The sequence below is a fragment of the Haliotis rubra genome, unplaced genomic scaffold, assembly GCF_003918875.1.
Source record: "Haliotis rubra isolate DU_JTF1 unplaced genomic scaffold, ASM391887v1 Scf427, whole genome shotgun sequence".
Taxonomy (NCBI): Eukaryota; Metazoa; Mollusca; class Gastropoda; order Lepetellida; family Haliotidae; genus Haliotis; species Haliotis rubra.
This window is the reverse complement of record NW_025767110.1, coordinates 172,286-244,374: the sequence shown is the minus strand read 5'-3', so window position 1 is coordinate 244,374 and position 72,089 is coordinate 172,286. Positions and strand designations below refer to the sequence as shown.

Here is a 72,089-nt window from a genome sequence, read left to right as displayed (position 1 = left end):
TCCACTGCCCCGCAAAGCAAAGAAGATATTGAAAACCAAAATAGAAAAGCTATATTTTACAAATGCATATTTTGTTTGATCTTTTGGTGCACAGTACCGCGCTTAAGCAATAAGCACATTAAGTTTGAAAATCGAGAATGTATATTTCTAGACTCATGGCCATTGTTTTTAAGCCCGAATGCATTGCCTATAGTTACTCCAATATGAGGAAATCCTGTTGTTATGCTTACATGATAAACGAGTTATCAAAATATTTACAAATAAGTATTACGAAAGAAAATCACTTTTGATCTTTTGTCGCGCTTGTGACAAACACAGGACTTCGCTCCCAGTGTTTAATAATATATCCCTCACTGAATACGTGTAAAACTGTTGATGGTGGTCCTTTCTCTCTGTCGTCACGTATGCAGATCATAAGCCTTCCTGGTTAAATGCATGGGCCCCATCATCAGATTAGCCGTCTAAGCTCCTTCCGAGTTTAGACATCACATGGTTACCTAGAAATAGATCATCCGTGACGGGAATATTTGTCGTTATGCTATTCTACATTATTATAGATCGAAACAACGATTCGATTGGGATCTTAAAGGATCCTGAACAGGCAAGGACAGTTATTGCTCTTCTACTGATACGAATTGATCACAAAGATGGTAATGATATGGTCTCTTCTGTTGTTTCCCTCAGATGTCAGGTGAACAATGAAATACATGTACAACAGTGATGTACGAATTCTCCCTTCACTGTAATCGAAGTTATTATTTGATTACCTATCTATCATCAAAATGCCAATTTGTAACTGTACAGACATTGATAGAAACTGGAGCAACGGTTACCATGTATTGTCGTGTAAAGTTCTGTAACCGGGGGGCTATCCATGATAAACAACTTATTACAAAAGACTATCCTTATGTATTCGCGCTATCCTGGCATCAGTGTACATATATTCACGTACACGATCCTGGCATCAGTGTACATATATTCACGTACACGATCCTGGCGTCAGTGTACATATATTCACGTACACGATCCTGGCATCAGTGTACATATATTCACGTACACGATCCTGGCATCAGTGTACATATATTCACGTACACGATCCTGGCATCAGTGTACATATATTCACGTACACGATCCTGGCATCAGTGTACATATATTCACGTACACGATCCTGGCATCAGTGTACATATATTCACGTACACGATCCTGGCATCAGTGTACATATATTCACGTACACGATCCTGGCATCAGTGTACATATATTCTGAACACGATCCTGGCATCAGTGTACCTATATTACGTTCACATATATTACACGATCCTGGCATCAGTGTACATATATTCACGTACACGATCCTGGCATCAGTGTACATATATTCACGTACACGATCCTGGCATCAGTGTACATATATTCACGTACACGATCCTGGCATCAGTGTATTCACGAACACGATCCTGGCCTATATTCACGTACACGATCCTGGCATCAGTGTCATATATTCACGTACACGATCCTGGCATCAGTGTACATATATTCACGTACACGATCCTGGCATCAGTGTACATATATTCACGTAACACGATCCTGGCATCAGTGTACCTATATTCACGTATACGATCCTGGCATCAGTGTACATATATTCACGTACACGATCCTGGCATCAGTGTACATATATTCACGTACACGATCCTGGCATCAGTGTACATATATTCACGTACACGATCCTGGTATCAGTGTACATATATTCACGTACACGATCCTGGCATCAGTGTACATATATTCACGTACACGATCCTGGCATCAGTGTACCTATATTCACGTATACGATCCTGGCAGCAGTGTACATATATTCACGTACACGATCCTGGCATCAGTGTACATATATTCACGTACACGATCCTTGTAGTCTACTCCATAGCATTTTACAGTCGAATATGCGTAACATGAGAGATACACAGTCATTTAAACTAATTACTGGAGTGAACACTTTTCACACCTCGCATTTTCAAAATTTTCTTTGAATAAAGGTAAGTGGCATCTTCATGTTGGGGAACTCAATCCTATACAGTTTGCGTGTGATCTTAGCAACTTATTTATTTCGATTTCAAGGTTATTGATTAGGCCTAGGCAAAACGATACCATGGTAAATACAGCATGGTATGTCGTGGCAGACACACAATCCCAGACCCGGAAGGCCGTCACACAGGACTCATAGCATCCAGGGCTAGACTCCGATCATCAAGCCATGTTTGATCTCATTCCCATGTTTGATGCTCGGTCAAAAGACAAGAGATTTAAGGTCTTCAGCGAGTGACTAACATCATGATAACCGCTGATCACAAACTTTCCACGACGGCACGGCAAAGCTGTGGGTCCGAGTGGGTTTCAGTCGGCTTCGGGCCTAAGGTCCAACGTTAATTTCGAACGCTTGTCATTGGCGTCCCAATTAACATATATATACGTGACATATCGAGGATACTACGTAACCACTGGTCCTTGTTTGGGGACGTGTTCATGAATATTAACAGGAGCAGCAGTATGCCGTATCATAGCGCAACATATGTGGATGTTAACCACTATTGGCTGGCATCGCCTGGAGCTGATTATAGGACAGCCTGTATCCGTCTTGGTATTCGATTTATAAGTTTCGGTGACTTGGTCGATTGCTTTTGATGAAACACCGAAGGCATGGGACACGTTGTTCATAACATCAACCACAGGTTTGTTTGTCAGGACTTCCATAGTTAAAGGCCTTTTATAGCTTGAATAGCGCTTACTGAGATCATTCAAACTACAACCGGTACATATATAGCGTTACATCCAAATGCCTCAGTTGTGAGGCAGTCAGGCTGAATGTTGCCTCAACCGATGTAGGTACGTCCAGGCTTACATGCCGAGGTAGTGATCACGGAGTTCCAGTCAGACCACACTCGTCGATTGTCCCAGTAGGAGGGTGTCCGCGCTCCCCACATAACAGATTGTTTTCTCTCTTCTGATAAACAACAACGCCGAGTTAATTGTCAGATCACGCGCTAGTGTGAGGTGCCCTTGTGACTACGGGTTAAGTACTCTCTGATTGATGTTGCGTCGTGGCCGGACTGGTCAATACGGATCACCTGTACATGATAAGAAATCGTTCACATTCAGAACATACATCGGCAGAGTTAGAGAAGGGTATAAGATATTAGGGATTAGGTGTTAGGTATTGCACTTTATTTGTCACCGAACCTCAGATTTCCTACAGCAGAGGTGCACGTATTGTTTAGAGTCATATCAGATTACTGGTGAACCAACCCACAGAGACAATAGAATGTTGGCCTGTTTGTGTTGAAAATAAAATGACACCCTCTTACCAACTAGGATCCACTTTGACACGCTCTCTAGGCTCTGGGAAACAACACGGGATCACACACACTACAGTTGATTGTGGCTGTACATTCACAATGCATCAGGAGTGGGAATCAGTATACACTCACCCGGGGGCGGTTAACCCGATTAGTGAACACTATACCCACTTACCCACATCGGTTCTGTGGAGGGAACGAGTCGGAGGCCCAGACATCCACGGACAGATTATCCTAATCTGACGAGAGTGGCTGGTAATCCGGAGTCAGGATTATAGCACAGGTCGGTATTGACTGCCGAGGCATATATCACACTGACTGACTGGTGTCTTGGTGGAGGCCTTTCAGAGTGTTCGTATGTCAGTACATTTAGTGTGCTAACCGGGCTATATAAACAAACAACCCACATTTCATGTACTAATTGTGCGATAAACCCAAACTAAAGGACTCTGTCATCCAGCTGCCCAATAGAACACCCATCTTGGTGGTCGATAGTCAGGTGAGTACAGAGCTTTTTTCAGAATGCTGTTAGTTTAAACATGGCCTATACTAGGATGTGTTTACTGCGAATACATATATATACCTTACTGATATATACGTTGTAATACGTTGATCAATTGTAAGATGAGGCTGTAACGGTTAGAGGTACACCAAAGGCTGTATATGTAGTACATACAGTTCTGCTGTTTAATAGATCAAGATCCCGCTAATTCGTCACACACCCAAATTTACGAGACGACTAATTGTCTTTGTTAGCTGCACCTATCTCAGTAGCAGAGCTTCTTTATAAGGCAGGTGTGAACATCGGACTAGTTACTGGAATCTCTGTGTATGAGAGTTCAGCTTCAACATAATAAAGAACCAAAGAATCAGTGTAGTGTATTATTGCAATACGCCGCACTTAAATTGCCAGTCACCCATCAAACAAACAAACAACTCCCCCCTGAACACACAAACACGTATGTAACTAAACCCGCGTGATAAAAAAAATCTCTACACTTGGATGTGTCCTGGTGGTGTTGAGTTTCATTCAAAGATTTTAAATATCTAAACCCTTTTCAGCCAACACGCTTTTCACGGAGGTACTTTATCAATGGTAGGCTGCTTTGTGAAGCCCTTTCATGGCTGGCCAGACGTACTATATTATGTCAAACACTGGGCAGAATGGCTGTAGGCAAGGGGTGAAATCTCAATATCGGATTAGGGTTAATTCCTTTGCCGTTTGTCAAGAGGTTTTTGTGCGAGTGCCATGTAAGAAACTACATTTGAAAGTAGATGGATTAACCCATGTTCCGCTAACCTCGGCGATAACATCTCACTAATTACAATATTGCTATGTATAATTGTTGCCAGGCACGCGAATGTTTCAATCAGATAAAAGATGTCTGAAATGAATGCGAGCTCGCCCAGTCCCCGTTTGTAGAATTGGCATGTTACCAACACAAAACCTATCAATATGAAGGGTTAAACGGCAGCGATGATCGAGAGTTATATTTCTACTTCACATTCCATATATACACCACGTATGTTGTATATAAAAAGTGGTATACATGTATAAAATTATCTACTACATAACGGTTCAGGGTAAGTATATTCTTTGTATGAAACGTTCGTGTGCCCTTATATGTATTGATAATTTGTATGGAATATTCTAAATCGTCCCTAGTGAGTGGTACTGCTGGTGAAGGAATCCACGATGCTGGTATTATTTGCTGGTAACATTGTTAATTTTCTTCATTGCAGGTAGCCCTATATTGCGATCCTCTCCCTTCAGGCATACGACAACATGTACCTGATAAGGGGTTGACGAGACGTGGTTCTGGCTCAACATATCGCCTTCGTGACTCATCGCCTACCAACAATGCCGGTGGCCGTGGAGAAGAAGGTGATGTTCTCACCCGAGTGTCTGGAGAAGTCACCAGACATCAACGCCAATTCTGTCATCTTCCAGACACTGGTGCCTCGACGCCGGAGAGACCGCTTCGGCCGTGACACAACAAGCCAGTCTGATTATCTGCTGTCTGCTACCCTATTTCCCACCGGGGTCAGGGCGCCTGCTCTGGAGGAGCTACAACAGAAGTGTGGACCCATCAGTCGACTTGATAACCCCAGAGAAACCTCCAGGAGGGTAATAGCGCCGGAATCTTGGCCTGGGTCAGGGCCGAAGGTGCTCGCCCTGCGGAAAGGGAAGGAAAGCCCGCCTGACAGCCACCGGTCATCGCAGAACAGATCTGAAGCTTTGTCATGCAACTTCCGGTCATACCATTGGTCACAGATGCTGAAGAAGAAAGACGTCCGAGATCCTATGTATATCAATACATACTGTCCAGATGAAAGACCGCTTCGGTTCAAGGAAACGTCATTCCCGCGGATATCCAAGGGCAGACCATGGTCGGTCGGGGAATCTAATCCTTCGAAACGATTTGTGAGGGTGAGCAATGAAAGGAAGAGTGCTGGCCAGCTGACGAGTAAAACCAGGGTTCAAGGTACGCCATTGCACCGGTCCAAGGAGGCGTTCCACACGGCCAGTAACAAGGAGGACAGTGAACAGTATTTTGAAGTGAAGCATGTGTCAGCTCAGAAAAGTCGATCCCGGGGACAGGAGGCGTGCATGTACTCGCAGGTTCGTCAGTGTATAAGACTGGCGAGAAATCATGATCTAACACACAGGAAAAGGACTGAGCGTCCGATGAAATCTGAGATTGGCAAATACAGACCGTTCTCCACAACCCGGATCCGCACCCCATGTGTCTCCCCACAGCCACACTACACGTACAAGGAGCAAGATTCAGCGGACACGTATAGAAATTACGTCATAACGAAAGCACTTCAAACCAGGATGAGCGGGTCAAGGTCAGCGGGCACTATCGCCAGTGGGGTCGTGGCCCGTAACAACACCGCCGCATCTACGTATTTTGATGTCGAGTCACAAGTGGTTCAATCAGTGGCCGATAGCAACATGCCAGACAGTGACTCTAAAACAACAAGTGGAATGTCTCATGACTCAGAGTTGGGACCAACGTCCAGACACTCACATGACCCCTTGACTATAGGGCTGGACGTTCGGGGGTCCACCATCGTCCCACCTAAGTCCAGCAAATCAAAAGCATCAGACTCAGATTATTCAGAAAGACCAGTGGTGACATTCAGCCCCAAGAAAGAAGTGATTACAAACAAACGCCGCGAAAGATCCAAGACGTCCACCAAGTCGGGAATAAGTGGTCACAGTGACGTGAGCATCCCGGCAGAGGAGCTGACCAACCCTCGCGAGGAGGAGGAGGACATCCTCCCCGAACCCGTCACCATCCAGCTGGACGAGAGTGGAAACCCCACCATCTGGCAACATGACCCCACCCCACGGGACAGTCCGGACTCCGGAGTCATCAAAATCCCTGCTGCAATGTCCATGTTAAGTATAGAGGACACGGAGGACACAGACACCCATGATGAAGGCTGCTTGTGAGTCGATGTCCTCTGTGAGACCCTGGCACTCACTGATTAACACGACCTTAAGGCTGGATTAGCCATGTGGACAATGACAATCATCTTCAGAAGATGGTGTATTTGTTATATTATCTTCACAGTTTATTTATAGTTTGTTTAAAGAACAAATAAACTTTTGTTTTTTGTACTCTTTTAACCATTATATATGAAAGACGTGTGGTTAGTCATAAGCGGGACACCACATTCGTTCTTAAAAAACTTGTTAACTAATACCGAGCGATTAAAAGTTGCCAAAAAGTCGCCTGCTTTTCTCTCGTCCGCCAACGAAACCACAGAGAGGTTACCTAACTCTGTCGCCGGAGCACTGCAGCGAACCGGAGGTGACTACATGTGAGGAAGGATGTTCAGTTAGTTGTATATATAGTGTGTAAAAAGCTTTAATGACGGAGTTTTATTTATAACGATGCCAATTAGTGATTTATGTATTTGTACCCCCTTAAGAGTATATGTGATCTTTAAAAGCATCGAAATATATGACGTCCATATTTTACTTGATTCTGAATTCTGATAACGTATATGGGAAGGAAATCGTAGATTAATAGTTGAGGTTTTTAACGACCTCTCCCAGTTGAGAACTATGTCAGATGTCCGGGATGGTCCTCCCGCTGACCAGTTGACGTGTACAGTTACACGTGCACATACACCTCCGTGTTTCAGATGTGTAGTGTTGTGGTACATCAACGAACTTCCATATACCTGTATTTTAATAATTGATGGTAATGTAAAGCAATAAACTGTGCATACGAGTTCAAGCTTATATTGATGATTTCAGAAACATGTCACTATTCATAAATAAGATCAGTAAAATGTGTAGTTCGTGGTCGACCCCAGCTGTCTCCATCCTCGAGTCTAATTTATGTACACCTATACGTGTTTATACGCAAGTGTCGTGGAGCTGGTATAGAAATTACAGGACAAAACAAATGTTTCCATTGTCAGGGCCCTGAGAACTGTAACATATCAGTATTTGGATACCGAAGCATGTATATTTGATTCCATTTAACATGAACGCCGCTTTGACTAGTATCTTACGGCCTGTCAGCTGGATGCGGAAGGCAAGTTACTGTAACAGTTTAATAACCACTGACACTCATCTTCAACACTTGAACTGAAGCAGAAACAGTCTTTGATCCACGGACCAGTCGCAAACACCGCCATACGCTGGGTAGAGTTGTTCCCTTTTAACCTGCAAGACTCGGTATTCATTGGTTTGATTCCCAGAGACCCGTGAAGGTCCGGGTTAGAATATTGGTTTTCAGTAACCTATGCTTGTCGTAAGGGGCGACTAACGTGATCGGGTGGTCAGACTCGCTGGCTTGGTTGACACATGTCATCGGTTTCCAGTTGCGCAGATCGATGCTCATGCTGTTGATCACTGGATTGTCTGGTTCAGACTCGATGCTGAGTGCGGCGTAAACCTAAACACACTCACTCGATTCCCAGACTGGCCCTAATTATGATTCCTGGTTCGTCAGCACCATACCCGTGGTCTTGGGTTTAACAACTTCTGCATGATACTCAAGTCACTCACTTTATATCGCCGTGTTTCATTTGTACTCAGCAAAATCCCACAACATGATGGCGATCTAGAAAATAACAGAGTATGAGTACTTCAACGGCTGACGTCATGAGCATCGAGCTAACGACAAGCATGTGTTTCTTAAGATCAAATTTTACCCGAATCTGGACCAGTACATCAGACCACGCAATCATGACTGGCTCTTGCTTTTACAAAAAATAACAATGAATTGGAGCTTGCTATTTGAGTACACACTTAATGTAACACAAGACGCACTTAGACTAAGGCTTAGTCTCTGAATGTATATAATTTTGATAGAAACAAGCAATTCCTTTTAAAGGTTTTAAGGGCTTTAGCATTGCAGAAAGGGGGAATAACGGTGTTCGGGGACTCTGTGACAAACGAAGGACGCGCTGAGCATTATGATTTGCCTCCCAATGATTCGTGCACAAAGAATTATTCATGTAATAGGACAGGTGTGAGTCAATGTGTGCCTGTCCTGACCGGGAATCAAAGTATACATGTTATATAGGAAGAAGTGTTAGCAAAATATGCCAATCTAAAAACATTATTCGGTCGTCTGCAGTCATTAATACATTTTGATAAAATATTCGTATTGCAAAATGCTATTGTGTCATGAATCTCGTGAAATAATTCGTATTTTATGCCCGCAAAGTATTGGTACACGAGTAAGTTGACTTTGCCATCGGGCCAGAACCAACGATCAGAAAAAAAGACCAAACGAAAATGTAACCAAACAAGCTCCTCCACCTGGAAAATACGATATCAAACATCAGTGGGACTTTATGTTAGTCCGGACTAATGTCGGCACACAGAAGCTGCCGCCGCAGTTAAACATGGATACCCCTCTCCGAGAGCCGAACAGTCCTTGTTTGGTTCACCCTCACGATGCCGGGCCACAGGCAAAGTAACAAATTGTACAAAATTCATGGGGGAAAGAGGGGGAGTGCTGCAAATGTCGGGGGACAGCAATTTAGTACATAATGTCACGAAAATATGCTTACAAATTATGAGGGGTCCCTTACTATTTGTATTAGGGGTAGGATATGAAACCATCGATCTCCAGGCAGACACACTCGTAACAAACGGACGGCCGTTCATTCAGAAACCAACTGTACATGGACTGGCTGTAAGAATTCAACTGGTAAACTTTGTCCTAATTTATCACGCTCTTGTCAAGAGAAGCCTTCAATATTCTAAGTGGTAGTTTCCCTTCCAATGCATATTCATTTTATACTAGCATTGACGCGTAGAACGCGCGTTGAAAACATGAAGCGCCCATAAAATATAGATAATGTTACAACTGATCCAACAAATGCGTGTGGTTGAAGGGATTTATAGTTTTACATAACCGAGGTAGCATTTCTTGAATATTGGGTCCTGTGTCCCCACCCAAACAGTTGTGGCATTGCAGGAATATAGGGCCCTGTGTTTACACCCAAACTGTTGTGGCAGTGCAGGAATATAGGGTCCTGTGTCCCCACCCAAACAGTTGTGGCAGTGCTGGAATATAGGGCCCTGTGTCCCCACCCAAACTGTTGTGGCAGTGCAGGAATATAGGGTCCTGTGTCCCCACCCAAACAGTTGTGGCAGTGCAGGAATATAGGGTCCTGTGTCCCCACCCAAACAGTTGTGTCAGTGCTGGAATATAGGGTCCTGTGTTTACACCCAAACAGTTGTGTCAGTGCTTGAATATTGGGCCCTGTGTTGACACCCAAACAGTTGTGGCAGTGCTGGAATATTGGGTCCTGTGTTGACACCCAAACAGTTGTGGCAGTGCTGGAATATTGGGCCCTGTGTTTACACCCAAACAGTTGTGGCAGTGCAGGAATATAGGGTCCTGTGTCCCCACCCAAACAGTTGTGGCAGTGCTGGAATATAGGGCCCTGTGTCCCCACCCAAACAGTTGTGGCAGTGCAGGAATATAGGGTCCTGTGTTTACACCCAAACAGTTGTGGCAGTGCAGGAATATAGGGTCCTGTGTCCCCACCCAAACAGTTGTGGCAGTGCTGGAATATTGGGTCCTGTGTTGACACCCAAACAGTTGTGGCAGTGCTGGAATATTGGGTCCTGTGTTGACACCCAAACAGTTGTGGCAGTGCTGGAATATTGGGCCCTGTGTTTACACCCAAACTGTTGTGGCAGTGCTGGAATATAGGGCCCTGTGTCCCCACCCAAACAGTTGTGGCAGTGCTGGAATATAGGGCCCTGTGTCCCAACCCAAACAGTTGTGGCAGTGCTGAAATATAGGGCCCTGTGTCCCCACCCAAACAGTTGTGGCAGTGCAGGAATATAGGGTCCTGTGTCCCCACCCAAACAGTTGTGGCAGTGCAGGAATATAGGGTCCTGTGTCCCCACCCAAACAGTTGTGGCAGTGCTTGAATATTGGGTCCTGTGTTGACACCCAAACAGTTGTGGCAGTGCTGGAATATTGGGCCCTGTGTTGACACCCAAACAGTTGTGGCAGTGCTGGAATATTGGGTCCTGTGTTTACACCCAAACAGTTGTGGCAGTGCTGGAATATTGGGTTCTGTGTTGACACCCAAACAGTTGTGGCAGTGCTGGAATATTGGGCCCTGTGTTTACACCCAAACAGTTGTGGCAGTGCTGAAATATTGGGTCCTGTGTCCCCACCCAAACAGTTGTGGCAGTGCTGGAATATTGGGTCCTGTGTTGACACCCAAACTGTTGTGGCAGTGCTGGAATATAGGATCCTGTGTCCCCACCCAAACAGTTGTGGCAGTGCTGGAATATTGGGTCCTGTGTCCCCACCCAAACTGTTATGGCAGTGCTGGAATATAGGATCCTGTGTCCCCACCCAAACAGTTGTGGCAGTGCTGGAATAAAGGGTCCTGTGTTGACACCCAAAGAGTTGTGGCAGTGCTGGAATATTGGGTCCTGTGTCCCAACCCAAACAGTTGTGGCAGTGCAGGAATATAGGATCCTGTGTCCCCACCCAAACAGTTGTGGCAGTGCTGGAATAAAGGGTCCTGTGTTGACACCCAAACAGTTGTGGCAGTGCTGGAATATAGGGCCCTGTGTCCCAACCCAAACAGTTGTGGCAGTGCTGAAATATAGGGCCCTGTGTCCCCACCCAAACAGTTGTGGCAGTGCAGGAATATAGGGTCCTGTGTCCCCACCCAAACAGTTGTGGCAGTGCAGGAATATAGGGTCCTGTGTCCCCACCCAAACAGTTGTGGCAGTGCTTGAATATTGGGTCCTGTGTTGACACCCAAACAGTTGTGGCAGTGCTGGAATATTGGGCCCTGTGTTGACACCCAAACAGTTGTGGCAGTGCTGGAATATTGGGTCCTGTGTTTACACCCAAACAGTTGTGGCAGTGCTGGAATATTGGGTTCTGTGTTGACACCCAAACAGTTGTGGCAGTGCTGGAATATTGGGCCCTGTGTTTACACCCAAACAGTTGTGGCAGTGCTGAAATATTGGGTCCTGTGTCCCCACCCAAACAGTTGTGGCAGTGCTGGAATATTGGGTCCTGTGTTGACACCCAAACTGTTGTGGCAGTGCTGGAATATAGGATCCTGTGTCCCCACCCAAACAGTTGTGGCAGTGCTGGAATATTGGGTCCTGTGTCCCCACCCAAACTGTTATGGCAGTGCTGGAATATAGGATCCTGTGTCCCCACCCAAACAGTTGTGGCAGTGCTGGAATAAAGGGTCCTGTGTTGACACCCAAAGAGTTGTGGCAGTGCTGGAATATTGGGTCCTGTGTCCCAACCCAAACAGTTGTGGCAGTGCAGGAATATAGGATCCTGTGTCCCCACCCAAACAGTTGTGGCAGTGCTGGAATAAAGGGTCCTGTGTTGACACCCAAACAGTTGTGGCAGTGCTGGAATATTGGGTCCTGTGTCCCAACCCAAACAGTTGCGGCAGTGCTGGAATATTGGGTCCTGTGTCCCCACCCAAACAGTTGTGGCAGTGCTGGAATATTGGGTTCTGTGTTGACACCCAAACAGTTGTGGTAGTGCAGGAATATTGGGCCCTGTGTCTACACCCAAACAGTTGTGGCAGTGCTGGAATATTGGGCCCTGTGTCCCCACCTAAACAGTTGTGGCAGTGCAGGAATATAGGCTATTCTGTTCACTCTAAAACAGTCATGGCAATACAATGTTAAGCAGTAATGCCACTCATAGTTAATATATTTAGCATGTAAACCAGAATCCCAGAATCCCTGTTGTAATGACAACAGATTAGAAAGCAGTTCAATCTCTTGGTTGATGGCATATCTTGTAGACACCTGTTTGTAATATTCCAAACTTCATGTTACATGGCCCTATCATGTCACTTTACACGTCTCCACACTAATACCTGTGTGGGTCTCATTGATGAGTCCTCGACAGCTACCATTTCCTCAACACCAACAATAAGATTTAGTGTTCCAAACTGGGAAATCCAGCATGCAGCAAAGAGTCCTCAGAATGCTTAATTCAAACTAGTGTCAGTTTCATGAGGTGTGGGCAGCAGTGGTTAATGTAAGTACCACACAGATGTTACATTGAGTTCAGCATGTTTATTGATGTAATATTGATGTTACAGAGACTCATTACAAACCCTTCCTCCACGCACCACCATTCATCTTTATATACAATAAGAATAGACTCACAGATGACTTACACCCCAACTGGGTAGATCAATGCTCACTATGCTGATCTCTGGATTGTCTGGTCCAGACTTGATTATTTACAGACAGCCGCCATATAGCTGGAATATTGCTGAGTGCGGCGTTAAACAACAAACCAAACCAACCAACCACAGATGACTTACGTAGTTAATAACTTCACCTGACACAAAATCATATTTGTCTGGCTTCTGTAAAACAAATCTTTGTATTTCACAATTTTCTCATGAACATTCGGTTTCTAATGAACATTCTGTTTCTAATGAACGTTGTAAAATAGTTCGTTTATACAAAGTACTCTCACAGTTCTTGCCGAGATATGACTAAATACAATACATATCCAGGACACTTACATGAAGGGTAAATGTAGCATCAACAAGATGTTCTGAAGTTCACAAACAAATGCATTCTCAGCTGTTCTGCCTTTCAGATGTCACAAACCATTTCAGTCAATCTTCAGGTCCTCCAAGAGAGCTCAACGCTAAGGGTTAGCAAAAACTGCTAATCCACAGTGATCTCCCTTGTACATCAGACTCAGCATCACATTCCTTGAGTAATTGTCATTAAGTCAAAGATACAACTGTGATTTATACATCACAAAAACCTGCACATCATCAATCAATTCATCTCTGAACAAATCAGTTTCAATACTCACTTAAGCTAGTACAGAAAGTCTTCCCAGTCAGAGCCACTTTCACACAACACTGAATTGTTGTAAGAACCCACAGATGAAGCACCCTATAAAATCAGCCTTGCCTCCACCAGCTACTGTCTCACCCATGCGTGGTGTTATGACCCACAGGGCACTGCAGTCTGGTTGACAAGGGTATGGAAGTAAGTGTCCCGTTTCTCCTGCACCGTATGAAGGAATGTTTCTATTCTCGCCTGTCTCTCGGCTGTGTACTGGTGGACAAGACCCTGGGACATGATGCCGCTGGCATTACCCAGCGAAGACAGCTGCTGCATCGTGGACTGGTAGTCAGACTCCCGTAGGATCCGCTCTTGTTCTATGGCGCTGTTCAGCTTTGCATTCTGGTAAAAATAACATAAATCCTGTTACATATAGCATGCTTAAGTTTTATACATTATGTAAGAACTATTTCCTGACCTTTTACTATGTTGCTTTAAACAGCCGTTGTTCTCTACAGAACTGATTTCTGCTGAATAACTCAACCTCCAAGTTTTTATAAATCATCTGGTGTTAAGCTGACATATGCCTGATTTGCTTTGTTCAAAACACTAACCCAGCACAGTGCATTTCACCTGAATACCAGTCACTACAATCACCATTTGTTTAAAGATAGATCACTGAAACCCTCTTCACCAGTCAGTAAGACATTATGTAACCGTATTCCGTTATCACAATGATGCACTATTTTCATTAACAGTACAGTACATAGTAGCACTATAGATCATTCTTTGGGAATGTTTTTGTTTATTGTTATGTTAATCTCACAGAAACAGGAATTACAACGCAATGGCTTGTGCTCTGATTCAACTACTCTGGAGTCAATTATCTGCCTCTTTCATACCTTATGACAACCTGTAACAAAGTAGTTCCTCCCTATGCCCTATTGTTTATACAGTTTGACCCCAACATATGAAGGTTCGCATACCCTAAGAATTGACTTTCTTTGTGGGAGTTCTAATGACTATGATGACAAATATGGAGCCAATGTTGGGGTAGACACAAGACTGCCCATGCCATGGTCGAGTTGAGATACGACTTGAAAGAAGAACATGATGGGCTGGTACTTCTCATTCAGTGCTGCATCCAATCAAACCACAATGCCAAGGAAGGGCGATGAGTGGTGAATTTAGTTATACGCCGCACTCAGCAATATTCCAGCTATATGGTGGCGGTCTGTAAATAATTGAGTTGGGACCAGACAATCCAGTGATCAACAGCATGAGCATCCATCTACGCAATTGGGATATGATATGGGTCAACAAAGTCAGCGAGCCTGACCACCCGATCCTGATAGTCGCCTCTTAAGGGAATGGAAATGAATGTGACTGATCTATATGTTATTTGTTACTATTTGTTATATGTTGAATGTCACTATTTGTTACTCAGATCACCCACAGGTAAGTTTTGTAACTTGATGATTTGTTCACTTTGCTATATTTCTATGATGTCTGTGTGAAGTTGTGAATGAATACATCCCCATTACAATATGAACCAGGGTTCTTCACAATCATGAATCCCCCAAACATAAGCACCATTACTACACAGAGGAGTGTCAGTACTTTATTGGGACATAGGCATACTGATGTTAGAACAATCTTAACACATCAGCAAATAGGCCAGTTCCACCAACTATACATTGTGCTGTAACTACTGTCAAAGTGTCTCTCTCAGTCCACATGCATAGTGTTTGCATTGACTACATCACTACATTGTAACTCGTTGGTTATGGAACTTAGCACCCACCTGGATTGCTTGGTAACTTCTCTGGTAGTGGAGGACGGCACCATACAGGTGCCAGATGCTGAACTCTGGCCACAATACCTTCACAAAGGCCAGGCAGCTATAGCAACTCTGTAACAGAGGAATGGTGGGGAGTGAAAGGATGGTTAACATAACCATTATCTAATGAATTTCGAGGTGACTGTAAATATCTGTGACTTGGACAATCTTCATTGCTTTTGATTTGGTCTATAAACTGATCACAATGGGTTCTCAGGCATGAAGTCCAAATAATATACAAAGTAGATACAGTCATGGTATCACCTTGCATTGTGCCAATCTAAGTAATATATTAACGGATAGATAGATAGATGTCTAATGGATACAGTCTCATGATGTTCAAACAAACTTGGAGGTTTTCAACTGACCTCCCACAGCAGAAAGTCACTGAGTCGGACCTCTCCTGAAGTACGGATAAGCAGATCTAGGTGGCGAGACTGGGATGTGTACAGGCACTTCCCCAACAGATCTTCAGATATGTCACTGAAACATGTCATGTCATGCAGAACACATTCATACAACCTTCACAGGTCTAGCATTTTATACAGTATTAAGTAGAGGAAAGTGAGTCTGATAACCGACACAAAACAAAGACATATTTACTAAACTTCATTAAAATAAGATGGATGCTGGGTAATTTTAAGAGTATTTCAATTTTTCCTATGATAAATATTCCAACAATCAAAATTATTAAAAAGTAGGTGGTCACTGAGCAATTCTTGCAAGTCCAGCAGGACATATTTGGTGTCATCCCGCAGATGACATCCATGCCACGTCAGCTTGCTGACGGGGATAACCTCTTTGAGCATGTGGACTATGCTTTAACTGACTTCGGATCAGAAAGTCTGTGGTTCAAACCCCAGCATGGGATGAGGAAGTTTATGGCTGCATCACAAGGGAAGCAAGGGAATGTTACTGGCCTCATCAACTGACCTGTGTTTGAGCAGCCCTTTACTGACACCCTCAACCATCTCCCTCATTGCTGTACACATGTCATCACGGGCAGTGTACGCAAAACAGACATTCAGGATGGCTCTGAAACAAAGAAGAAGACTGTCAGCACACAATGTATCAATGTCTGCATCAACAATCTCCAGCACCGTCACAACACTCACACAATGTACAACAGTCTGTTTTACCCTGTACCCTAGACCGCCCTGATAACAAGTCTTGCTAGATTACCTTTTTGCCTAGGACAAAAGGGACTGTACAGTACAACCAGAAATTATTGAGAATTTAAAGATCGTAATTTTTTATTTTTTTTCACTCATTACTCACGTATTAAATGTGAATATTAGCAGAACATAACTTCAGATTCAAAGACAGGTGAACAGTTAGTATTTTGTCAAGTCACCATGGGCAGCAATGCAGGCTTCAATGCAGGCAGGGCATACTACTGATCAAAGAAGTTAGAAAGTCGTGGTCCATGCTGTCCCAATATCGGACTACCTCTTCTTTCATTTCAGCAATATTTGTCAGATTTTTCTTATTGACACTTTCCTTCATAAGTCCCCAAACATTTTCTATTGGATTTAGGTCAGGGCTATAGCTTGGCCAATCTAATAATGTCATATTTTGGGTCCGAAACCAGGCCTGTGAATGCTTTGAGCGATGTTTTGGGTCGTTGTCCTGCTGGAAAATCCAAAAATTTCCATAGAACACGTGAGCAGATGGAAGTAAATGTCCCTCGAGAATATCTGTGTACCGCTCACTGTTCATATTCCCTTCAAATACAAAGAGGGGCATTGCCCCTAACACAGATATGTCACCCCACACGTTAAATTTCGGACTATACTTTGGGTGCTGATACAAAGGTTTTTCAGTTTGATTGGTTTATTAGGAAACAGCCACACAGAACTTTTATCTGAGAAAATCACATTGTCCCAGTTAAAATTTCTGTGCTGTAAGCACTGTTCAACCTTCGCCTCCTTTGTTCAGGTTTCATGATCGGTGATGGAATTCCTCGACTTTTCTGCCAACCCATTGCATGCAGCTCAGTTCTAATTGTCTCCTTACAGACAGCCACAGTTCCTCTATCAATCATATCCAGCCTTAAGTTTTCTAAACTCCTTCGTTTGTTTTTAGAAACAAGAATACCAAGTCAGCCTCCTGTCACCAACAGTCAATTTTCTGGGCCTCCCTGGTGCTCAATGCCATATCCATTTGCAATATTTTTCAAAACACGATAAACAGTGAACAAAGGGATGCCTGTTTTACTTTCACTTTAGCTGATCTGATGTCCTTGTTATTATACTCTAAAATCAACTTCCTCTTCTCTAAATCATCCATACCGAGGATCACTGAAAATGTCGTCTGCTTGCAAGTAAACAAAGGGGGATAACTCTTCACAAACTAATGAAAAAGGATTAACGGATTTGTTTCTCTTGAATGAAGCCAAGCACTTGATAGCTAGTCAAGGTTGTTTATACTAGAAATCCAATTAAACACATTCCTAAAATTCTCAATAATTTCTGGTCATACTAAATAAGGGACGTACCCAGTATTAGAATACCTGCACATTTAGTGGTTGTCCTACATGCACAGGTTACTGAGTATAGGGGACATACCCAGTATCAGAATACCTGTACCAATAGTGGTTGTCCTACATGCACAGGTTACTGACTGTATAGGGGACATACCCAGTAATGGAAGACCTGTACCAGTAGTAGGCCTGCATGCACAGGTTACTGACTGTATAGGGGACATACCCAGAGACAGAATACCTGTACCTTTAGTGGTTGTCCTGCATGCACAGGTTACTGCCTGTATGGGGGACATACCCAGAGACAGAATACCTGTACCTTTAGTGGTTGTCCTACATGCACAGGTTACTGACTGTATAGGGGACATACCCAGAGACAGAATACCTGTACCTTTAGTGGTTGTCCTACATGCACAGGTTACTGACTGTATACTGACTGTTACTGACTGTATAGGACATAAATCTAGAGACAGAATACATAGGGGACATACCCAGAGACAGAATACCTGTACCTTTAGTGGTTGTCCTACATGCACAGGTTACTGACTGTATAGGGGACATACCCAGAGACAGAATACCTGTACCTTTAGTGGTTGTCCTACATGCACAGGTTACTGACTGTATAGGGGACATACCCAGAGACAGAATACCTGTACCTATAGTGGTTGTCCTACATGCACAGGTTACTGACTGTATGGGGGACATACCCAGAGACAGAATACCTGTACCTTTAGTGGTTGTCCTACATGCACAGGTTACTGACTGTATAGGGGACATACCCAGTAATGGAAGACCTGTACCAGATAGACAATTTAGGTGTGCCTTTGTGATACTAGGTGTGTCCATACCCATCAATGTCCCCCACCACACGGTTCCTGTATTTACCTTCACCACAACAATTATGTCCTGAAAACACATACCAAATATGGTTTCCCTATATATAACGGTTTCTGAAAAAATCTGTCCCCATCATCTCGGACGGATGTCAGTAAACAGTAAACATCATGTAATCCCGTAAACTTGAGACCTGGATTTCCTGAACACTATCATGACTGTAAGAATAGCTCTGCTTCATTTGTCCTGGACCCATAAACAACTCGCAAAATATGATATTATCCAAAATGGGACTCCCTGTTATGCCATGCCTATGTTAAACTATTGAGACCACTGATAAACAGTTTGATGAGTTGAAAAAGTAGGTTTTGAATCATCTGAGTTGGTCAAATTTATTGCATTTTTCAATAAATGAATTATGGTCAGTATTATTTTTATAATTTTAGTTGTGCCACCTGGGCACATTGAAAATATTTCATCGGTGCCATTTTAAAATTTACCCTGCCATGGCACACAAATTATGTGCTATTTCCATCCCGGTATGCATAGAAATAAAAGGGTCACTGAATAATACACATCCTATACAAAGGAAAGAAATGTCATGAACAATTTTCTTAAGAACTTCAATTCAGATCTGAGAATTACCATGGCAACTGTCAAAGATACAAACCTGAGACTTATGTTCAGCTATGCCCTGTTAAAAATCAATAACACACTTCTGCAAGGATCAGTTTACCACACTGACAATGGCAAGGGCAAAAGCTGAGTGAGATCTCCAATACAATTATGAACATAACACAAAATCAAATAAAAACTGAAATTAAACTGTTGGTATGATGTGGGTGGGAAATCCTATCTAATCGCACTGCAGTCAATATCTTCATGAATCCACTGAAAGGTTTCGGATGACGCTCAGTAGAGCAGAGCTGTGCTATAAATAGCACTGGCAACAGCCTCAATGGCTGAGAGCAGCTGAATGAGGTGGCATCTAACATGGCTAAATATACCTCTAGCTGAACAAACAGTATTTCCTCCTTGCTCTTGATTCCATCATAACATGCCCACATATATGCTTTGTGCTGGATGCAAGTGTGAGGAGACATAAATCATTGACAAAATTAACATACAAATCTGAATTCTTCACATTCAAATTGTTGCAACTAGTGACCAGTGGACTGAAAAACATCGCCGTATAAATAGCTGCTTCAGTCTTCCTGATGATGGAGGTCCGATGCCATTGGGTTCAATGCACCTGACTATGCTTGTGAACTTCTGATAAATAGACTAGGCTCTCAATGGTGTACCTTGACTTCCATTTTGGTAAAATATTAAACACCTCCGTCATGTAGCTGGTGCTTAAATGGGCACTAATCTACCTGGTTGTCTGAGATCACTCACTCTTTTGCTGCTGTAAGTCAATTTCTTTGCTTGGTGTGCAAGGCACTGGACTGCCGTCTGTTAGGACAGTGGATATTAAACTCTAAGCCACTTTGTACATGTATTGCTAACACTGATCTCAATATTACAAAGGGCACATGTTTGTCAATTTCTTCTACCTATCCAAACAGGACAAAAGTAGAATGGATGCCCGACAGATACTGTTATTTTGAAATACCCTTGATAGAGATGTGTATTTATCATCATTCACTTGATGTTATGTACAGAATTTACTACAGGTACAATCAGTTGTCGCATTATTCAAATTACCTGACAAAGTTGACCATTTGGCATTTTTGTGGCTGGGGTAATTTGTCAATCTTAGATTAGGAACATTGTTGATTGGAAGAATTTCCAACGATTATCACACATATTATTGCTCAAATTTAAATCACTCATATTTATCGATATTTGATCAATATTTAGTTTGTGATCATTGATCTCTACGAGCGAGATCGATAGCCAGCCATAGGAGGTCAAGAAATACAACAATGTACATTGATTTTCGTTTCCTTTCTCTCCTATCATTTTCAGTCACTGATTGATAAAATTAAACATCAAATTATTTGTTATCATAATTTAGAAATGGACAAATATGTGACACAATTTAGGTGATAAATAATTTCATTTTACTAACTGACTATTACAAATAGACACCCCATTATCAGCAGAGCTCAGCTGAAATCAGTGCTTTGTGTTACTTGTAAAAAACTGTGAACCGACCAAACAAGTGCCTTATCAAAACTTTGTCCCCATTAACAAATATGCTTTTCCCCCACCATAACAAACTGTATTTAAATGTTATCAGAGTGAAGATTTGCACGCATACATTAGATAAAAGCGACAAATGTCCCTACTGCTGACATAGCACAAGTCACAAACTGGTTGAGATTTTGAGATATCATCCAATACCAAAGGCTTCAACCCATTCCAGCAAATAATTGGACATCAGTTTATCTTTAGGTTCTAAGCTATGCGATTGCTGACAAGATTTCCTCCAAAAACTTGCCACAAAAAGTCAAGTGTTCTCAAAATTTTCTGACACCTTCAAACTTCTGTGGAAAGAGTTGTGCAAGAACTGCAGTTATGCAACACATAGTCCCACTTTGGAAAGGGAACCCTGTTGTAGCCTCTTGTTCCACATAACTTTCACTGACAACTCCGTGTGGGGTCTGTCAGTTTTTTCTTTGTTTCAGAGCAAATAATGTTTTTGAGTTAGTGCTTCTGACCATATATCTGAGGAACGACCCAAGCAATTTTTCTAAGGATCCATGACACATTGATCACACTCAGTGGATGAGTTTATTGGATTTCCAGAGTGTGTGTGCAAGTGTGTGTGTGTGTGTGTGTGAGCGTGCGTGTGCGTGCGTGTAGGCATCACAATGTGAACACATTATCTTAGATATATTCTCACAGGTTTCCTATTCTCGCGGTAAACACATTCTCTGCCGATATCGCCGATGCGTGACACCAAGCGGTTGTTAACCTGGCTGACTGGTAACAAGGGAGTGGCCCAAGTCTGCAAGTGATCAAAATCTTGCAATATCACAAATATTGGTGAGTTAATACCAACTTGGACATATCATAACTTTTTCTCACCCTTTCCGGCAGGATTGCACTTCCATGCACTCCAGAACAGTACTTTATCGTTATACCTCGAGAATGGGAGAAGCCTCATTTTGTCAATGGCGGATGGCATTGTTTATCACCGTGCTCACAAGAGGTAATTCACCTGATGGATCTAGCTGCTGATAGATGCAGATGTCAGAGGAGGGCCCTTCACTTAAAAACAACAAGCATTTACATGATAAAAATTGTTTGTGTTATGTTTTCTGCCGATATCCGCAAGTACCGCGATAATAGGAAATGCCTTCATACTTTAAAAGGGATGGATAACTGGAAAAGGGATGTCAAAACGCCATTACTGGACTAGCCAAATGAGTCATGTTATTAGAGTATCTGGCCATGGAAGTGTTCAATGTACATCTTGGCTTACATTTGTAATCCACTGTATTAAATATACAGGCATCCCTCGCCATAACGCGGGTCTTGGGGTCCATGGATGACCCCCCGCGTTATTAGACACCCGCGTTATAAGTAACGATTACATAACGCGGAACAAAGGCCAAGTAAAATCGTATTTTCCATGGACATAACAAAACTGCTATTTCGTGTATTGTGCCCAGTCAAAACTATATCGTATTGTTGGAGGTGAAAAAACCCAAAACTTTGTAAATCAACAATAGATGTATGTACATGAAACTTGCAATCAAACATCACAAGACATGATAATTCAATTGTTGTTCCTGTCATGCTACCTGTTATTCAACTAAGCCGGAAATAGCAATCAGCTGGGCACACATCGATGTTTTGGTCCAATGTACCGGTGATTCAGTTAAAAACGATCCGAAAATATAACATCCAAGAATTTCTATTCCATTAACAGAATAATTCATGTCAAGCAGTTATTCTAACAGAGATCTTATATATTGCTATCGTATAAGTATAATGCATGTTTTCTACGAACATATTTAACATAATAATAAGCATTGCTAAGCACTTTGGGTTACCTGGCTGGATACATTTTACATAGGAGACAGTTTGACAAGTCACCGCTGACTTCCCATGCACGTACGCCAATTTTGATTGTAAAACAAAATGTTGGCAATTAATTGTCAAATGTGACTACAATGAGTCAATAACGCGGGTCTTGGGGTCAATGAATGACAAGGCTGTAATCTGTTCGTGATTGCTGAGAAAATTGTGAAATTGGTGCTATCGCGGTAGGCGCGTAAAACGGACCCTCACGAATGTGGTAAGCGGGTGTTGTATGGAATGAGGTAATGCCATTTGCCGGTTTCTCTGTTGTTTTTGTAAACAGTTTTAATGAATGAAAATGGGATTGAATTTGATCAAATAAAACATGTTTTCTGACATCATCTCGGATGGCGGTGTTTACCCGTGCAATTACGCGGTGTGTTGCATCATAGCAAACGTTGTAAGTACTCGGCTGATGATCGACACGCCTTTATGATAAAGTTATTACGATGTTTTGCTGTTCATCTATTATTATTGAAAAAGACCCTGCATGTTTTAAGCATCTGAAAAATCATGGATATGTACGATAAACACTGTTAATTGCAATCCGCACTGAATTTCATTACTTTACAACGTGATTAACCAGAGCTCAAGAGCGGATTTGTTGATGTGCTATTTTTGATGACGTGAAGATGTGTGATCACTGGGCAACATTTTTTATGGGAGCCACGGATTACCCCGCGGTTTAACCGAATCGGCGGTATCACGAAGAGCGTTATTGCGAGGGATGACTGTATTCAAGATTTCAGTCAATATTCTTTACATTGTTTTTGCAAACTCGTTTGAGAAGACCATCTCACCATGACCTTCTACCCCTAACTCCCCCTACAGTACAGCACTCTCTGACCATCTCACCTCATGACCTCACTGGGCTACAATTCCTTAACCCCCTACAGTACAGCACCTCTCTGACCATCTCACCTCATGACCTCACTGGGCTACCCCTAACTCCCCTACAGTACAGCACTCTCTGGACCATCTCACCTCATGACCTGACTGGGCTACCCCTAACTCCCCTACAGTACAGCACTCTCTGACCATCTCACCTCATGGACCTCACTGGGCTACCCCTTAACTCCCCTACAGTACAGCACTCTCTGACCATCTCACCTCATGACCTCACTGGGCTACCCCTAACTCCCCTACAGTACAGCACTTCCTCTGACCATCTCACCTCATGACCTGCACTGGGCTACCCTTAACTCCCCCTACAGTACAGCACTCTCTGACCATCTCACCTCATGACCTCACTCGGCTACCCTAACTCCCCTACAGTACAGCACCTCTGACCATCTCACCTCATGACCTCACTGGGCTACTCCCAACTCCCCTACAGTACAGCACTCTGGACTATCTCACCTCATGACCTCTGTACTGGCTACCCTAACTCCCCTACAGTACAGCACCCTCTGACCATCTCACCTCATGACCTCTGACTGTCACACTCTTTCCATAACTCCCCTACAGTACAGCACTCTCTGACCATCTCACCTCATGACCTCACTGGGCACACCTCTAACTCCCTACAGTACAGCACTCTCTGACCATCTCACCTCATGACCTGACTGGGCTACCCCTAACTCCCCCTACAGTACAGCACTCCCTCTGGACCATCTCACCTCATGACCTCACTGGGCTACTCCCAACTCCCCCTACAGTACAGCACTCTCTGGACCATCTCACCTCATGACCTGACTTGGCTGGCTCCCTAACTCCCCTACAGTACAGCACTCTCTGACCATCTCACCTCATGACCTCACTGGGCTACCCTAACTCCCCTACAGTACAGCAGCACTCTGACCATCTCACCTCATGACCCTCACTGGGCTACCTCCTAACTCCCCTACAGGCTATCTCCCCAACTGGGCCCCCTAACACAGTACAGCACTCTCTGACCATCTCACCTCATGACCTCACTGGGCTACCCTAACTCCCCTACAGTACAGCACTCTCTGACCATCTCACCTCATGACCCTCACTGGGGCTACCCTAACTCCCCTACAGTACAGCACTCTCTGACCATCTCACCTCATGACCTCACTGGGCTACCCCAACTCCCCTACAGTACAGCACTCTCTGACCATCTCACCTCATGACCTGACTGGGCTACCCCAACTCCCCTACAGTCTCAGCACTCTCTGACCATCTCACTACCTCATGACCCTCACTGGGCTACCCCTAACTCCCCCTACAGTACAGCACTCTCCTGACCATCTCACCTCATGACCTCACTGGGCTACCCCAACTCCCCTACAGTACAGCACTTTCTGACCATCTCACCTCATGACCTCACTGGGCTACTCCTAACTCCCTACAGTACAGCACTCTCTGACCATCTCACCTCATGACCTTCACTGGGCTACACCCCAACTCCCCCTACAGTACAGCACTCTGACCATCTCACCTCATGACCTCACTGGGCTACCCTAACTCCCCTACAGTACAGCACTCTCTGACCATCTCACCTCATGACCTCACTGGGCTACTCCCAACTCCCCTACAGTACAGCACTCTCTGACCATCTCACCTCATGACCTCACTGGGCTACCTCCTAACTCCCCTACAGTACAGCACTCTCCTGACCATCTCACCTCATGACCTGACTGGGCTACCCTAACTCCCCTACAGTACAGCACTCTCTGACCATCTCACCTCATGACCTGACTGGGCTACCCCTAACTCCCCTACAGTACAGCACTCTCTGACCATCTCTTTTCCTCATGACCTCACTGGGCTACCCCTAACTCCCCTACAGTACAGCACTCTCTGACCATCTCACCTCATGACCTCACTGGGCTACCCTAACTCCCCCTACAGTACAGCACTCTCTGACCATCTCACCTCATGACCTCACTGGGCTACCCTAACTCCCCTACAGTACAGCACTCTCTGACCATCTCACCTCATGACCTCACTGGGCTACCCCAACTCCCCTACAGTACAGCACTCTCTGACCATCTCTCACCTCATGACCTCACTGGGCTACCCTAACTCCCCCTACAGTACAGCACTCTCTCTGACCATCTCACCTCATGACCTCACCTCACTGGGCTACCCCCCCCCTACAGTACAGCACTCTCTGACCATCTCACCTCATGACCTCACTGGGCTACTCCCAACTCCCCTACAGTACAGCACTCTCTGACCATCTCTCACCTCATGACCTCACTGGGCTACCCCAACTCCCCTACAGTACAGCACTCTCTGACCATCTCACCTCATGACCTCACTGGGCTACCCCAACTCCCCTACAGTACAGCACTCTCTGACCATCTCACCTCATGACCTCACTGGGCTACCCCAACTCCCCTACAGTACAGCACTCTCTGACCATCTCACCTCATGACCTCACTGGGCTACTCCCAACTCCCCTACAGTACAGCACTCTCTGACCATCTCACCTCATGACCTCACTGGGCTACCCCTAACTCCCCTACAGTACAGCACTCTCTGACCATCTCACCTCATGACCTCACTGGGCTACCCCAACTCCCCTACAGTACAGCACTCTCTGACCATCTCACCTCATGACCTCACTGGGCTACCCCAACTCCCCTACAGTACAGCACTCTCTGACCATCTCACCTCATGACCTCACTGGGCTACCCCAACTCCCCTACAGTACAGCACTCTCTGACCATCTCACCTCATGACCTGACTGGGCTACCCCAACTCCCCTACAGTACAGCACTCTCTGACCATCTCACCTCATGACCTCACTGGGCTACCCCTAACTCCCCTACAGTACAGCACTCTCTGACCATCTCACCTCATGACCCTCACTGGGCTACCCCAACTCCCCTACAGTACAGCACTCTCTGACCATCTCACCTCATGACCTCACTGGGCTACCCCAACTCCCCTACAGTACAGCACTCTCTGACCATCTCACCTCATGACCTCACTGGGCTACCCTAACTCCCCTACAGTACAGCACTCTCTGACCATCTCACCTCATGACCTCACTGGGCTACCCTAACTCCCCTACAGTACAGCACTCCTCTGACCATCTCACCTCATGACCTCACTGGGCTACCCTAACTCCCCTACAGTACAGCACTCTCTGACCATCTCACCTCATGACCTCACTGGGCTACCCTAACTCCCCCTACAGTACAGCACTCTCTGACCATCTCACCTCATGACCTCACTGGGCTACCCCTAACTCCCCCCTACAGTACAGCACTCTCTGACCATCTCACCTCATGACCTGACTGGGCTACCCCAACTCCCCTACAGTACAGCACTCTCTGACCATCTCACCTCATGACCTCACTGGGCTACCCCAACTCCCCTACAGTACAGCACTCTCTGACCATCTCACCTCATGACCTCACTGGGCTACCCCTAACTCCCCTACAGTACAGCACTCTCTGACCATCTCACCTCATGACCTCACTGGGCTACCCCAACTCCCCTACAGTACAGCACTCTCTCTGACCATCTCACCTCATGACCTCACTGGGCTACCCCTAACTCCCCTACAGTACAGCACTCTCTGACCATCTCACCTCATGACCTCACTGGGCTACCCTAACTCCCCCTACAGTACAGCACTCTCTGACCATCTCACCTCATGACCTCACTGGGCTACCCTAACTCCCCCTACAGTACAGCACTCTCTGACCATCTCACCTCATGACCTCACTGGGCTACCCTAACTCCCCCTACAGTACAGCACTCTCTGACCATCTCACCTCATGACCTGACTGGGCTACCCTAACTCCCCTACAGTACAGCACTCTCTCTGACCATCTCACCTCATGACCTCACTGGGCTACCCCAACTCCCCTACAGTACAGCACTCTCTGACCATCTCACCTCATGACCTCACTGGGCTACCCCTAACTCCCCTACAGTACAGCACTCTCTGACCATCTCACCTCATGACCTCACTGGGCTACCCCAACTCCCCTACAGTACAGCACTCTCTGACCATCTCACCTCATGACCTCACTGGGCTACCCCTAACTCCCCTACAGTACAGCACTCTCTGACCATCTCACCTCATGACCTCACTGGGCTACCCCAACTCCCCTACAGTACAGCACTCTCTGACCATCTCACCTCATGACCCCTCACTGGGCTACTCCCAACTCCCCTACAGTACAGCACTCTGACCATCTCACCTCATGACCTCACTGGGCTACCCCAACTCCCCTACAGTACAGCACTCTCTGACCATCTCACCTCATGACCTCACTGGGCTACCCCAACTCCCCCTACAGTACAGCACTCTCTGACCATCTCACCTCATGACCTCACTGGGCTACCCTAACTCCCCTACAGTACAGCACTCTCTGACCATCTCACCTCATGACCTCACTGGGCTACCCCAACTCCCCTACAGTACAGCACTCTCTGACCATCTCACCCTCATGACCTCACTGGGCTACCCCAACTCCCCTACAGTACAGCACTCTCTGACCATCTCACCTCATGACCTCACTGGGCTACCCCAACTCCCCTACAGTACAGCACTCTCTGACCATCTCACCTCATGACCTGACTGGGCTACCCCAACTCCCCTACAGTACAGCACTCTCTGACCATCTCACCTCATGACCTCACTGGGCTACCCCAACTCCCCTACAGTACAGCACTCTCTGACCATCTCACCTCATGACCTCACTGGGCTACCCCAACTCCCCTACAGTACAGCACTCTCTGACCATCTCACCTCATGACCTGACTGGGCTACCCCAACTCCCCTACAGTACAGCACTCTGACCATCTCACCTCATGACCTCACTGGGCTACCCCAACTCCCCTACAGTACAGCACTCTCTGACCATCAGCACTCTCTGACCATCTCACCTCATGACCTGACTGGGCTACCCCAACTCCCCTACAGTACAGCACTCTCTGACCATCTCACCTCATGACCTCACTGGGCTACCCCAACTCCCCTACAGTACAGCACTCTCTGACCATCTCACCTCATGACCTGACTGGGCTGCCCCAACTCCCCTACAGTACAGCACTCTCTGACCATCTCACCTCATGACCTCACTGGGCTACCCCCTAACTCCCCTACAGTACAGCACTCTCTGACCATCTCACCTCATGACCTCACTGGGCTACCCCTAACTCCCCTACAGTACAGCACTCTCTGACCATCTCACCTCATGACCTGACTGGGCTACCCTAACTCCCTACAGTGCAGCACTCTCTGACCATCTCACCTCATGACCTCACTGGGCTACCCCAACTCCCCCTACAGTACAGCACTCTCTGACCATCTCACCTCATGACCTCACTGGGCTACCCCAACTCCCCTACAGTACAGCACTCTCTGACCATCTCACCTCATGACCTCACTGGGCTACCCCAACTCCCCTACAGTACAGCACTCTGACCATCTCACCTCATGACCTCACTGGGCTACCCCAACTCCCCTACAGTACAGCACTCTCTGACCATCTCACCTCATGACCTGACTGGGCTACCCCAACTCCCCTACAGTTCAGCACTCTCTGACCATCTCACCTCATGACCTGCTAACATGAAGGTCATCACATGATCTCTCAGCTGTTGCCGTGACAACCCTTCCCCTGACTCTGTATCCCGCGCCAGCAGCAGCATGCTAAGAAGGTCAGTGAGTTTACTCTCATCTGTAATGATAAAAATCACATGGGTCATTTCACGCAGCTCTGATCAGTATTTCAGGCGCATCATGACATGACGGCGTAATTTGTGAGGGGGCCAAGTTGGCATAGGTCCTAGACATTTACCACTTTCATCAACTGTCAGCACAAGTATGGTGCTGAGAATGTCCAAAGTTGATGCTGCAGGACAAGAAAGTTCTGATGGGATTTGTGTCTGAGGTCCCTAATGACAGGTTCATCATTGGATCTAAGTAGATATTTCCCTAATGACAGGTACGTAATTGGATCTAAGTAGATATTTCCCTAATGACAGGTTCATCATTGGATCTAAGTAGATATTTCCCTAATGACAGGTACGTAATTGGATCTAAGTAGATATTTCCCTAATGACAGGTTCATCATTGGATCTAAGTAGATATTTCCCTAATGACAGGTTCAGCATTGGATCTAAGTAGATATTTCCCTAATGACAGGTTCAGCATTGGATCTAAGTAGATATTTCCCTAATGACAGGTTCAGCATTGGATCTAAGTAGATATTTCCCTAATGACAGGTTCAGCATTGGATCTAAGTAGATATTTCCCTAATGACAGGTTCATCATTGGATCTAAGTAGATATTTCCCTAATGACAGGTTCAGCATTGGATCTAAGTAGATATTTCCCTAATGACAGGTTCAGCATTGGATCTAAGTAGATATTTCCCTAATGACAGGTTCAGCATTGGATCTAAGTAGATATTTCCCTAATGACAGGTTCATCATTGGATCTAAGTAGATATTTCCCTAATGACAGGTTCATCATTGGGTCTAAGTAGATATTTCCCTAATGACAGGTTCATCATTGGATCTAAGTAGTTATTTCCCTAATGACAGGTTCATCATTGGGTCTAAGTAGATATTTCCCTAATGACAGGTTCATCATTGGGTCTAAGTAGATATTTCCCTAATGACAGGTTCACCATTGGATCTAAGTAGATATTTCCCTGATGACAGGTTCATCATTGGATCTAAGTAGATATTTCCCTAATGACAGGTTCATCATTGGATCTAAGTAGATATTTCCCTAATGACAGGTTCATCATTGGATCTAAGTAGATATTTCCCTAATGACAGGTTCATCATTGGATATAGGTATATATTTCCCTAATGACAGGTTCATCATTGGATCTAAGTAGATATTTCCCTAATGACAGGTTCATCATTGGATATAGGTATATATTTCCCTAATGACAGGTTCATCATTGGATCTAAGTAGATATTTCCCTAATGACAGGTTCATCATTGGATCTAAGTAGATATGTCCCTAATGACAGGTTCATCATTGGATCTAAGTAGATATTTCCCTAATGACAGGTTCATCACTGGATATAGGTATATATTTCCAGGACGAAAAAAGTTCTGATTGGATTTGTGTCTGAGGTCTGACAGCCTGTCAACATGACCCAAGAGATTAACCTTGCTTGCAAGCTGACAATGTAAGGATGTCATCTGTTAATTTCATGCAATACAACATAGATCATAGACCTTTTTGGTGAATCCTGTGCGTGTAACAGAGGACTTTCTTCTGGTAAATTCTTCGGTTCATTCTCACTTATCCACCACCCTTTAGTTTTGACAAGGGATTAGATGGGATTAGTTGACACGGGTTAGTGATTACACTGCTCACTCTGAAATTTGGTCCTGGTGGGTGACACTAATTAGCTGATTTGCCCTGTTACAGTGAACAGTGTTCGTGAACTTTAATTAAATTGTGTCGATTATGCTATTTCTGTTTTTTTAATTCAGTGAACACTTTTCACTATTACACGATTATAAAATGGTACATGAGGTTCTTAAATGGTCAGTCACGATGGCTAACCAACAGGTTAATGTCCAGTTTATTCCTAATGGTAGAGGTGGTCAGTACTTAGTGTTCCAAAATCACAAGTTTGTAGTTAAAAGAAGACGAGGAACATCTGTCCATTGGAACTGCGCCCAGAAGAACTGCCATGCCACGCTTTAACACCAAAGATAATATTCTCCGTCCTACAGAGACCAGCATAACCATGCATCTGTGGAGAATAGAATCGCTGTAGATTCTTTCTTGGCCAATCTTAAGGACCTTGTCCGAAAAGATTCCAAACCAATTCCATCTCTTTATCAGGAGGAGTTATCAGGTAAATATTAACATAAATACTTGGCAACTTTTTAATTACTATTAAATACTAAAATACTACAACAGTTTTCTTTGAATTTAACATTGTGTTTCTCTGTTCTAGGTCTGAGAGTGATGAATCCTGACATCATTGCAGAAGTGCCCATCTTTGACAGTGTACGTCCTGCTCTATACCGCTCGAGCCAAAGACATCCCCATCTGCCAGCAACTAGATCAGCAATAGATCTTCCCGATGCATATACTAAGGCGCATGCCAATGACAACTTCCTGCTGTTTTCTCACGGCGACCATGACAAGATCCTGACCTTGGCGACTGGCGAGAACCTCGCGACTTCTCTCGAAGCAGATGTGTACTACTGTGACGGAACATTTGACAAGTGCCCTGGTGTGTTCACCCAGCTTTACACCATTCATGCATTTGTGCAAAATAAGATGTGCCCTTTGGTGTATGGTCTGCTCCCAGATAAAAAGCAGTCGACATATGAACGTTTCTTTGGAAATGTGAAGAATGTAGCGGCCTCTAAGAACATTGTATTGGATCCAGTGAGTGTGTTCACTGATTTTGAGTCAGCTGCTCAAAACGCCATCAAGATGACTTTTCAAAATGCCATATTAAAGGGTTGCTACTTTCACTTTAGCCAGAGTGTTTGGAGAAAAGTTCAGAAGCTTGGAATGGTAACTGAATGGTAACTGAATTCTTGAAAAAAGAACAATCTTACGTAGAGGCATCATGTATGCAATTAAGAGGAGGTGCCAAACCTCCTCGCAAGAAAGTTAAATATGTCAATTTAACAAACAGATTATGTAACATCAAACAGCAATTCTTGGCTGGCCATATGGATGTATATGCATATTGGGATGCAGTATCCCATTTAACAGGCAATTGAGGATTGTCATAGATATTGAATGTATTGTTAATTTTGATATTGTATGTATTGTTGAAATAAAAAAAAATGTAGAAAGACTTACTTTTTTACTACTACATTCAAGGGGGGATCTTATTTCACAGGGAACAAAATTTCAGGGACATCTATTGTCTTGAGGATTATTCCGCTTCAGTGACTTGTCCACCTAGAACAATAGGTGGTGGATAAACGAGAAGACCCCAATTCTTCTGTTGGAATCATGTAACTATAGGTTGTTGCTTCCTTCCAGAAAAAGGGGCAGTTAGGTAGCCCAGTGGTTAAAGCATTCACTCGTTATGCCGAAGATGGGGTTTGAATCCCGAAATGGCCCATTTCTGAAGGGCCCTACCGTGATATTGCTGGAATATTGCTAAAAGCGGCGGAAAACTAAACTCACACTCACCTTCAAGGAAATGTAATCTAGATTATCTAGTTTACACCTAAATTAAATTCCCCCCCACACACCTCCACCCTTATTTCTCACCCTTTCCTCCACAAAATATCATCCCAAAAACATCATAAAAAAGGTCTAAACCATTGACCTGGAATGTCTTGAATTATTGTCTGTTTTGATTGTCTGAACAGCAGGGTGATATTTCTTCTTTGTATTGTAGTCAACAAGTTTGTCATAGTCTGACTGCTTCATGGTAACTGACAGATCACTTAGTCGTCTTACTGATGGTGGGGTCATTATGTTTCTCAAATATCAACAATAACCTGATGTTGATGATATGTCCTAGATATTTGACATCAGATCTAGTCCTCTGTATTCTGATCTTCAGCAATCCAGGTTTGTCATAAGAGGTGATAAACAGGTTTGGTAGGTCAGGCTTGGTGACTTAGTTGATGTTTGTCATCTTATCCCAACATACTATACAATCACTGGATTGTCTGGTCCAGGCTTGACTATTTACAGACTGCCATCATTGACTATCGCTATCGCAATTATGATCAGCATTTCATTAAGTATTATATTTTAAGTAGTTTTCTAGTTAGATTGCAATTCATCGGTTCGCTTTTGAGCTAAACGGATTATACCAAGGTGCCAGACATCTGATGCTCCAGCTAATATAACCTGTCATCACTGTGCACGCCTCTAAGGCTTTCTGCTTGTTGCTAATGTAACCTGTCATCACTGTGCACGCCTCTAAGGCTTTCTGCTTGTTGCTAATGTAACCTGTCATCACTGTGCACTCCTCTAAGGCTTTCTGCTTGTTGCTAATGTAACCTGTCATCACTGTGCACGCCTCTAAGGCTTTCTGCTTGTTGCTAATGTAACCTCTCATCACTGTGCACTCCTCTAAGGCTTTCTGCTTGTTGCTAATGTAACCTGTCATCACCTGTGCCCTCCTCTAAAGCTTTCTGCTTGTTGCTAATGTAACCTGTCATCACTGTGCACTCCTCTAAGGCTTTCTGCTTGTTGCTAATGTAACCTGTCATCACTGTGCACTCCTCTAAGGCTTTCTGCTTGTTGCTAATGTAACCTGTCATCACTGTGCACTCCTCTAAGGCTTTCTGCTTGTTGCTAATGTAACCTGTCATCACCTGTGCACTCCTCTAAAGCTTTCTGCTTGTTGTTAATGTAATAATAATAATTGTTTGTATAGCTTCTAGTTTCCATCATAGATGCTCAACGGGCGCGTTGCATAACATAGTTAAAAACACAATAAGTGTGGAAAAGAGTTCTATTCAGAAGCCATCTTAAAGAAGTAGGTTTTGGAGCAAGTTCTTGAATTGTGAATGTGACTCAGTTCGTCTGAGGGTGACTGGAAGATTGTTCCACAGAGCTGGTGCTGCTACTACAGAAAAAAGGCTCTATCACCCATTGATGTTTTAGTGCTTGGCTGTGTTAGTCTTAACGTATCTTTGATCTAAGAGCTCTTGGTGGGTACATGCAGATGTACAAGCTGGCGAAGGTAGTCACAGGACTGGTCATCGAGAGGCAGTTATGAGTCTGTAGCAGAATCTTGAAGTAGATCCTGTACTTTACTGGAAGCCAGTGAAGGGATTTCAGAACTGGCGATATATGGTCATGGCGATGGGTTCGAGACCACACACGCAGCTGCCATGCGCTTTTGAATTTTCTGCAATTTATAAAGTGTTGAAGATGCTCGCAGGTTGCAAAAGAGTGAGTTGCAATAGTCCAGCTTTGTGATTACAGTGTGTTTGCATTAGAGCTTTGTTGTCTTGTTGTCTAGGAAGTTGCGGAACCTTGTCATCGTTTGTAGTGAAAGCACATCCTCTGCAAGGACTTCATCTAGGGCTTGTTGCTAATGTAGATTTCTGGCTGAGTTTGAGGTCTTCACATCCTCAGTTCCTATCTTGAGCTGGATTCCAAGCATCTTCTGCAGCTGTTGTCATGGCTAATGTAACCTGTCATCACTGTGCACTCCTCTAAGGCTTTCTGCTTGTTGCTAATGTAACCTGTCATCACTGTGCACTCCTCTAAGGCTTTCTGCTTGTTGCTAATGTAACCTGTCATCACTGTGCACTCCTCTAAGGCTTTCTGCTTGTTGCTAATGTAACCTGTCATCACTGTGCACTCCTCTAAGGCTTTCTGCTTGTTGCTAATGTAACCTGTCATCACTGTGCACTCCTCTAAGGCTTTCTGCTTGTTGCTAATGTAACCTGTCATCACTGTGCACTCCTCTAAGGCTTTCTGCTTGTTGCTAATGTAACCTGTCATCACTGTGCACTCCTCTAAGGCTTTCTGCTTGTTGCTAATGTAACCTGTCATCACTGTGCACTCCTCTAAGGCTTTCTGCTTGTTGCTAATGCAACCTGTCATCACTGTGCACTCCTCTAAGGCTTTCTGCTTGTTGCTAATGTAACCTGTCATCATCTGTGCACTCCTCTTAGGCTTTCTGCTTGTTGCTAATGTAACCTGTCATCACTGTGCACTCCTCTAAAGCTTTCTGCTTGTTGCTAATGTAACCTGTCATCACTGTGCACTCCTCTAAGGCTTTCTGCTTGTTGCTAATGTAACCTGTCATCACTGTGCACTCCTCTAAGGCTTTCTGCTTGTTGCTAATGTAACCTGTCATCACCTGTGCACTCCTCTAAGGCTTTCTGCTTGTTGCTAATGACGTCGTGGATCATCTTGTTCGTCACAGACAGATTCCTGGCAAACTTTCTGTTTTCTTCAGATGGCAGGTGGCTGTTTAACCATGGCAAAAACACCCGCATTAGGCTAAATAAAAGATGAAAACATTTAAATTAATGCAGGCATTATATAGTGGCATATTTTACTATGTACATCATGTTCAGTAATAGAAGATTATCAAATAATGAACTGTTTGGGGCTCTTATTGTTCTGCAACATATTCATAATAAGGGATGATCTATGTGTGTATGATCTATGATCTATGTGTGTTCTTGTGCATAGAGCGAAGGTTGCACAACAGTTAAGCAAGGTAGGTAACGATCGCGAAGTCCTTGGATGGGTGACCGTGTTTGGCAACTTGACCCTGAGTGTTTCTAGGACTTCAGTCCTGCTCTGCAACAACTGCATTTCTTCACCCTGCAGAAAATGGGTACCCGGTGGGATACATCACATGACTATTAACTTTCTAGCATCTTACAGGCAGCTTGGGTTATCCAGGGTAAAAAGGTCTGTTGTGTTGTATGCACTTAGAGCATGCCCCCCACAGAGTGGAGTTAGAGCTATATAAGTGGCCTTTTCATTATACTTGTATTCAGAAGGCCTTTTTGTTTCAATACCTGATGTGCAGTATTTTGGGATTATTGTTGTACAGTATTACATCGTATTCAACCAAAAATATGCACACAAAAATATGGTTGCAAAGCTGTGCACCTCACCAGCACCTCACCTCACCAGCACCTCACCTCACCAGCACCTCACCTCACCGGGTTATGATTGATCTTCAGTAACCCATGCTTGTCGTAAGAGGTAACTAACATCATGGTCAGGCTCTCGGTTGACATATGTCATCGTATCCCAAATATTGCAAAGATCGATGCTCATGCTGTTGATCACTGGATTGTCTGGCCCAGACCCGATTATTTACAGACCACCACCATACAGCTGGAATATTGTTGAATGTGGCGTATAACTAACCTCACTCACTCACTGTCACAAATCAGACATTCACAAATCTTTGATTGTAGAAAGTCTGCACAGTGAAAATTCATGCACAGTGACAAATAACATATGTTCACAAATCACACATAGTTTATACTACAGACAACACCCAGGTCTGTTTGAGTTGATTATTTTCAGTACATCTGTGGTCCTACTCACAGCGAAGTGAAATGTGGGTAAAAGTTGTGCTCAACAATCATGCAGATATAGTGACGCGTGTGTGTATGTCTATGTGGGCACATGAGAAGAGTTTGTGTGAGTGTGTGTTTATGTAAGTCTCTTTGTGTGCATGCATGTGTCCATCTGTTTGTCTGTGTAGGGATGGGAGTGTGTGATATTGAAAGTATTTGTGTGTGTGAGTTTGTGTGTTAGTTTGAGTGAGTGAGTGAGGTTTCAGCAATATTAATATTAATAATAATAATAATGTGTCCATTTATATAGCACCAAACTCCACACTAGGTATGCTCATAGCACTAACAATCAAGGCACAGCACATTATTCCAGCACTATCAGGGGACACCTGAAATAGAGAATCGAACCCGGGTCCTCGGCATGAAAAGCAAACGCTTTAACCACTAGGCTACCCTACTGCCTTGTGTTTGTAGGTCTGTGTGATTGTAAGTATGTGTGTGTAGTTCCATAGTGCTACTCCTCTGAGATGCAACCACAAGCCATCAGTCTCCAGGCAAACACTCCCTCTATCCCCCCAAATACAGAGGTGGTCATGGAATCAAACCACAGACCACACTCTCCATCAGACCCTCTGTCCACTTGACCACAGAGACAGTTAGGCTGAAGGGGTCGTTGTCGGCACAGGTACTACAGATACGTACCCCAGGTACCTTTCTGTATACAGATATGTACCCTAAAGAAAGTCAAAATACAGAAACGTACCCGGTACCCTAAAAGGCGGAGGAGTCCATATTCCGCAATCCAAAAGCAAAACCGTATGTAGTTGTTCCCGTTCAACTGACTCTGAGTGGTATTCATATGCATCGCGAAATATCCGTTACTGTGTATTCTCATTATTTACATAACGCAATCAAATGTATCTAATACAACAGTATGACAGTTCCGGTCAAGTATACGGCACAATGGGAATGGAATCGTCCTAGGGTACGTTTCTGTATTCTCATTATGGCCAAGGTACGTTTCTGTATACAGAAACGTACCTGGGGTACATATCTGTAGTACCCGTGCCGACAACAACCCCTTCAGCGACAGTGAGGGAACTGAATCCCCAACATTCCATTCTCCATCAGACGCTCTGTCCACTTGACCACAGAGACAGTTAGGGTACTGAATCCCCAACATTCCACTGTCCAGTCAGGCACTCTATGCACTACATGACAGAGGCAGTTAGGGTACTGAATCCCCAACATTCCACTGTCCAGTCAGGCACTCTATGCACTACATGACAGAGGCAGTTAGGGTACTGAATCCCCAACATTCCACACTCCAGTCAGGCACTCTATGCACTACATGACAGAGGCAGTTAGGGTACTGAATCCCCAACATTCCACACTCCAGTCAGGCACTCTATGCACTACATGACAGAGGCAGTTAGGGTACTGAATCCCCAACATTCTACTCTCCAGTCAGGCACTCTATGCACTACATGACAGAGGCAGTTAGGGTACTGAATCCCCAACATTCCATTCTCCATCAGGCGCTCTGTCCACTTGACCACAGAGGCAGTTAGGGTACTGAATCCCCAACATTCCACTCTCCAGTCAGGCACTCTATGCACTACATGACAGAGACAGTTAGGGTACTGAATCCCCAACATTCCAGTCAGGCTCTCCAGTCAGGCACTCTATGCACTACATGACAGAGACAGTTAGGGTACTGAATCCCCAACATTCCACTCTCCAGTCAGGCACTCTATGCACTACATGACAGAGGCAGTTAGGGTACTGAATCCCCAACATTCCACTCTCCAGTCAGGCACTCTATGCACTACATGACAGAGACAGTTAGGGTACTGAATCCCCAACATTCCACTCTCCAGTCAGGCACTCTATGCACTACATGACAGAGGCAGTTAGGGTACTGAATCCCCAACATTCCCACTCTCCAGTCAGGCACTCTATGCACTACATGACAGAGACAGTTAGGGTACTGAATCCCCAACATTCCACTCTCCAGTCAGGCACTCTATGCACTACATGACAGAGACAGTTAGGGTACTGAATCCCCAACATTCCACTCTCCAGTCAGGCACTCTATGCACTACATGACAGAGAGACAGTTAGAGTCAGGCACTGAATCCCCCAACACTCTCCAGGCACTCTATGCACTACATGACAGAGGCAGTTAGGGTACTGAATCCCCAACATTCCACTCTCCAGTACATGACAGAGGCAGTTAGGGTACTGAATCCCCAACATTCCACTCTCCAGTCAGGCACTCTATGCACTACATGACAGAGGCAGTTAGGGTACTGAATCCCCAACATTCCACTCTCCAGTCAGGCACTCTATGCACTACATGACAGAGGCAGTTAGGGTACTGAATCCCCAACATTCCACTCTCCAGTCAGGCACTCTATGCACTACATGACAGAGGCAGTTAGGGTACTGAATCCCCAACATTCCACTCTCCAGTCAGGCACTCTATGCACTACATGACAGAGGCAGTTAAGGTACTGAATCCCCAACATTCCTACTACATGACAGAGGCAGTTAGGGTACTGAATCCCCAACATTCCACTCTCCAGTCAGGCACTCTATGCACTACATGGCAGGCAGTTAGGGTACTGAATCCCCAACATTCCACTCTCCAGTCAGGCACTCTATGCACTACATGACAGAGGCAGTTAGGGTACTGAATCCCCAACATTCCACTCTCCAGTCAGGCACTCTATGCACTACATGACAGAGACAGTTTTGGGGTACTGAATCCCCAACATTCCACTCTCCAGTCAGGCACTATGCACTACATGACAGAGGCAGTTAGGGTACTGAATCCCCAACATTCCACTCTCCAGTCAGGCACTCTATGCACTACATGACAGAGGCAGTTAGGGTACTGAATCCCCAACATTCCACTCTCCAGTCAGGCACTCTATGCACTACATGACAGAGGCAGTTAGGGTACTGAATCCCCAACATTCCGCTCTCCAGTCAGGCACTCTATGCACTACATGACAGAGGACAGTTAGGGTACTGAATCCCCAACATTCCACTCTCCAGTCAGGCACTCTATGCACTACATGACAGAGACAGTTAGGGTACTGAATCCCCAACATTCCACTCTCCAGTCAGGCACTCTATGCACTATGCACATGACAGAGGCAGTTAGGGTACTGAATCCCCAACATTCCACTCTCCAGTCAGGCACTCTATGCACTACATGACAGAGACAGTTAGGGTACTGAATCCCCAACATTCCACTCTCCAGTCAGGCACTCTATGCACTACATGACAGAGGCAGTTAGGGTACTGAATCCCCAACATTCCACTCTCCAGTCAGGCACTCTATGCACTTCATGCCAGAGGCAGTTGACAGAGGCAGTTAGTACTGAATCCCCAACATTCCACTCTCCAGTCAGGCACTCTATGCACTACATGACAGAGGCAGTTAGGGTACTGAATCCCCAACATTCCACTCTGCAGTCAGGCACTCTATGCACTACAGAGGCCATCCTGATCTACACTCACCTGGGTTTGAAGCCATACAACAGGTCTGTAAAGGCCCTGCATCCCTTCTGCTCTGGTTTATGAAGTGCCTCAGTGTTGTATCCAAACCCGCACTCTGAGATGATGTCCATTGTCTGTCAACAACAAACTTGTTATCATATTTGTTTCCGTGTCATGCTAGTGTCTGCAGCCATCTGGATGCAGGAGCTCTAAAGATACAATGTATCACACAAATGTTCAACTGAAACTAACCTGCTTTTCTACTTAACTGTGCTTCAATGTTCTCTTCTCAAATACTGAACTGTGCTTCTATTTTTAAATGCTTGTGATCAAGTGAACTGTACTTCGTTATTTAGATACTGTTGTTCTACTGACCTGTGCTTCAATATTTAGATATTTATGTTGTGCTGAACTGTGCTTCAATGTCCAGGACTCACCATTCCACTCATGTCAACCCAACATCAAGGACTCACCATTGTACTCATGTCAACCCGATGTCCAGGACTCACCATTCTACTCATGTCAGCCCAATGTCAGGACTCACCATTCTACTCATGTCCAGGACTCCACCATTCTACTCATGTCAACCCCAACATCCAGGACTCACCATTCTACTCATGTCATCCCCCAATGTCCAGGACTCACCATTCTACTCATCCAGGACTCACCATTCTACTCATGTCAACCCAACAGGACTCACCATTCTACTCATGTCATCCCCAATGTTCAGGACTCTCCATTCTACTCATGTCAACCCCAACATCCAGGACTCACCATTCTACTCATGTCAACCCAACGTCCAGGACTCACCATTCTACTCATGTCATCCCCAATGTCCAGGACTCACCATTCTACTCATGTCATCCCCAATGTCCAGGACTCACCATTCTACTCATGTCATCCCCAATGTCCAGGACTCACCATTCTACTCATGTCATCCCCAATGTCCAGGACTCACCATTCTACTCATGTCATCCCCAATGTCCAGGAATCACCATTCTACTCATGTCAACCCAACATCCAGGACTCACCATTCTACTCATGTCATCCCCAACATCCAGGACTCACCATTCTACTCATGTCATTCCCAACATCCAGGACTCACCATTCTACTCATGTCATCCCCAACATCCAGGACTCACCATTCTACTCATGTCATCCCCAATGTCCAGGACTCACCATTCTACTCATGTCATCCCCAATGTCCAGGACTCACCATTCTACTCATGTCATCCCAACGTCCAGGACTCACCATTCTACTCATGTCATCACCCAACATCCAGGACTCACCATTCTACCTCATGTCATCCCCAATGTCCAGGACTCACCATTCTACTCATGTCATCCCCAATGTCCAGGAATCACCATTCTACTCATGTCAACCCAACATCCAGGACTCACCATTCTACTCATGTCATTCCCAACATCCAGGACTCACCATTCTACTCATGTCATTCCCAACATCCAGGACTCACCATTCTACTCATGTCATCCCCAACATCCAGGACTCACCATTCTACTCATGTCATCCCCAATGTCCAGGACTCACCATTCTACTCATGTCATCCCCAATGTCCAGGACTCACCATTCTACTCATGTCATCCCAACATCCAGGACTCACCATTCTACTCATGTCATCACCAACATCCAGGACTCACCATTCTACTCATGTCATCCCCAATGTCCAGGAATCACCATTCTACTCATGTCATCCCAACATCCAGGACTCACCATTCTACTCATGTCATCCCCAACATCCAGGACTCACCATTCTACTCATGTCATTCCCAACATCCAGGACTCACCATTCTACTCATGTCATCCCCAACATCCAGGACTCACCATTCTACTCATGTCAACCCCAATGTCCAGGACTCACCATTCTACTCATGTCATCCCCAATGTCCAGGACTCACCATTCTACTCATGTCATCCCAACATCCAGGACTCACCATTCTACTCATGTCATCCCCAATGTCCAGGACTCACCATTCTACTCATGTCATTCCCAACATCCAGGACTCACCATTCTACTCATGTCATCACCAACATCCAGATCTGTATCTTCGTTTTCCGTCAACTTCTGGGCCCAGAAGTCCACCAGCTCCTCGCCATGTTTCTGTATGGCCGGAATCATGTCTGAAACAGCAACAATGTTTACAAACCCTCAGACGGTGGGAGGACTTCACTACAACATGGTGACAACTTCCTGGTAGTGTGTACCAACAGGCTCTCCTGTCCATGAGGAGATGTGCTGCTGTCACTGCCTGCCTTCGATGTCACACTCATTACTGACTTCTCTTCTTCCATTGTGATATTCAATTTAACAAATGTCAAGTTTATAATTTAGTTGAGTATAGTTGAAACAGTACATTGAAGTGTACATTTAGCAGATATTTCTTACGATTATGGAAAAGGATTTGTCTAGTTTTATCAAGCAACACTTCTCTAAAATATCTGAGAAAATTAAACAATTTTCGTTAAACAATGGCCCATTGAAGAGATTAGATAAATCTGTGAAAGTACTGCTTTGTCATCTCTGGCTAAGTTAAGTGAGGCCAGAGTGATCTTGCTGACATATTGCCAATATCAGCATATAAATCCCATTTGCTCCACTCAGTCTGATAGCTACCTTTCCAGCTGAGTCTGCATTGTCTGTGATGTAGTCTATCTGACACAATGTCCTCTGTACTCACTTTTTAGAAATGAACTCTTGAATGCTCCAAGGCAAAGTTTTCTCTGAGTCAGATGCTGTTCACCATTCAAGCTGATCAAACCATCACCTGTGACTCTTGTGAACAGCCTGCAAGACAAAGATACGCTAGTTGTGTCTAAACAAAGATACGCTAGATGTGTCTAAACAAAGATACACTAGTTGTGTCTAAACAAAGATACGCTAGTTGTGTCTAAACAAAGATACGCTAGTTGTGTTTAAACAAAGATACGCTAGTTGTGTCTAAACAAAGATACGCTAGTTGTGTTTAAACAAAGATACGCTAGTTGTGTCTAAACAAAGATACGCTAGTTGTGTCTAAACAAAGATACGCTAGTTGTGTTTAAACAAAGATACGCTAGTTGTGTCTAAACAAAGATACGCTAGTTCTGTCTAAACAAAATATGCTAGTTGTGTCTAAACAAAGATACGCTAGATGTGTCTAAACAAAGATACGCTAGTTGTGTCTAAACAAAGATACACTAGTTGTGTCTAAACAAAGATACGCTAGTTGTGTTTAAACAAAGATACGCTAGTTGTGTTTAAACAAAGATACGCTAGTTGTGTCTAAACAAAGATACACTAGTTGTGTTTAAACAAAGATACAATTGTTGTGTCTAAACAAAGATATGCTAGTTGTGTTTAAACAAAGATACGCTAGTTGTGTCTAAACAAAGATACGCTAGTTGTGTCTAAACAAAGATATCGCTTAGTTGTGTCTAAACAAAGATCGCTAGTTGTGTTTAAACAAAGATAAGCTAGTTGTGTCTAAACAAAGATACGCTAGTTGTGTCTAAACAAAGATACGCTAGTTGTGTCTAAACAAAGATACGCTTGTTGTGTTTAAACAAAGATACGCTAGTTGTGTCTAAACAAAGATACGCTAGTTGTGTCTAAACAAAGATACGCTAGTTGTGTCTAAACAAAGATACACTAGTTGTGTTTAAACAAAGATACGCTTGTTGTGTCTAAACAAAGATATGCTAGTTGTGTTTAAACAAAGATACGCTAGTTGTGTCTAAACAAAGATACGCTAGTTGTGTCTAAACAAAGATACGCTAGTTGTGTTTAAACAAAGATACGCTAGTTGTGTTTAAACAAAGATACGCTAGTTGTGTCTAAACAAAGATACGCTAGTTGTGTTTAAACAAAGATACGCTAGTTGTGTCTAACAGGCCTATCTGACACTGAGTGAATTGTATTTAGCAAATCAAAACGACCACGCTATTTGGGGAGTGATTTAACACCAGAAGTGTATGGTTGCTACCGTTTCAACACCAAAGTCTGCAAGACAGAATTCCAGATATCCAGGTATTCAGTTATCCGGACGATTTACGCAAAAACGAATGTGTCCAGGTATTCAGGATCTCACTGTATTCGTGTACCATTATGGATTCAGGACACACTGACCTGAAGAGGAACGTTGACTTGACATAGTTCTTGCTGTGAGTGACCATTATGTGCTTCATGGCATCAGCCTCTGCCACCATCAATCTCTGCTGGCCCAGAATATGGTTGTACCTGATCATGCCTGACTTCATCTCCTTCACCCATCTTAAACACAAACATGTCACATATATACATCTTTGGAATGAAAAGTCCACTGATAAATCTAAAACAAGCAAACAGTTATTTACTTAGGAAGGTAATAACGAAATATTTCTGTGGTTTCCATTGCAATATCTCCCAAATATCCATAGTGAAAACCAGTAACCATGGCAACACTGAGTTCCTTATCTAACATCAAAGGATCATGGGGTCCAATCGCAATTTGTTTTCGAGATCCTTGGTCTGTCATCATCATACTAAGTAGCATGAAGGTAGAAATAGTACCTCAAGTTGGTTGGTTGGTTGGTTGGTTGGTTGGTTGTTTAACGCCTCACTCAGCAATATTCCCCCTATTGTGGCGGTCAGTAAATTATCGTGTCTGGACCAGACAATCAAGTGATCAACAACAGGAGCATCGATCTATGCAACTGGGATTTGATGACATGTGTCAACCAAGCCAGCGAGCCTAACCACCCGATCCCATTAGTTGCCTCTAATGACAAGCATGGGTTACTGAAGATCAACTTTAACCCAGATCTCCAGGGGTCAGTAATTTAAGTACAGGGGTGGAAATAACTTTAAAATTGCTAGTGTACTCCGGTACAGTGGCACATGTAAAATCACTTGCCCTGATAATTTTTCCACACAGAAAAAAACAGAAAAAAACACTGGACTCGGGCGTCTGGCAATGGGTTATTTCCACCCCTGAAGTACCATGTGTCCCTAGCTGGATGGACACACGTGAAGATATAGGACCAGAGGTGGTCATCCACAATCCATGCTATTCATAAAAGGTGACTGACAGGATTGGATGGTCATGCTTGCTGGTCGGTTCAAGTCACCATATCCCAATTACGTAGATAATGCTCATGATGTCAATCACAGGATTTTATTATTTTCAGACTGCTGTGATATTATTATTATTGTATCCAAATGCTTTTGGGCTGCAATTTTACATGAGACATAGATTTTTGATTCACTCACTATCACTAACTTAAAGGCATCATGTCACACAACATTTCTCTAAAAATAAATAATCCATTTCTCTCAATAAAATTAACTATCAGCCCTCATGGAAGCTACCAAATAATTTATTTAAAACAATTATGTACTAAGATTACAATATCAAATTAAAATGTTCGAATGAATTAATGCAACGTTGCATTAACTGACTCTCGTGCCATCTTCCGGCCGAACATTATTTCAAGCGAACCCAATAGATTTATGTCCCTTGGAGCACTCTCTACAAATATCCTAAAACGCAACATGTGATTGAAACCAGTTCAGCAAACACCGACAATACCGCGTGCGACATTTTTCAATGTAAGGAGCAATTGTTTACATGCCATATATGGCAAGTGTTCTCTGTATGGAAGCTGTTCGCCTCGAAGTTTCAATTATCGATATCAGGCAAGTCATAAGGGATAATAAATCTTTATTGCATCAATAGGAAGCTAAAGTGAGTGCATATGCCCCAATATATAAAATATAGGCCAAAATATTGTAGGAAATGTGTGACATTGTGCCTTTAATGACAAATTTGAATGTTACTTACTTGACATAGACATCAATGCTTTCACCACCAAATATCTCTCGAAAATTTCCAAGGAAAATGTTGCCGATCGGTCGTCCTGGTATCTGAAAAGAATAGATTTTGTTTTGTTGCTTAACACTGAACTCAGCAATATTCCAGCTATATGATGACAGTCAGCGAGCCTGACCACCCGATCCTGTTAGTCGCCTCTTATTACAAGCATGTGTTGATGAAGGCCAATTCTAATCCTGACCTTCATGGGTCTGGAAAGAATAGACGTTGATAAGGACACACTAAACATAAAGAAAATATATAGATATAATTTAGAGCCCACCATTTCAAATTTTCATTATTTGTTGGTCCACTAAGATTTCTATCTGCACACTTCTTCACCTGCCTACTGGATGTATTTCCGCATCAGGTGCTTCAATAAGCAGAGGTACAGATAAGCTGTGTGTCTGCATAAATGATGCAAATATTTACATGAGAACTCAATTCCTATTAAGTCTATTGCGTACAAGTACGCTTGTACTTTTGTAAATACTCAATAAATTTGATCTTACATGCGTACACACAAAAATGTGACAGAGATTACCGAGGATAGATCAAATAACTGAGGTATATTGAGAGATTCTATTTCCTCACATTATGAGCTTGGCAACTTGCAGTCTTTCTTACTGTTTCTCATTACAGACCAAATACAAATAACAAACATAAACCAACATTTAATCTTGATTATATGTTTTACAATTAATGGAAAATGGCAAAATACCCAAATGAGTTTTGAGGAGGTGGGTACAATATATTTGGTTACTCAAAGAAAAAATTAGGATACCCAATTGAGATGAACACAAGCTAGTACATAACTCAATGACCCAAAACATTATCTGTAGCTCTGAAATAAGGTAGCCTTGACCTTAACTCCGATTGCTAAAAGTGTCACAAAACCCCACCTGCCAATAGGGCTGGCTGAAATAATAGATAATCGGAAATATTGTCGACAGGAAAATTATTAATGATCATCGATTTGAAAATTGTGTCATGATATTATCTCATATCTTTTGTGGTTGAAATATAGTTTATTTTTCACACAATATGCAATTTTATGACTTTGTTAAATTATGTTCAGGGCACTGTTTTGTTAATAATCCATACATAAACATGTCCCAACTCACCAGTGATGTGAAATATATTAATTTCTATCAGACATTTTTGCTCAAAGTTACGTCTTTGATATTTATCAACAATCAATCAATATTTAATTAACAAGTATCAATCTCTTTGATCTATATCAATAGCCAGCCCCACTTGCCAATCCTTACCTTTCGGAGTGGGGTTAGATATGGCCTCAGGATGACCTTGTAGAACCCATACGACAGGCCGAATATGATTCCATAGACCAGAACTGAGCTCCACGTCACTGCCTGGCTGAGAGAGGAGTACACTCCCATCACGCTACTGATACCAGCTTCCGACATATTGTTGTGTCAGCACTAAAACACAGACCAATGTACATGAATGGCAAAAACTGTTTTATTATTTGAAAACATAAAATAACATATCATATATCTTCCATTCTTAAATTGGGTTTTAGCAAATGAAACATTATCAGCTGAATGAGTGAGTGAGTGAGTTGGGTTTTATGCAGTGTTTAGAATATTCCAGCAATATCATGGCAGGGGACACCAGAAATGGGCTTCACACATTGTACCCATATGGGGAATCAAACCCGGTCCTCAGGTGTGACGAAAGTAAAAGCTTTAACCACTAGGCTACCCCACTGTCCCATTTTCAGTTTAATACCTTTTCTTTAATCCTTGAAAAAAATCATAACAAGAGTATTGCAGATAAAAACATAATCTTTTAACATTGTCATTTTTTGGTCTACCTTAGGGCATGTGAACTTTGTATTGCACTACGGCTGTACGGGGCAATCAAACTAACTTTGTCCATACACACATGCCTGTATATTCGTTTAAAATTATTTTTTACTTTTCTTTGACCTATGAGATACTATTTTTTTTGATTAATTATCGCCTTTTTCATACATATACTAGTATATATTTGGTCTGAAATTGCTACCTCATGATATAGAGTATGTATGTATGTATGTATGTGTGTGTGTGTGCGTGCGTGCGTGCGTGTGTGTCTGTATGTGTGTATGTATGTATGTATGTATGTATGTATCATTTGTATGCACTATCTGGATGTTCAATCTCAAAAGTCTCACAAGAAACAAATGACTAGACACATTAATCACATTAAGGTTTGAATTTGAACAAAATGTTAAATAGATTGTTACCATATTCAGAGACATAATTTCAACTCATTTACTTTTTGGTCAAAGATAATGAGCTTGTGGATCATGTATTGCAGATCATATCAGCTGTAACCATGGAAACAGTGAACAATTCCTGTAATCAAAGCATAAAAACACAACTTTCAAAATCAGCTTCCTTTTTTCCCCAAATTGCACAATTTCAGCATATTGGGGGATCATCCATTATAACTGCAGGAGGATTACATTTTGGGGGGGAACAATCTTTTTTTTGAATTGCGTTATCCAACAAACTGTTTACCCTGTTTATGTGGCAGATGAGGGAGGTAGGATAGCCTAGTGGTTAAACCGTTCACTCATCATGCAGAAGGCCTGGGTTTGATTCTACACATGGGTACAATGTGTTAAGCCCATTTCTGGTGTCCCTCGATCGCCATGATATTGCTGGAATATTGCTAAAAGCGGTGTAAAACCAAACTTACTCTCTACTCCTTGGCAGATATGACTCTTGTCCATATTTATTTAATTATGCTTCAGTTTTTCCTATTGTCTATAAATAATTAAGTTGTCAGGATGATTTAAATGCTTTTTAAACCAAAGCAAGGATGTGCTTGACTGACCAGCCGGCAAACACTCCGCCCATGGACAGGTTGCCAGCATGCTATTTGACTCAGGTTACTTTAAGAAGTTTCTATACATTTATACTGCATGTTATTGCATTTAAATGTCACACTACATGTTATATTAAAGTAACTTAATAAGTGTTTAATATTGTGCATTACATGTAGTAAAGTTGGCTTATAAATTGTAAACTTTTGTAATTACCAATACATAGCTTTTCTATCTGTTTATTCCTGTGTGAAAAGAAAAGATTGTCTGTGTTTTACAAAAGTAAATGTTTTACCCTGATAATACTCTGGATAGTTGCATCACTGTGGTCGAAAATGTAATCGAGTCTAGACCAGACAATCCAGTGATCAACAGCCTGATCATTGATCTACACAATTGGGATACGATAACATGTGTCAACCAAGTCAGCGAGCCTGAACTGAAGATCAAGGGTAGGCATACAATTGCATGTATACAGTCAGACCTCGTTTATCAAAACACTTTGTTTTTTTATTGAATTGCTCGGACAAACGAATCATTTGGATATCCGAACCAGGACCTAGGTGGTCGGCTGCACATGAATACAAAACAACTAAAAATAACATTGAAACATAACTACATCTTTATTTAACATAACATCTTGCATAACATAACATAACATAAATTAAATCGGCTTGAAAAGTCTTTGATTGATGATTGTTGACGGACAGAGTTGTTATTCGCTGCTTGGATTTTTTTAACAAAGCCGACATTTTCAATTGTTTCTTCTCTAATTAACCTACAGGTCTACTCCCATTTGTGAGAACTCCCAATTGTGAGACTCTCAGTTATGAGTGAGTGAGTATGGTTTTATGTTTAGCTTTTAGCAATATTCCAGCAATATCAGTAGGGGGACACCAGAAATAAGCTTCACACATTGTGCCCATGTGGGGAATCGAACACGGGTCTTCTGCATGACGAGCCAACGCTTTAACCACTAGGCTACCCCACCGACCCACTCCCAGTTATGAGACAGTGGAGTAGGTAATTAACAAAGAAAACACACCATACTCCCCTGCCTGATAGAATAGATTAACCCTAGCTAATTACTGATTTGCTATGTAACTGAATCTTGTGGAGGTAACTTAATGAAACTTTATAAGATAAATTGATTATCATACTCAGGTAAATGTCTTTAAAATTAAACATTTTGTTAGTAGGTAACCGTGATCATTTGAAAGAGAAATTAATAAACTACAAGCTATAGTTTAAGAAATAACTCTGAAATACAAGGAATTTACAGTCGAACTGCCTCTTATGCCAATCCTTTTTACCGGACACAATAAATTTATGGAATGCCCTACCAAATTCCAAAGGGTCATGTAGTCTCACAGAATTTAAAAACCTAATTACAAAAAACGAAAACAAGATTTATATTGACCTTAATTATGGCTCTTGTTTTTGTCACATCGTTCACTGCCGACTCACGCTCGGATCTAGCGACCTCAACGCCGATAGGTATAAAAGACATTTAATAGACAGTCCATGTTGCTCTTGTCGATATCAGAGTGAAAACGCCCTACACTATTTTCTCACTTTATAAGAACTAATATGTACTTTACACTACCCGTTATAACCTGGGTGCCGTTCCACTAACCGATCTTATCTAAGATCAATCTTAGCAAGTTACGCTAATTTTACAATCGTCTTAGCTAAAAGTTACACCCGTTCCACTAACCGATCTTAGGCCGATCGTAGCCGGTCCCGATCTTACGATCCGATCCAAGCTTAGATCGAGACTCTTTCGTGCGAGAGGCACATTGTTTTTAAGGAATGGAGAGTTACGAGGATATTACCCTACTTAAATTACATTCAAAGTATTGGGAATATTTCTGTTATCAAAGTTATATGTCAAAATGACAAAATGAAGTCTTTAATTTGAAGCTGGTACACATTGCTCCATTCCTGAAAAGTAATGGAGCGAGCAGACAATGGAATAGCGTCACAAATGTAATTTAATCTTGAATCACACAGCGGCTTGCCTTTAGAATCCCCACCAAATATGCGCGAAGTGAAATCAAACATATTTGTGTCTTTTTGCTTCAGAACATTGTTCACTTCACAGCTGTCCTTATTCTTAACCATGGCGTTGCAATATTGTTGTACAAATGTGTCACACACCGACTCGCTCGGTTGTGTTCCCATGACGACAGTGGTCAGACTTGCCTGACATTTGTAAGGCTTCAGTGCAGTGTTTGTTTACATCACAGAAATATACAAATTCATTTCTTTGGGGATTTTAGGGGAGGCTCACGGTGAAATGCTCGCTCTTATTTTTCACATAGAATAGGAAAGCCACCATTTTGGTTTCTCTATGATTGATTTTAGCTATCCTAAGTTGGTCATGAGCAGCTTAGACTTTGAATCTTAACTTTACGATTGACTTAGGTAAGATTGGTTAGTGGAACGGTATGCCGATTGTAACGTCACGCTAAGATTGGGATTTTAGGGGTTTACGATTGGCATAGGGCTAAGATCGGTTAGTGGAACGGCACCCTGGATACCATTTTGAACGGAAACAAAGAATTTACTCCTTATGTAAACCAGAAAATAGTTGAATCCGTCCACGATTATATCATCAAGACACAGCGGCTTCAAATTTGCTCAGGAAAATGCTTTAAATTAACTCAACAGCCTTCTCATGATTGATTTATATTCCTACAATAGCTTGTTAGACACACACAACTGTAACTCTCTGATTATGACTACTTAGAGAATAGTTGTATTTGATGTAATCTGTATATATTTATATGTACTTAAAAATATATTTATGCAATAGTCAATATCGATGACGTCACATCCTCCATTTCATTTTGTAAATTATGTTGCATGGGAGCGGTGTTAACATAAGCAGTAATGCTTGTTCACCAATCCCAATTCATTTTCATAAATAATAATAAAATATGTTTAAACCAAAATGACTTTCAAACTTCAGAAATAGTCAATAAAAATGTGTTATCATAATTACATATTCTACTGAATAAATAAAATATTTAATGAACTATTTCTTCTGTGTAAATGATAATAGACTTCATGCCTCCTGTTTTCATCCCTTGCCCGACAACAGACCTTGGGTTTTGATTTACATATTTTTCTGTTGTTTTATATTTAAAATTGACCGTTCGGATAATGGAAACCGAACATTCGGATATACAAGGTAAATTGTAACTAGAAAATTTCATTTTTTGTGAAGAATGTCAGAAACCGATGTATTCGGATATCTAAAGTTCGGATATACGAGCTCTGACTGTATATAGTATATATTTGTTTAAAATATCAAATGTATCATGCTGTAACTATGTTAATTATTTCTATTACAAGATAAGTCTATATGAACCATATAACCTGGTACCTGTTGACCATAAGAATGTCCACATGGATTTCCATGGTCTCAGACGTTACAGCAGTTAAAGTTGTAAACACACTCAATGTGAACCTTTATAACAGATTGATCTTACACACATAAATACTTTATTACAATTTTTTCTTTTCGTAACCCTCAATCATGCAGGGGGTGGAGCATTTCAACTTTAGTATCGTAACCATTCACAAATGCATGTATGTTTTCATGTGTACACACATATATGTTTGTCATAATTGAACCATCACCTGAGATACATTAGATGTTACCAATACCCTGGGTGTCTGACAATGCGGGGTGTCGTCCATGGACCCCGAGACCCACGCTAAGGCGAGGGATGACTGTAATTTGTAAGAAATTCATACTCTTATTAAAATTAGACTAATTAATGAAGCTATAGTCTTATGTACTTGGATAGCACACTGATTGTAGGCTTACTGTGAACTTAGCAATATCACGGCGGGGGACACCAGAAATAGGCTTCACACATTGTACTCATGTGGGGAATCGACCACCGGGTCTTCGGTGTGACAAGTAGCCAACATGCTACCCCACCGCCGTACTGTATTATGTAACAGCTAATAACAGTAAAACCTGTTTTTCATGCTAAACTGATACCAGGGTGTGCTAATGTAACTACTTACTTACTATTCTTCCTTTGATATTCTTTTTATTTCACCCTGAAGCATTGATTACCAATGTCATGTGTAATCAAACTCCGGCCAAATAAAACAAGTGTTTGCCACTGATATGGCAATGTCCCCCGCCGCTAAAAAATGGAATATTTATAACATATTTACTACTTTTTATTTTTTGGTCACATACAAGATGCCTGAAATGACTGGTGTCTGCATAATCATGCAATGTAGGCTGTTGACAAAATTGAAGACATTGGGTACAATGTTTTATGAGATGTCGTGTTTACATAAGTTTGAAAGGTGGTCAAAGTGTCTTGGTGACCTTGAAGATAAGGTCAAGGTCACCCAAATCGACTGGTGTATGCATAATCCCCCAATGTAGCCTGTCACCAAATTTGAAGACATTGGGTACTACAGTCCATGAGATTACGCATTAACAAGAGTTTGAAAAGTGGTCAATATAATCATGATAATTGTTGGCATTCAGCTAGTATATTCCCGTTCAAGCCCAGGTGAACTATGAGAAACCAAACATGATTTTGTACATGACAAGCAGGTGTGTGTGTATATGTGTTTGTGTGAGAGAGAGAGAGAGGGGGGAGGGGTCCAATTACACCAGAGATGATCTAGATAATGCTTACAGACTAGTGGTAGAAGAAAATGTGTCCGCACAGAGAGCAGCAGCCAGGTGGGGGGTTCCGGTTTCTACCCTTAAGGATCGTTTGTTGGGCAATATCAGCGTAGATACTGTCAAGTCGGGTCCCATGCCTCTGTTCTCCTCACAAGAAGAATCCTTTTTAGCGAGCCATATCAGAGTTATGGGGGAGATTGGCTATGGTTATCACGCGTCAGGAGACCATTAATCTTGCAAGCGATTACGCTGCCAATCAAGGACACAGAGACAGAGATCATCCTTTAAGTCTCCGATGGCTGTACAGTTTCTTAGATAGATGGCCGGAACTTAAAGTACAGAAACCGAGGAAACTTGAAGCAGCGAGGGCGAGATCAGCCACCAAAGAAAACATCAGTCGGTATTTCACAGAACTCTCCAACGTCATGCAAAAGTACAACTTTCAAAGTTCACCCCAGGCAATTTTTAATATCGATGAAAAGGGACTATCAACTGATGTAACAGCACCCAAAATCGTCGCCGGGATACATTGCAAACCACAGACCGTGACATCTGGGAAATCACAAACGGTAACAATGGTTGCCGTTGTTAACGCAGCTGGTGGCAGCGTTCCCCCTTACTTTGTATTTCCTGGACATCGTATGAGAGATGAGCTGTTATCAGGAGCTACACCCGGTACTGGAGGCACAGTTTCAGAGACAGGGTGGTCTAATACAGAAGTATATTCAGCACGTATATGAAAACGCACCTGGTCCGACACTTGCCTCTCATGGCAGCCGACTCTCCCGTTCTCATCCTCTATGACGGACACAAAAGTCACGTTTCCCTTGGATTGATAGAATGGGCACGCGGAAAATCACATTGTCCTATTTGTTCTTCCCCCTCATACAAGCCACCTCCTACAGCCACTGGACATCGGATGTTACGGGCCTTTTGAGGCGACATGGATACGATCATGTCATTCATTCTTAAGAGTGAACTCTGGAAAAGCTATCGGAAAGCATGATATATGCAGCATAGCATGTCGTGTTTTCAACTCAACGTTAACTCCTGTTAACATTTTGTCATCTTTCACAAAATCAGGAATCTTCCCCCTCAGCCCCGAAGTGATTGATGACTTGGCTGTAATGCCTGCCCGATCTTTCTCTAGACCGACACCCGCGGTTTCAAATTCAACAGATGCGGCTTTCATTACAGGACACCGACGACAGACTGGATACTGCAAGGACATTCTTGGAATGTCGGGTGGAGAAGTTTTGAGAAATGTTCAAACATACAAGCCAAGGAACACCATCAGTAAAATCGTTGGCGGAAAGTCATCACAGATCAGGCAGTTGTTGACAGGATAGCCGAGCACAAGAAACAGCATCCAGAGAAACGGAAGGCTGATAAGGAAGTCGGCAAGGGAAGAAGAAGTCAAGCGGCACTACATCGTTGTCCACATCGTCCCTGTTGTCTAAAGGGAATTCTGGCCACAATAAGTCAAAGGGAAAGGACCGCACGCAAGAAAAGCATAGCGCTCGCCCCCATCAACAACCTTCTCAGACAGTTTTCCGACAGTGCAACTGATGACCCGGCGAAGTTTGCTGTGTGTCGCGGAAAATTTACACCGATGCATTGCATCGTTGTGACTCAATCACGTTTGTGAAATGGGCACAGTGTGACAAATGTGGTCACTGGGTTCACCTTGTATTTTTTGTACAAGTGTCACCGTTTTACGTACACATGCGGCATTTTTCTGTCCCCACTGTGATCACAGCCCAGTGGAAGAGTGAACTGCATTCACAAACTGTCATCAACAGTGTATATAACCTGTTTGGATTTCATCGTTATCTGTGCTTGAAATTGTTGAACTGACATTATATTTTAACTCTTAAAGATTGACAAGTGACTAGGAGACACGAATTTGCCTTGATGAATTATATCTACATTGGAACACCATAGATATTCTGTGTATAACGTTATCGCCGAAAACTGGTGACGTAATGCTCAAGTTGCCAAATATAGAACGTTACGGTCATGGCGGCCTTGCTCAACCGACGAAGCCGAGAGAATCATAAAAAAAGTAAGAGGAAACACCTTGGCTAACGTACTTTGTCTTGAATGTAAAATATTTTTATTACGATAGCATGGTTACATATGTACCGCGAATCGCTGTTACGTCGCCGAAAACTGGTGAAACTGGGATATAAATTTTAGGGAGGGCCATTCACATTCTACATACCGGAACTCTATTAATCATCATCACACTTAAAAGGTGCTTCGCGAGTTATGTCAACTCCTGTGATCGACTTCAACAAAATGTTTGGCAAGCTGCAGATTAAAAAGCTTCTCTTGTCACTGTTTCCACTTTGAACAGTAACACGGATATGTATACGGCTTTGCTCAGCCTTTTCCTTACCACCGGACTTGAATTTAACAGGAAGTCACGGGTGTCAGTCCTCAATAAATGTGACAAAACAACAAGATGACAGTACACTAATCTGTCACAAAATATCCCTTAAATGTCAACCGTACACTTACGTTATGTTCTTTGACTAAGATGATAAAACCTTGCCTCGTCATACATAATATTCGCCCTCTGAATGCGTAAACAAATTAGAGTTACCTCCCTTGAAAACTTCTCGACTAGTACTTTCGCTTCCTTACGGTAAGCTGGTTCCCGGCTCCCTTTGCGCGCGCTAACGTTCGCCAAAGCTAGGAGCCGGTGTAGGCTGCCATTTAAAACGCCCTGCTCGTTTATTTGACGTCACGTCCGGATTGGTCAAGCTGGACTCTGTCTGTATATTGAAGTCGCGCTGAAAGATCTGGGAACCAGTTAATCCCCTGCATGCCACCATTTTTTGCAACTGTTTCTGGATAAATTCACATGATGCCATCACCATTCTTATGGACATGGATGCAAAAATTGAACATGTTCAGTTGTCTACTATAGTACATTTCTGTTTGACTCAAGTTTGGAATCATTATGGTTTGTTGGTTGTTAAATGAATACACATCTACTGCTGATTTTGAACAGAGTTCGGTATCATTGTTTAGGATTCTTTGAAGATCCTCCCATGACAGTTTAGCCTTTAGACCATCAGTGTTTATTTTGCTGTACAACTGGTCAGCCAGCGTTAAATGGGCAGATCCATTTCACTTACTGACATCAGCTGCTGATCGAGATAATAAGTAGAAATTACTGAATATTTTCTGAAATAGAATCATTTTAGTTTTTGGGGATGAAAAATCTGTCGGCCATTAAGACCTGCTGAAAACAAAAGCTGTAGGTCCGGGTGGTTTTCAGTCGGGCCTAAGGACCGAGGTTAATTTCAAACGCTGCCGAAGATCCGGGTTCGATGGGTACAATGTGTGAAGCCCATTTCTGGTGTCCCCCGCCGTGATATTGATGGAAAATTGCTAAAAGCGGGGCTTAAAAACTAAACTCACTCTCTCATTCACTCTTAAAATGCTAATAAGTAATATATAGAGTATGGTGATCGAAGTATCGAGTATGAATTTCCGTATGGGTCCCCCGTGAATGCATAAATGCTGTAAGCCCTGAGCTGCACGCGGGGCTGTTAATCAGTAATTCCTGATAACTCGTTGGTTATTCTTTAATGTTCGACTTGAAGCCCATTCCTGGTGTCCCCGCTGCGGTATTGCTTGCTTATTGCTGAAAACGTAAACCATTTCTCACTCACTTACCGAAGCGGTGGTGTAGCCTAGTGGTTAAAGCCTTCGCTCCACATGGAGGAGCCGGGTTCAATTCCACCCATGGATACAATGTGTGAAGTCCATTTCTTGTGTCCCCCACCGTGATATTGCTGGAATATTGCTAAAAGCGGCGTAAAACCATACTCTCTCTCTCTCACTCATACACACGATGGAATGAGCCGTGAAGGTCTTGGTTAGAATATTGGCCTTCAGTAACCCATGCTTGTCCTAAGAGGCGACTGACGGGATCGGGTGGTCAGGCTTGCTGACTTGGTTGACACATGTCATCGGTTCCCAATTGCGCAGATCGATGCTCATGCTGTTGATCACTGGATTGTCTGGTCCAGACTCTATTATTTACAGACCGCCGCCATTTACCTGGAATATTGCTGAGTGCGGCGTAAAACAAAACTCACTCACTTCTACCAGATAAAACCCAGACAGATGTTTTTCCAGATTGTTGTGCAGAAAGTCGCCGAGAACAACATTCTTTTGGCACCAGTGACTATGTTCACAGACTTTGAACAAGCTGCCCAAAATGCTACCAGAAATGTGTTCAGCTGCCAGCTGAAAGAATGCATGTTCCACTACCGTCAAGCGATATGGAGAAATGCTAAAAAAGGTGGTCTCCAGAAGCTCTTCAACAAAGACCCCAGTGTAAATAGACTCAGCCGTCATGCCTCTGCCATTCACGTGACCTTGACGACATCTGGTTGAATGCCCTTGAGAATGTTGACGTTGAAGATGCTAGGATTGTGAGATTCCCTGGCTATTCAACTGAACAGTGGGTCAAGGTGGATGGGCGTAGTGTTTCGAACCACTTTTATACAATCGGTTCCAGGACCATCAACCACTTGGAAGGTTGGCACTCAAAACTAAACAAAATAGTCCATCCAAGCATCTTCAAGTTCGTGGATATAAAATAACAGCAGCCACATGCCGAGACTGTTCTGGTGGTAGTCTGGCACCAAAAAGAAGAAAATATCGTAATCTGGATACAAAATTGAAAGTGAAACTAATGACTTGCTGACCAGAAGTAAATCTCCCAGATGTTGCGTCGCATTTGGTTGGGTTGTAAATGACAGATGTCATGTGTTATGTTATGTATGTTATTAATATATGCATGTATGTGTACAATAAAATGAATAAATTATGTGAGTAAAGTATTTTAGGAGTTTTTCTTAATAGTTTAAAAATCTGTTTTACTGCAACAGACTATAGTTAATCCCTCCATTGTTTACCTATCTACCATGGTCGACTGAACCCCTACTTAGAACAATAGGTGCAGGCACAATTAGGTGTCCCCCAGCCCCCACCCCCCAAAAAAAATAAAATAAAAATAAAACAAACTAAGAAAAAGAAACACAAAAAACCAACGAAACACCAAACCAAAGATAAAAAAACAAAAACAAAACAACAACACCAAACAAAACAAAACAGAACAAATCCCCCAAAACAAAAACAAAGACAAAACAAGTAAGAACCCTCACCAGACTATACCGTTATGATTCAGGAGAATTTATAAACGCAACTGTCTCTGAAATAGACATATTTCACAGAGAAGAAACGGTTATTTCACTTCCTTCAAATATTACAGAATTTCATTTATCTGTATTGGAATTATTTGTTTCAGGATTGTGTGTGACTATACACTCCATGGCTCCCTCATTTAATGACTCATTTTAATCAGTGTTTATGGGGACTTGTGTTCAGCTTCGGGATATGGATCATTATGAAACACTTAGAAGACTTGCCAGACAAATGGCATTCGGCTAATTAAGCGTATTGTATTTGAATACACCACTATGCTTTGGGTGGCGTTAAATGGAGATAGGGAAATTTCTACATTATTAATGTTCGGTTGTTTTTGTGAAATTGATTACAGCAAAAATACATATGTGAGGCACTACACAGCTGGAGTGCTATACTGATTCACGAAGCGATAGTCAGAAACGTTTTTCCTGAACGACAGCAAGAAAATACAAATATTTTTACTTCGAACTGTAAAGTGAGTGAGTTTGGTTTTACGCCGTATAGGGCAATATCTCTGTATTATCACGATGGGGAATATTATGAACGGGGTTCACACACTGAGCCTGTCTTGGGATCGAACCCGGGTCTTAGACGAGCTAATGCTTTATCCACTAGGCTTCCCTTATCGCTGGACTAGTGACTGGTCACTCTGCGCGGACATCACACCGTGTCATGGATAATTCCGCCTTTGTGTACTTACAGGTCAGTCATGGATTATATTCTTTGTTTATTTAATCCCATACTCAGCAATAGTTCAGCTATATGACGGCGGTCTGTAAATAAGGCTCGCTGACTTGGTTGACACATATGTCATCATATCCCAAATGCGTAGATTGATGCTCATGCTGTTGATCACTGGATTGTCTGGTCCAGAATATTTACAGACCGCCGCCATATAGCTGGAATATTGCTGAGCATGATTCTAGTCAACAGTTATATGATTGCATGTATTAATCAAGTCAGAGAGGCAGACCAACCGATCCCGTTAGTCGCCTCATACGGAAAACATGGGTTGCTGAAGACCAATTCTAAACAGTGTCGGTCACGGGTCTTATAGGTATGGATTCAAAATACATTAGTCTGTGCGTGTGTGCTACGTCTTATCGTCACAGTTAACTTATGAGAACAAATGAAGACCTAATACACTCACTGACGCCACGTGTGAAATGCCATCACCAGCAGACAGCCAAACATAGCCTGTGATGGTAACAGTAAATAGGTATCAGTGTGTGGTATATAATATCATTTTATTGGTGACTATTTTGAGAGTGGCGTTCATGTAGGAGTTTGTTTTCATCTTTACGACCACAACACGCAGCCATTAAAGGGAAACTGAACAAATAGGTATTGTGGCCTATTAAATGTCATTCAACACGCTGTAGTGCAGGGGCTTATGTAGCAAATATGCCTTCCGTGGGAAGTGCATGTTAATGTTTGGAACCACTGATAATTGTAATCAGTATTGCATATGGATTCAGGAAAACCATGGTTCCATTATAAGTGTCATTCTGAGGTAGCTGAACACCGGTACCCATAATCGACTGCAACACCAATGTGAGAAAAACATATTTTTATAAACCTATCACAACATAGGCATGTAGTATGTCAAAATGTACCTTGTGATGGGTGTTTTACAACTACCATTATATATCATGAATCTCAATAATATATGTATGCATAATAAGTTCTATGATCATAACTGCCTCTGCAAAATCAGAAGATTTGTTGCAGAGGGTATGTCTTCAACCCTGTTTGTGTGTGTGTGTATTTATGTGTTAGCATCTTTACTCAAATACTACTAGATGGATTTCAATGAAACTCTCTGAATCTCTTGGGTATGTCCACAGGACAAGTCAATTAGATGTTGAAAAAGTACATTCTTCAAAAAAGAAACCAAAAACCAAAATATCCTTGAAATATTTGGTCTTATTCAATGATATGTAAATCAACGAAAATAAACGATGCAGCATTGAAATTATGTGGAGCAATACATTGGTATCTCGTGCACATTTCACAAGAATGACAGGCATCATAGTCATTACTGCTGTCCACGAGGTGACATTGACGTTACTGCCTTGTATGACCACCTCTTACCACTAGAACCGCACGACACAGATCGAATCAGTTGTGTTTCGTTTTGGAATTGTACTCCATTCCTCCTGCAGCATGTTGAACAACTGATAAAGGGTCAATGGCGGATTACGACGTTGACGTACACGTTAATCGATCTGATCCCACATATAATCAATTGGTTTCAGATCCGGGGATCAGGGGAGGACAGTGATGTTGTTGATGGTAGTCCACTGTAGCACGTGATGTGTGAGGTCTGGTGTTGTCCTGTTGGTACAGTTCCCTCTGACGGTCGACAAGAGAATGCACGTGAGGACATAGAATCTCGTCGAAATATCGAGCGGCCGTTAGATTGCCTTGGACAAGCACCAATTCCGATTTGAAAATGTATGAAATGGCTCCCCACACCATGACACCATCTCCACCAAATCTGTCCTCTTGCCTGATGCAGTTGGGTGCAAAGCGTTCATTGCATGGTCTGTAGACACGTTGTCTTCCGTCACGTCGCTTGAGGGGATGCCGTGATTCCTCACTGAACCATACGTGCCTCCAGTTTCCAAGGTTCCATGGCGACACTGTGTTACAGAACCTGACTCACAGATGTTGATGTAATCGTGTCATTGAGGGAGCAACATTTGGACGTCTGGCATGCATACCTGCCTCTCGGAGACGGTTCCTGATCCGTTCTCCGGGCTCCAAACCATTCTTGTGCTGTGTCCCGGGCGGAACGATGGCAGCCACGTTGGTGGGTTACCCGGATGTAGAGATCTTGGGCTGGTGTGGTGACTCACGGTCTTCCTGCTCTTGGGTGGTCATTTGTCGAATTGGAATGCACAAAACGATCCCACAAACGACTTATTGTGTTGGGATGAACGCTGAAGGTCCTCGCCACGACACTCTTTGATTCGCGAGCTTATAATCGTCCAATAGCAATATTTCGGTGGGCACTGTTGAGACTTCCCATTTTATTTGCAAATGTCTTGGATGAATTTGCGAGATGCATTTTGGGTCTTATATAGTTATAGATTGTACAATAATTGCGGGTTTTGGTTGTATTCCATAACAGTCAAGCTCATCATGACAACCATGATCGATAAAACCATTCAAAATCGTTTATGGTTGCATTCGCTCACGCACATTCTTCTAAACCATACCAACAACAATATTCAACCATTTAAAAGATGCTTAATTTGACATATGCGTACAAACGTTTGATCAATATTTTCAAATTTTATTTTGCTATTCTTTTTTTAAAGAGTGTATGTTAAAGTACATGCACACAGAGGTTCTTTGAAAATAATCGCAATGTTAAGTAAATGGAGAATATGAATAATATCTCAAAAAGTTATGGATCGATTTGGATGAATCTTGGTTGTTAGGTATGACACATGGGCTATCAGCGTACGGTTTGGTGAAAGTACAAGTACGCAGTAGTACTTGAAACATGTAATAGTGAATGGAGATTGCTGTGTAACGCGGAGGCATGTTCCCTGACAAGGGCCTCTCTAGTTTCCAAATTAAGAGAAAATATGCGTAGAATTCATGCTTGTGTTCGTATCTCAAATAATTTCGAAGCTTGTATTTCAACAGCATATTTTGTTCTTGCACTTTAATGACGGATTGACTGGCAATGCAAGTTGCTTAACAATGCTAAATCCTTGTGAAAGTTAAAATAAATGCCAGTACACATTATATATTGCACTTGCATACCCAACTTGTAATATGTAGTTATCTGTTCACTATAATATAATTTGTCACTCCTGTATTAATACATTCAGTTTATATTGACTGCAGATTTGGCTTTTTGTCATTTGTCATTTAATTACCCAGACACAAGTGTCAGTGTGTCAGTTCTGACTGTACTGGTAGGCCTGATTTGCCACTTGTGCATGACTATATGATAGTGACATTAACTTTAGCTGGGTAAAATTATTACTACATAAGTCTGTCATGGTTGTAAATATTATGAAATGTGAGAATACATTAATTGAATAAATGGTTTCCATTGATATAGGCCAATACTTACAATGTTGGTGTCCGATGAAGGAAAGACAATATTTGATTAATATATATGATTATGTTACTTTATGTCACCAAATTGAAATTAGAAGCATATTACATGGTTATTTCTATATCATGCATCATAAGCTACCTTTTGATATGCTACATCTGAAAATATTTTTGTCTGGAAATGGTGTCGCAAGCAATTTTGGGAACTTATATTCAACCAACCACAATGACACTTATAGCAAACAGAAAAAATGGAACCTTCTTTTTTTCGAAATCCATAAACAATACTCTCATTCTCAGTCAGCGTGCACATGTGTGATCATGGAAATCATTTTCTTCGATCTGACAACGACAAGTATTATTTACTTGACCTATGTACAGAATGATAGGCTACAATGTCTTATGGTTTGTTGATAAACGGCAGTTACTAGCAGTGGGGGTATTTTCTAGTGTACGAGGGGCGTTCATTAAATATTTCCCCTGACCCACTTCCAGTGGACTTACTGGAACGAAACTTGGCACAATTATTAGTCCTTCTCTACATAGCAACCCCCAAGATTTACACACTTCTTCCATCGTTTTATGCAACTATAAAAACCTTGCTTGAAAACGTCAGTAGGTTGCGTATCAAACCATGACTTGACTTCCGAAATCAGTGTTTCATCATCTGGGAAGCGTGTTCCCGTAAAAAATGACGTCATAGTTGGAAAGAGATGGAAGTCAGATGTTGCATGGTGTGTGATAAGTCTGTAGAAAAAGTTTTGCTGGTTTTCTTGGCACATGTCCAAAAGAGCCTTTAAGCAACCGACTCGTTCCTGCTCCTGTGAGCAACCTGGGAATCCATCATGCAGACACCTTATGCATGTGCAAATTGTCAGGAATTATTTTTTCCACAGACCCTACACTGAACTTGACATCATGGGCTGATTGGCGAACGTTTTCGGCGATCTTCCTAAATGACAGTCTCCACTTGACGGACAGTGCCTTCATCAATGACTGAATGAAGTCGACCAGGAATGGGAGCAGTTTCCACAGATTTCCGACCACATTTAAACTGGCGATGCCAGTGTTTAACTACGTTTAATTACGATCGGGCATCCACCCCATAAGTTGCTTTCATTTCATCAAAGGTCTCTTTTGGTGTGCGACCTTTCCAGTACAAAAAACTTGATCACTGCTCGGTACTCAACTGGCTCCATTGTCACACCTTATTTCAATATAACGCGTGTCAAAGAAATAGCTTTAATTGTTCAATGCTGAAAATTACCACATGACCCATAGACATGTGTGTCATTACTCACATGAAGTTTCAGTAGCACATGTGAAATCCAGAAGTGGGTCAGGGGAAATCTTTAATGAACGCCCCTCGTGTTTTACGTCACACAAAGTACTTTAATGTTAGATTTATGTAGAACTAAATGTATAGTACAACTTGTTTTAATTGTTTGCTAAAATCCTTTAACAAACTAAAGTTAATTTCATAGTGGTTATCAAATGTATCACTGTAAGGTAATAGACTGTAGGTAATAGCTGTCAAACATAACGGCTGCAGTTTTTGTCATTTTCAGAACACTGCAAATACAAATATATTAATTACATATTTTTAACAAACGTTTAGCAACAAACGTTGAATTATATAGGCATTTATGTTCATTTAATGCCAGTACAATCTGATTGTATTTTACGTTACAGCAACTGTATTTTACGTTACGAATGTCATATGGTAATTTCAGTATGTTTATCATTACCGAGCATGATGATACATGATACTTCTCATTAGAATACCTTCATTACACGCATTGACAAACGTTTAACAGTTTGACTTGTACACATATACAAGAATCATAAGGCTGAAAGTTCAGTACTTACATACCAATGATTTAACCCGCCAGGGCTTCAGATCATGAGCAGCATGCACATTGAAATCAACGTGAATGACGCAACATGTTTTCATAGCGTCATCAAATTTGTTAGTGGCTTATGCACATTATCTGATGTTAAATAGCCATATATGGAACTGTAACGTAAAATACCGTAACGTAGAATACGTAACGTAAAGTACATCAGCCATTATTATGAGCCACGGAAGTTAAATAAATGATATATTGCGAATATAGGAGACGGGAAAAGGAACTAGGCTGCATACTCCTTACCAGATGGTCATATAGATGTGCTCAGGTTATGTATGAGGTCTTATTACGTCGTAACGTAAAATACACCCTTATCTATACTGTATATGATTGTATCTTCCCAACATATATATAGTTTAACATGTTATTACACGAAATGGATTTGATGTTCAGTGTTTTCCCTAAAGCATGAGCGATTACTTTCTCAAAGTTACTAGATGTATTTTTTTACTTTTGATGTTGTTTTCTTTCTTTTGGAGCATAACTTAAAATACAAAAGAATTGAAAGCAGTGGACTTTCATTAAAATTTGACTAATACCCTCAAATATGAGGTGAAATGACTACATCACAGTAAAGTTCAGCATGATATCTTCCACATGATGCATGAAATATAACATTCAATATCACTAGTGTTATTTTTTATGCTTCAAACCTATACACCGTCGCTGGCGACATGCAACTTTTAGCTCAAAAATGTGATGTTTACATATCGTAAGAATATATATTTTTCATTATGGAAATGGTAATGGTAAATTAACACAGAATACCCAATGTATCTTTATTTCCAAACTAACTTTTGTGAAGAAGTTCAATATTTTTGCACTTACAATCATGCGACAACGCAATACAGTAAATGTGCATGTTGATTGAGAATGAGTGTATAGAGGCCAGCTGTTGCCTGCAAAATGATGCTGTCTCACCATTCTCCCACCATTTTCATTTGGGTGGCAGTCCCTGAATGATGGATAATGTTTCTTGTCCTGGAAGTCTTTGAAGACACGCCGCTTGCCCTGTAACATGTTGAGTGTAACAAGTAGGAGGCTAGGTACTGTTATTTTCTTTTATTTAACTACATTCAAATACGCAGAGCAAGTGCCATTTTAATGTCATCAGACATGACACGATTTTGTGTTACATGTTCTCTTAAGTTTACTATTTATCATCTTTCAAGGAGATGAAGCCAGTTGAACTTCTCTACAAATGACAAGGCTGACTGACTGAGTTTGGTTTTACGCCGCTTTTAGCAATATTCCAGCAACATCACGGCGGGGGACACCAGAAATGGGCTTCACACATTGTACCCATGTGGGGATTCGAACCCGGGTCTTCGGCGTGACGAGCCAACGCTTTAACCACTAGGCTACCCCACCGCCCCACAAATGACAAGAAACACAGACACTGTCACTAGATACTTTGAATGAAGTTCCCTTTCTACATGACGCACATAAAACAATATTGGTATTTACATGAATAATTGCCATGTGCATACGTGACCAGCTGAAATTTATCTTAGATCATAAAATAGTAAAACAGTGTTATACGTCAACTGTGATTCTTGAACTCAGTCAATGGTTGCAGGTTTGTCAAAACCTGTAAGTCCGTTTCAACGAGATAATAATAATTTTCTATTATGTACCCTTTTTCTATTATGGAGAGGTTGCGGTGATACGTTATAGCTTCTTCCAAAATCATATTCTGTACAAGAAGTTGATCCTTGCACCTCCAACCTCCTTCTGGTCTCTACTGATTAGATCATTGAAAGAGCAGTAAGATGATACGAGGTTTGTCCAACTCCCTGTGAAGATTTTATACTGTATATTCAAACATGTGATAGGGCGGAAGTTTTGGGAATCATTGAAGTCTCCTTTCGTGGGAAGGATTATTGTGCGACCTTCGCATAACCACGGAGGAACATAGCCTGTGCCCACGATAGAATTGAAAGAGTAAAGTAATGGTGTTTGAACAAATGGAAACAGTTTCAAATACCAGTTTCAGATACCGGTTTCCAATACCAGTTTCCAATACCAGTTTCCAATGCCATTAGGCCGTGGTGTTGTATCAGATTTGGACGTCATTATTTATTACACTTTTCAGACAATCTGGTGAGATGTAACAGACAAACGACCCAGTTATTTTCTCATTCATTGCATGACCATATTCACTGACCCAATCATTGCATGACCATATTCACTGACCCAATCATTGCATGACCATATTCACTGACCCAATCATTGCATGACCATATTCACTGACTCAATCATTGCATGACCATATTCACTGACCCAATCATTGCATGACCATATTCACTGACCCAATCCTTGCATGACCGTAATCACTGACCCATGGTGCCTCAAGGTTACAGTCGCCGGGTACAGACCACAACTGTTTGTAGAACCTTTCATTGGCATCCATGGGAGCCCGTTTATCATGCTCACCATCACCCGTTTTTCAGTTGCCTATTAAACTGCTTTTCATTATTCCATTACGCCTAAAGAGTTTATTCTGTTTTATAAAATTGTTTTTCGGTTCCCATTTTGTCCCTTCTTTTAGTCCAAAACTATATGTTTACCTTAAGGGACTCCACAAGTTGGAGAAATATATTTTGTTTCGTTGTTTTGAATTTCAGTTACAATTTTCTCCAAATTGTCTTTTGCCTTTTTCAGATTGGATTCCCTGATGATCTTAATTTAAGAAAATGTAATTCGTAGTTTCCGTTAGTTTTAATTGAAACTGTTTTTGCTTCGGTGTTATTGTTAGCATCAGACGTTTTTTCTTTAGAAACTGTTAAGTTCCTCCAACGTTCGAGCGGTAGCATATACACAGTAATTAACTTCCATGTAATGTGTCACCTTCATACTTGATGCTACTTTATACTATGACATTTACAGTGAACTGAAACACCTCCTAACTGTTCCCTATTCGCGAACACCTGGTGTCATCACGGATTTCATCACCATTTTGCCATATAGCCCCATGGGATCTGCATCGGAAGATAATAGATTTTGATTAGTCTCTTGCGTTGACGTTCTGAATTAATTGCTGTAAAGTTATTTCCTTAAGTAGAATATCAGCGGTTGAGTATTCGCTAAATAGCTGAATTGTTTCCCACTGTAATCGGAAAACTACAATATAATGCCACACCATCCTAGGATATCCCTGCACGAGTGTCTACATCAGTGGATATTGTTGACTTCCAGACAATACTGACATCTAATTAAATCAGAATCACAATCAATATGAATGCTTCCATTTCCACATTCACTTACTCATCTCTAACTACATCAGTTCATTTAGAAGTTGAAATTCAGATGTATAACGTTCACACTGTGGGATCTGTAGGTGTTAGGATTGAGACAGGACTTGGAAAACTGTGAAATACACTCTAATGCAAATATTTATATTGTCTACCAAAATACTGTTGACATTTGCGTGTTCAATCAGTTCCCGAATAAGGAAGTTACAAGGTTACAAGAGATGGAACGTGTGGAGTGATACCTAAAAGTTGTAAAAATATTTTTAGTTCTGAAAGATTCAACGTGAGTGGGAATGGTGAGTGTTTTCCTTAGACCGCCATATTTTACCAGTGTCATGTCTGTGTGAATGTGTACTTGACGATTATAGAACCAATAATAGTCCTGTAGAAAACCGCAAGGGACCAAAATGTCACAAGTTAAGGAGATCATTTAATGTGTCAACAGACAATACTCCCAGAATCGAATCAATATAATGTATCTGTCGGCACTATATAGTAACTTCAAGGATATCAGTCTGTGCTATCGTGGCCAATCTTTCCATGCTTAAAGGGGCACTTTGCTGTCCCAAAATGGCTATCTTGACATATTAGCTGGTAATTAGCTTAATTACATTAGTATACTATTGTCTCATACATATACCTGAAATTGAAGCCAGATCGTTGAGGAAATAAACATTTAGAGAGACATTTAGAATTTGGGTAAACAAATAAATAACTTCCTTTAAATGGGACAGTGAACTGAAAACGTGACTAGCCTCTTTTAAGCGATAGTGGGGTGGTGGGGGGTGGGGGTGGTGGTGGTGCTATTGGTTAAAGTGTTCGACCATCACGCCGAAGCCCGGGGTTCGATTCCCCACATGGGTACAATGTGTGAAGCCCCATATCTGGTGTTCCCCGCCGTGATATTGCTAGAATATTGCTAAAAGCACCGCAAAACCATACTCACTCACTCACTTTACTGATTTTGTGAGAATGTTATAGTGTCTATTCATTCATCCTTCTTTCATTTACTGGTGTCGGTTAATTTGCCCTGACTTTGATAGTGGATGTTCATTTGCCTTGTCCTTTGTTAGTGGATGTTCATTTCCTTTGCCCTTTGATAGTGGATGTTCATTTGCCCTGCCTTTGATAGTGGATGTTCATTTCCTTTGCCCTTTGATGGTGGATGTTCATTTACCTTGTCCTTTGATGGTGGATGTTGATTTCCTTTGCCCTTTGATAGTGGATGATCATTTGCCCTGACTTTGATAGTGGCTGTTCATTTACCCTGCCTTTGATAGTGGATGTTCATTTACCTTGTCCTTTGAAAGTGGATGTTCATTTGCCCTGACTTTGATAGTGGATGTTCATTTCCTTTGCCCTTTGATAGTGGATGTTCATTTGCCCTGTCCTTTGATAGTGGATGTTCATTAACCTTGTCCTTTGATAGTGGATGTTCATTTGCCTTGTCCTTTGATAGTGGATGTTGATTTGCCTTCTCCTTTGATAGTGGATGTTCATTTACCTTGTCCTTTGAAAGTGGATGTTCATTTGCCCTGACTTTGATAGTGGATGTTCATTTCCTTTGCCCTTTGATAGTGGATGTTCATTTGCCCTGTCCTTTGATAGTGGATGTTCATTAACCTTGTCCTTTGATAGTGGATGTTCATTTGCCTTGTCCTTTGATAGTGGATGTTGATTTGCCTTCTCCTTTGATATTGGATGTTCATTTGCCTTGTCCTTTGATAGTGGATGTTCATTTACCTTGTCCTTTGATAGTGGATGTTGATTTGCCCTGACTTTTTATGGTGGATGTTCATTTCCTTTGCCCTTTGATAGTGGATGTTCATTTACCTTGTCCTTTGATAGTGGATGTTGATTTGCCTTGTCCTTTGATAGTGGATGTTGATTTGTCTTGTCCTTTGATAGTGGATGTTCATTTACCTTGTCCTTTGATAGTGGATGTTCATTTACCTTGTCCTTTAATAGTGGATGTTCATTTGCCTTGTCCTTTGATAGTGAATGTTCATTTGCCCTGACTTTGATAGTGGATGTTGATTTGCCTTGTCCTTTGATAGTGGATGTTCATTTGCGTTGTCCTTTGATAGTGGATGTTCATTTACCTTGTCCTTTGATAGTGGATGTTCATTTACCTTGTCCTTTGATAGTGGATGTTCATTTGCCCTGACTTTGATGGTGGATGTTCATTTCCTTTGCCCTTTGATAGTGGATGTTCATTTGCCCTATTCTTTGATAGTGGATGTTCATTAACCTTGTCCTTTGATAGTGGATGTTGATTTGCCTTGTCCTTTGATAGTGGATGTTGATTTGCCTTGCCCTTTGATAGTGGATGTTCATTTATCTTGTCCTTTGATAGTGGATGTTCATTTGCCTTGTCCTTTGATAGTGAATGTTCATTTGCCCTGACTTTGATAGTGGATGTTGATTTGCCTTGTCCTTTGATAGTGGATGTTCATTTCATTTGCCCTTTGATAGTGGATGTTCATTTGCCCTGCCTTTGAGAGTGGATGTTCATTTACCCTGACTTTGATAGTGGATGTTCATTTGCCTTGTCCTTTGATAGTGGCTGTTCATTTACCCTGCCTTTGATAGTGGATGTTGATTTCCTTTGCCCTTTGATAGTGGATGTTCATTTACCCTGCCTTTGATAGTGGATGTTCATTTACCTTGTCCTTTGATAGTGGATGTTCATTTGCCTTGTCCTTTGATAGTGGATGTTGATTTCCTTTGCCCTTTGATAGTGGCTGTTCATTTACCCTGCCTTTGATAGTGGATGTTCATTTGCCTTGTCCTTTGATAGTGGATGTTCATTTACCCTACCTTTGGTGGTGGAATGTTTGTTTCCCTTGTCCTTTGATGGTGGATGTTCATTTGCCTTGTCCTTTGATAGTGGATGGTCATTTACCTTGTCCTTTGACAGTGGATGTTCATTTGCCTTGTCCTTTGATAGTGGATGTTGATTTGCCTTGTCCTTTGATAGTGGATGTTCATTTACCTTGTCCTTTGATAGTGGATGTTCATTTACCTTGTCCTTTGATAGTGGATGTTCATTTGCCCTGACTTTGATGGTGGATGTTCATTTCCTTTGCCCTTTGATAGTGGATGTTCATTTGCCTTGTCCTTTGATAGTGGATGTTCATTAACCTTGTCCTTTGATAGTGGATGTTGATTTGCCTTGTCCTTTGATAGTGGATGTTGATTTACCTTGTCCTTTGATAGTGGATGTTCATTTACCTTGTCCTTTGATAGTGGATGTTCATTTACCTTGTCCTTTGATAGTGGATGTTCATTTGCCTTGTCCTTTGATAGTGGATGTTCATTTGCCCTGACTTTGATAGTGGATGTTGATTTGCCTTGTCCTTTGATAGTGGATGTTCATTTCCTTTGCCCTTTGATAGTGGATGTTCATTTGCCCTGTCCTTTGATAGTGGATGTTGATTTGCCTTGTCCTTTGATAGTGGGTGTTGATTTCCTTTGCCCTTTGATAGTGGATGTTCATTTACCCTGCCTTTGAGAGTGGATGTTCATTTACCCTGCCTTTGATAGGGGATGTTCATTTGCCTTGTCCTTTGATAGTGGCTGTTCATTTACCTTGCCTTTGATAGTGGATGTTGATTTCCTTTGCCCTTTGATAGTGGATGTTCATTTACCCTGCCTTTGATAGTGGATGTTCATTTACCTTGTCCTTTGATAGTGGATGTTCATTTGCCTTGTCCTTTGATAGTGGATGTTGATTTCCTTTGCCCTTTGATAGTGGATGTTCATTTACCCTGCCTTTGATAGTGGATGTTCATTTGCCTTGTCCTTTGATAGTGGATGTTCATTTACCCTACCTTTGATGATGGATGTTCGTTTCCCTTGTCCTTTGATAGTGGATGTTCATTTGCCTTGTCCTTTGATAGTGGATGGTCATTTACCTTGTCCTTTGATAGTGGATGTTCATTTACCCTGCCTTTGATAGTGGATGTTGATTTCCTTTGCCCTTTGATAGTGGATGTTCATTTAC

General features: G+C 42.3%; 3 protein-coding genes across 7 annotated transcripts; 1 reads left to right on the top strand and 2 right to left on the bottom strand.

Annotated features, from left to right (window-relative positions):
• Window positions 1-3,385: 3,385 nt before the first annotated feature.
• Window positions 3,386-7,591, top strand: LOC124288868. 2 transcript variants are annotated; one of them, XM_046725438.1, is made up of 2 exons: window positions 3,386-3,624; window positions 5,085-7,591. In XM_046725438.1, the coding sequence occupies exon 2, from the start codon at window positions 5,203-5,205 to the stop codon at window positions 6,802-6,804; it is 1,602 nt and encodes a 533-aa protein (XP_046581394.1). In that variant the 5' UTR covers window positions 3,386-3,624; window positions 5,085-5,202; the 3' UTR covers window positions 6,805-7,591. The 2 variants fall into 2 exon arrangements, with proteins under 2 accessions (XP_046581394.1, XP_046581393.1); XM_046725437.1 differs by having other exon boundaries at window positions 3,386-3,840.
• A 5,309-nt stretch (window positions 7,592-12,900) lies between these two features.
• On the bottom strand, window positions 12,901-16,564 carry LOC124288845 (dehydrodolichyl diphosphate synthase complex subunit DHDDS-like). The gene is made up of 4 exons (XM_046725404.1): window positions 16,427-16,564; window positions 15,862-15,976; window positions 15,458-15,565; window positions 12,901-14,055 (listed from the first exon to the last, which is right to left on the bottom strand). The coding sequence occupies exons 1-4, from the start codon at window positions 16,483-16,485 to the stop codon at window positions 13,813-13,815; spliced, it is 525 nt and encodes a 174-aa protein (XP_046581360.1). The 5' UTR covers window positions 16,486-16,564; the 3' UTR covers window positions 12,901-13,812.
• Window positions 16,565-29,303: 12,739 nt separating this feature from the next.
• Window positions 29,304-56,250, bottom strand: LOC124288844 (cytochrome P450 monooxygenase 169-like). 4 transcript variants are annotated; one of them, XM_046725402.1, is made up of 10 exons: window positions 56,131-56,183; window positions 48,354-48,465; window positions 47,374-47,544; window positions 46,073-46,155; window positions 44,380-44,523; window positions 42,953-43,059; window positions 42,283-42,395; window positions 40,277-40,389; window positions 35,560-35,702; window positions 29,304-29,458 (listed from the first exon to the last, which is right to left on the bottom strand). In XM_046725402.1, the coding sequence occupies exons 3-10, from the start codon at window positions 47,527-47,529 to the stop codon at window positions 29,304-29,306; spliced, it is 1,014 nt and encodes a 337-aa protein (XP_046581358.1). In that variant the 5' UTR covers window positions 47,530-47,544; window positions 48,354-48,465; window positions 56,131-56,183. The 4 variants fall into 4 exon arrangements, with proteins under 4 accessions (XP_046581358.1, XP_046581357.1, XP_046581356.1 ...); XM_046725401.1 differs by lacking the exon at window positions 48,354-48,465 and having other exon boundaries at window positions 56,165-56,250; XM_046725400.1 differs by lacking the exon at window positions 48,354-48,465 and having other exon boundaries at window positions 56,131-56,224.
• Between the last annotated feature and the right edge of the window lie 15,839 nt (window positions 56,251-72,089).

Excerpts from the sequence above, each read along its gene's own strand:
- LOC124288845 (XM_046725404.1), bottom strand. The coding sequence starts at position 16,485 with ATGTGTACAGCAATGAGGGAGATGGTTGAGGGTGTCAGTAAAGGGCTG. Across the intron at positions 15,566-15,861 it reads GTGACTTTCTGCTGTGGGAG|AGTTGCTATAGCTGCCTGGC; the intron begins GTCAGTTGAAAA and ends CCTCTGTTACAG. Across the intron at positions 14,056-15,457 it reads GAAGTTACCAAGCAATCCAG|AATGCAAAGCTGAACAGCGC; the intron begins GTGGGTGCTAAG and ends TATTTTTACCAG.
- LOC124288844 (XM_046725401.1), bottom strand. The coding sequence starts at position 47,529 with ATGTCGGAAGCTGGTATCAGTAGCGTGATGGGAGTGTACTCCTCTCTC. Across the intron at positions 43,060-44,379 it reads AAGTCAACGTTCCTCTTCAG|GCTGTTCACAAGAGTCACAG; the intron begins GTCAGTGTGTCC and ends TTTGTCTTGCAG. Across the intron at positions 42,396-42,952 it reads CAAGAGTTCATTTCTAAAAA|ACATGATTCCGGCCATACAG; the intron begins GTGAGTACAGAG and ends TTGCTGTTTCAG.
- LOC124288868 (XM_046725438.1), top strand. The coding sequence starts at position 5,203 with ATGCCGGTGGCCGTGGAGAAGAAGGTGATGTTCTCACCCGAGTGTCTG.